Here is a 60,948-nt window from a genome sequence, read left to right as displayed (position 1 = left end):
AATGTACAGTACCGTGGCTGTGTATCAGGAAAGAAATTATTTCTTACTTTTATCTCCATGTCACCCTCCCCTATAATCAGCAAACATATCTAAAAAGCAACTGAGAAGCTGGCTCTTCTGCTACTATATAAACGTGCTACTATATACACACACACACACACACACGTGTATCCTTCAGTGAGGGAGGCGGAGCAGGGCGCCCCCCGCGCGCGCTTCTGACGTCAGCGGCTCACGCTGACGTCACGGGCACGCCGCCGCCCTTCCTGGCCTCTAGGGGCGCTGTGGCGAGGAGGGCTTTAAAAGCGCGCGCGCGGCCCGCCGGCCTCTCCGACAGGTCCAGGCAGACCGCGCGCTTCCCGGCTGCGGGACAGGAGCCTCGGCCGCGATGCTGGCGCTGAGCTGGGCCCGCCGCTGGGCGCCTCTGCTCTCGCGGGCCCCCGGGGAGCTGCCGCTCTCCTCGCCCTCCGCGCCCCGGTCCTCCCTGCGCGCCGCGGAGCTGGGCCGCCGCCTCTGCAGCAGCGCCACCGGGCTGCGCGGCGGGGGCGACGACGGCGACGACGACGACAACCCGGTGGTGTTCCTGGACGTGGGCGCCGACAACCAGCCGCTGGGCCGCGTGGTGCTGGAGGTGAGCGGCGCGCCAAGGTGCCCTTGCCAGGCCCGGCGGGGAGCGCGTGCCCGGGTCGCCCTTGCGGGCTGCCCAGCGCTCCCGGGGGCGCTTCACCGGTGGGGCGTCCGCCTGCCGAGCTCCGTCCCTAATAAGAGAGCCAACTGGGCCCGCTGGCAAGGGCGGGGGGGAGCACCTGGAGGGGCAGGGGGGGGGACACGTGGCTGCTGCTGCTGGCAGGGGGGCGGAGACATGCCGGACCCAGGTTCGAATCCCTCCCTTTGATTGACTGGCGGGGGGGGGCGGGTCCCTGGAGGGGCTCGTTTTGGTGGTCCAATGGGACCCCACCGGGGAGGAAAACAAGGAATTATTACTCAGCCAAGAGATGGATCTGGATCCCACCCACCCACCCGCCAGGGTTGACGTGGAAGACTGGAAGCCCCGGGTTCAAATCCTCCCTCGGCCACGGAAGCTCCTCGGGCCGGGTCACACTCTCGGCCTGACCCACCCCACAGGGTTGTTGTAAGAGGAAAGCGGGAGAAACGTGTCCATGAAGTGACCTTTTTTCCTTTTTATATATATTTAAAAGTCTGTAATGCTATTTAAAACTTTGCAATCCAGTTCTTTAGTGTCTTCAGTACACCTGGGGAGGGTGCCTGAAAAAGTAGGGCTTTTATTGGTGAGAATTTGCGTGTTTGATCCATGCCAGGGATGTTGCTCACCTGTGGCAGGCCCGGAAAGGTGTGTTGGGGTCTCACCTTTCAGGTGGGGATTCCGACCTTCAGGAATCCCGGAAAGCTCCTTAGCAGGCTCACTTAGAAGGGAATTTCTGCACCGCCTCTGGATTCAGCGGCTTGTTTCTTTCAAGGTCAGAGGAGCTTAGCAAAGTCAATAGGAAATCACTTTTTAAAAAATGGGTGGCATTGCTGTGTGGCCAAGCCAGCTGCCTCTTGGGCAGTATTGTGGGTTATCAGGTGCTTCAGTGTTTCTTTCTTTATTGTGTGTAATTGGATGCTTCAGTGGTTTATTATTTCATGTTTGTGTGAATGTTGTATGTTGCCCCGAGCCCATTTTAAAAAGTTGAATCTCCCACCTCCACACACACACCTGGCGTTCAGAAATACGTATGCGATAAACCTGATCAGCGTCCAAAATAAAGAGAGACGAAATCTACCCAAAGTTATTTGCAATGAGCTCTTTTAATTAGGAATGCTGTACCTTGTTGCTGGGAGGCGGAGACGGGCTTTGCTGCGCCAGAGTGCAAAGAATAAGTTGTGTAAATTCTGACAACAGAATTTTCTGTGTCATAACTTGGGGAAAAATAAATTGGTCTGTTTTGAGAATTGAATTGTAGGAGTGAGATGATTGCAAACAGATCTGGGCTGTGGTTTTTAAAATACACATTCAGCCCAAAGCTGTGAAATTCTCAGTGCTGATACCTTGATATGCTGTCTCACTAAAGCAGTGGTGGCAAACCTTTGGCACTCCAGATGTTATGGACTACAGTTCCCATCAGCCCCTGCCAATTGGCCATGCTGACAGGGGCTGATGGGAATTGTAGTCCATAACATCTGGAGTGCCAAAGGTTTGCCACCACGGCGCTAAAGAGAGCAGAACAGTAAAATGTCAGTAGACTTAATTTTAGCAGAAACAATATCCCAAACAGGTGAGATAGAAATCTGGCCGCCGGCACAAAACATAACAGTGATCACTAAAAATCTGGGAGGATAAAACCTTTGTAAATGCAGTGCCTAAAACTTGGCAAAAAAGGTGTGAGGTGAGGGTGGACGTGTAGCAGGAATGGGGACATCCGGGGCAGCTTGTCCGGGGCGCTGCCATTGCTGTTATATGTCGGGGGCAGGAGGGGGTGCGCAGGCAGCTCATGTCCCGGGCGCAGTTTCCCTTCCCTTCATCACTGGCAGAGGGTGCCAAAGCTGAGAAGTCCCTGTTTTGTCTGCTTTCTTTGTTACAGTGAATAATGACATATTCCATAGGACCTTAGCAAGTGGATAGGGGAGAAGGTAACCGCCAAGATCAGATTCAAAATGTTTGAACTGTCTGTTCCTCAAGAGGGAAAGGTCATCTTGTATTCAGATTTTTAGGCCATTTCTCTGTTGAGACAGGCAGTCTGTACTTTTCTACAAACTATGGTACAATAAAAGCAACAAAATGAGACATTTGAAGAGGCTACGGGGTGGGGTGGGGGGCTTTTGACCTTTTAAATAGGAAGGAACTGGTAGGCTGGGAGTGGATAACTTGATTCCCTCTGGAGCTTTTCCTTTATTGCGTAGCATCAGCCTCTGACTGTGATATGGAAATTTAGTATTTCACTGACTCACTGTGGTGTGCAATAAGTCTCAACTTCTCACCTGGATCTTTTCTGTGTTACTAGTCAGGAGGGAATTATTACTCAGCAAAAATATGGATTCAGATTTCACTTGCCCTCAAGAGCCAGCTTTGCTAAATTGCCCTCAAGAGCCAGCTTTGTTAAATTGCACTTCTAGGAATTGAAAGCCCCGCTCTGCCATGGAAGCTCACTGTCACCTTGGGCCAGACACCTACCCCACAGGACTGTTGTAAGGATAGAGGAGAGGAGAGCAATATAAGTTGCTTTTCGGTCCCCACTGGGAAGAAAGGTGGGATATATACATAAAGTAAATAAGTTCTCCATGTGTCAAAACTGTGACAGGCTTACTCTTGGCAGAACAAAAATCATAAAGCTTTTTGTTAGACCAGCTAATCTCCAAAATAATATGAAATATAAAGTAGTCTCTTAATTCTGTGAACCTCATAGGATTCCAGTTGGAGAAAGCTTCCACGGTTCTGTATCAGGCAGTAGTTAGATGAAGAAGAAGAAGAAAAGTTTGGATTTATATCCCCCCTTTCTCTCCTGCAGGAGACTCAAAGGGGCTGACAATCTCCTTGCCCTTCCCCCCTCACAACAAACACCCTGTGAGGTGGGTGGGGCTGAGAGAGCTCCGAGAAGCTGTGACTAGCCCAAGGTCACCTAGCTGGCGCGTGTGCCCATATAATGCCCATTTCTTGCCTTTCCTCACAGAATCTGACAACCAGGGTTGCGTTGGGAAGCTTGTGGACCTGAAAAGTTAGCTCATGGGCAGATTACAGTTAATAATTGTTTTTTTAATTGGCTTTGGTTTCTATCCCACCCCCTTCCCCTGCCACATCGGGGCTCAACGCAGCTAACAACGTATAGCATACATCATTAAAATCCGATGAATACATAAAACGAACATCAAATTAAACTGTAAAATATAACCCTAAATAATAGAATCATAGAGTTGGAAGAGGCCACAAGGGCCATCATGTCCAACCCCCTGCCATGCAGGAACGCACAAAGCACTCCTGACAGATGACCATGCAGCTGCTGTATAACCCTAAATTATGACAGATGTACAATGCAACAACCTTTATTAGGCATATTAAAATGGCTCCAGAGCATTACAGACATTTCTGAAGTTCAAATCAAAAGTACATTCAAAAAACAGACAGATCAACTGTATCTAGCATTGGACGTTACTTAGAAAATTCTGTCACTTGTAAAAGAAATTTTGCTACTTTTTCCAAGAGCACGGCCTCTGTGTTATTTAACAAAAGCTCCACAACAGAGTTGTCAGAGTCTTTTTCAGATTTGTCTAAGACCAGCCCAGGTCTTAGAGAGAAATTCCTAATACCCAAATATCTCGGACAGTCAAGTATAATGTGAGCGAGAGTCTCCACTTGGTTTTTACAGTGTGGACAGACCCGATCCTGGAGAGGGATAGATAGGTAGCGACCCTTTGTAATGGCGAATGGGAAAGTATTGCATCTGGCCCTTGTAATAATCCATCTCTGTTGGGGTTCAGTTAATAGTTCAAGATATTTGGCTATGTGCCCCTGTTCTGGTACTATTCCGACAGAAAGGGGTGAGCATGATTTATTTGCTTGGCCCAACAAGATATGGTATTCCTCTTCTAGAAGTCTGCTTTTTAGGGTTTGCAGAATCTCTCTGGGTGACAGCATACAGAGATTTTCAAGTATTAAACCTAGAGAGTGGATTTTTGATTTAAGAAGTTGATACCATTCGGAGGCAAATAGGTCTGGGCGCACAATATATGTTAAACTGTGCTCATCAGAGTTAAAACATAGTTTGATTCAAATTATGACAGATGTGTTTTCAGAAAATAGGAAAAACACAGTCAATACACTCATTTTTTTAATTTTTCTGTTGTGAGTTGGTGGTTCAGGTTTAAACAGAACAGTTCTGTGTCTTTCTGAGAATAAACTGGTGACAGTTCTTCCTTCCCCTCTCCGAGATAAATAGGCACAGTAATGTGTAACTATTTATTTAAATTCCTAATCCCCTGCCTTATCTTCTCTGCCTCAAACACTGGGGACATTTTTAGAATAGAGCACATGGAAATGGTGGCCTGGTCAGTCACCTCAGTGAAACAAACAGAAGATAATCAAATCCAAAATGCTGTTAAGGGCCATCTCTGCTTCATACAGTATGAAAAAGAAGAGTTTGTAGGTTACTGTGGTTGGTTGCTCACACTTGTGGACTTGGTCCCTCCAAAGGGCTGGAGGGATTATCCCATTTTTATCATCTTTATCAAAGGAGCAGCAATGGCGTAGGAGGTTAAGAGCTCGTGTATCTAATCTGGAGGAACCGGGTTTGATTCTCCGCTCTGCCACCTGAGCTGTGGAGGCTTATCTGGGGAATTCAGATTAGCCTGTACACTCCCACACACGCCAGCTGGGTGACCTTGGGCTAGTCACAGCTTCTCGGAGCTCTCTCAGCCCTACCTACCTCACAGGGTGCTTGTTGTGAGGGGGGAAGGGCAAGGAGCTTGTCAGCCCCTTTGAGTCTCCTATAGGAGAGAAAGGGGAGATATAAATCCAAACTCTTCTTCTTCTTCATCTTGACAATCTTGTGATGTAAATTAGGTGGAGAGTTCGTTCATCGTTTAGCAGGAATTGGGAGAGAGATTACCCCTGTCAAAGGCCATCTTGTTTTGCTAGGCCACATTGTCTACTTGGGTATTCCCCGAATGGGCATGGCGCTGTTTCTAATCAGCCGTTCAACTCTGTGGGCAGAAGCTGTATTTGCTAAATGTTCTCTGGGCCTGGCTTACCCATGTGTTGTCAGATACCTCAGCTTCAAAGGCCCCAATGTTCACCATGTATGCACAGAAGGTGTGCTTTGGAGACTTTATATGTGTGCGTTTGGCCTGATTCCGTTCTGAATGTGAAGATTGAGACTTGGACAAGTAGCATCTAGGAAAGGCAACTTGACCCAGCTGTGCTAGAAGATCAGTCGGAGTGAGAAGATGTGGAAAGACATTGCATGTGGTGTGATTGAACTGGGCAGAAGCAGCCATGAAGAAGATCCTTATGAACAGGGTGGAAAAGGGAAGAGTCCAATCTGTGAGCTTAAGTGAAGTTCAGCTATGTGTTTGCGGTGCTGTATGAAGTCATGGAATCACAGAGTTGGAAAAGACTACAAGGGCCATGCAGGAAGACACAGCACCCTTGATAGATAGCCATATAGCCTCTGTTTAAAAACCTCCAAAGGAGGAGACCCCACCACCCTCCGAAGCAGCGTATTCCACTATTGAACAGCCCTTTCTGCCAGGAAGTTCTTCCTAATGTTTAGGTGGAATCTCTTTTCCTGGTCCTTGAGTCCATGACTTCTTGTCCTAGGCCCGTGATGGCGAACCTTTGGCACTCCAGATGTAATGGACTACAATTCCCATCAGCCCCTGCCAGAATGACCAATTGGCCATGCTGGCAGGGGCTGATGGGAATTGTAGTCCATAACATCTGGAGTGCCAAAGGTTCGCCTAGGCTCTGGAGCAGCAGAAAACAAGCTTGCTCCCTCACCAACATGGCATGCCTTCAGATTTTTAGACATGGCTATCTTGTCACCCCTTTATCCTTCTCTTCTCCAAACTAAACATGCCCAGTTCCCTAACGTACTCCTCATAGGGCATGGATTCCAGACCTTCTACCACTTTTCCAGGAGCTTCTCTAGAAAGGTTGAACAGCTACCATTCTGACAAGATCTTTCTATGTGCAAGGATGACTTCTGAGAGTCATGTGTTGCGTTGTAATGCCCTAGTAATGTCTTCAGGTGATTTGTGTGGAGTTTCATAGGCAGGTGACACCCTGTGACTCCTGGTGAGCAGCAGGGTGATTAGGAAAGGTGGAGGTCACGCAAGACTGAATCTCAGCACAGGGCATTAAGCACGCACCTCATCTGCAGCATTCCTTTTCTGTTCCCACCCACCCAAGATGGCTGCTCCCGATCACAGAAGTCTTCAAAATCATCATCATCTTATATTCTAACAGTGAAGTCAGCCAGATCCTTGGATGCTTAATTCCAGTTGCTAAGCTGTGAATTGGCAAGACTGTCCTTTTCTGCAAATCTGAAAAGGCCCCCAAGTTTATAGAAAAATGTGAACTAAAGAGAATACATTGGGGATTCAAAAAACCTGACATTGATAAAAAGGGGCACCTGTGGCTTTAAGCGATGGATTCCCTCAGTGGCTGTTGCTAGGCAACCATAGCATTCTGGGCTTCAGTTTCTGTGAGTAAAAGACAAGGGGAGTCCAGAGCCCTTTTCAGGCCTGTTTTGGCCTTTAAAGGAGTATTCATTTGGGGCCAGACAAGGCCTGGTTAGGGTTTCCAGCTGCTGGTTGGGAAATTCCTAGAGGTTTTGAGGTAGATCTTTGGAGGGCTGAGTTTGGGGAAGAAAAGAGTTTTCAGACGAGTTTAATGCCATAGAATTCCCCTTCCAAATCAGCCAGGGGAACAGATTTGTCACCTGGAGTCCAGTTGTTATTCTGAGAGATCTCCAGGCCTCACTAGCAGGTTGGCAACCTGAGGCCTGGCAGCTGCCCCCAGGTGACTTTAAGATACAGGTAAAGCTAGCCCTATTGTTTAGTGCAGTGGTGGCGAACCTATGGCACGGGTGCCAGAGGTGGCACTCAGAGCCCTCTCTGTGGGCACATGCAAACAGAGTGCCCCCCCCCCACACATCTAAGCTGGCCTGGGCCGCTGGGCTCGATTATTATCATTAAACCTAAGACCTAGTTTTGGGGAAGCAGTGTAGGTAACCCTGTTAAGCGCTGTTAAACCCCACTGATTTTCATGCCAAGAACTAAAGCACGATCCTTTACCTAGGAGTAAGCTTGGTTGCTGGCAATGGGGCTTGCTTCTGAGTAAACCCTCCTAGGGTCGTGATTCACCCATTGGAAGAGTTGCGCGGTTGCTTCAAAGCCAAGCCACCGACTACCACCAAGCTTACTCCCGAGTAACGCACGCTTTGGAGCCAACTGTTTTTTCTAATCTAAAACCTCAGTATTCAGGTTAAATTGCCGAGTTGGCACTTTGTGATAAATAAGCAGCTTTTGGGTTGCAATTTGGGCACTTGGTCTCAAAAAGGTTTGCCATCACTGGTTTAGTGGGAAGGAGAGGAGGAAGCAGGAAAAGGGAGAGGGTGTGGGTGTGGGCGGTTTCTGGAAGGGAACGTGGAGATAGTGTGGGAGGATGAAGTGGGATGACCCCTAAATGTCCTTGCACCTGTCCCTAAATATTGCACCTAACTGTCCCTCTTGTACTTAAATAAATCTGCAATTGAGGCAGAAAAATTCCATTCTGTAAATTCGCTCCGCCTCTCAGGAGGCAAGGTTAGAGATCTGCATGAGACATAGAATCAGATAAACAAAAAGAAGCCTTCAACACTTCCTTCCACACTTCCTGGTTAATCTTGATATGACTCTGTTGGCCTGTTTTAATGAGGTTTTCCTGAATGCTTTAAAGAGATATGAATGTCAGTTGAGCTCTGGCTTCTGAAGCAACTTGGAGATGACTGCAGTTTTTGTTAGCAGGAAGGCTCTTATCTCCAGAGAAATGCTGGCATTTTGACCCTAAGTTTAGGGACTTTTGGACTCGGGTCATTATGACCCTGAGATCATTTTGGATCAGAGCACCCTGAAGCGATTTCCTCCTAGCTGGTTTTATTAACACGTGGGGCTTTTATTTTTGCTTGGTGAACCAGGTTTGAAATTTGGGAAGGATCGAGAATTAATTCCCCATTGCTTGCAGGAACGTGACGTTTAACTATCGCTCCTCCCTTTCCCGTGGTCCTTCAGTCTGTCCCCAAGAGATGCTAAGCCCTTCCTTGAAGATGTGTAGATAGTGTGTATGGTAAATATACATGAATTTCGAACAATCTGTAGGAGGGCACAGCCTTTGACACTTAGGGGCAAAGTGCACAGTCTTCACTGATTTCACACAGCATGTAGTTAACCAGTGGAACTTGCTGCAAGATCAGTGAACTTGCTTCCGATTTGGAAGGCTTTTAAAGGGGGATGGACGGATTCATGGAGTGTGGAGATATCAGTGGCTTCTAGTGAAGGTGGATATCTGCTCCCCCCAGTACTAGAGGCAGGGGAACATGGGTGGGATAAACTTAATGCTGGACTGGGTGGTCTTTTGGTCTGATCCCGCATAGCTTTTCTTAAGATGCCTGTACTTCACTCATCAACTATTTTTGCCTCCAAACCAACCAACTGTTCATTTATTAAATGTATTTACAATAAGGGAAAATGTGATGTGTGTGTTCTCCTTATGCTCTGGGTTTAGTCCCAGGGAAAGATTTATACTCCCTTTAATGCCAGGAGAAGGGGAAGGCAAATTATCCCGTTCCTTAAACGCAGAATCTTCTCTGGTCTTTATATGCTCATAACATTTCTGAACACAGTTCATTTAAATGTACACTTTGAAACTAGTAGAATTGGGTTGTAGGTGGTTTTAGTTAATGTTCTACATGTGGGCAAAATTAGTAACTAGAAAGGGAACCTCAGGGTAGCATTAGACATTACTGACCTAGGATCAGTGTAACGAACCAGTAAAGTCCAGTCAAAAGCAACCGGGTTAAGTTCTTTATTGAGCTGGCATTCTTAGTCAGGAACAGGCAATGTGAGAACTAACCCCCCAGATCTCAAGCAACTGCTTATACAGGGCATCAGACGGGCTCCCGCCAGAGGAATATAAACAAGGCAGATTTTCACACAGTATTTCTCACAGGCAAGCAAGCAAAAAATAACCAAAACAGTAAAATTCCCCTTCCCGGCCGTTCAGCCAAAACCTCCGGCGAGAACCTCTCCAAGGTCGAACTGCAACCTTACAATCAGGGACTTGTTTTTAAAAGTTTTGAGGCTGCAGATGGAACATTTGGGGGTAAAAGCAATGCGGAACTCCATGGTGGAGACATTCTATTTCCCGCCTCAAAATGTTTTAAATTAATTGCATGGAAAAGCCCACTCTCAACCTAACTTACTTCAGAAGATTATTATGAGGATAAAATGGATAAGTGAAGAGCCGCATATACTGCCCCGATTTTTAAAAAATGCGATGGGTTTAGCATTTGATATGGAGAGACAGTTTTTGTGAAATATGAATGGAAACAAAGATACGGGCATAGCCACCCTGGAGGTTTTTCCGGGGTTTGTGCAATTTATTTTTGCGGCTGGCAGCCTTCTTTCATTTCCCCTTCCTCGCCAGACTTAAATATCCCACTCAGAAAAAACCCCTGTCGGTGAGGGTCAATGTCTTGGTGGACTTTCCAGGGTGATATGGGAGAAGGTTTCGCTATGTGAACGTAAATCCCTCCTCCTTCAGGAAACCTGGGAATGTAAGCCATAAAGTAGTCCTTACAATCTTCCTTGTATTGCTAAATCTTTGGGAGAAAAGTGGGCTTCACCTAATTCAGATAATGAAAGAAAATTTTATCTTGCCTCCACAAAAGATCGATCTGTAAGGAAGGCGGTGATAATTTTGTGCGCCCTGTCTTGTTGTAATTGATGGCTGTCCTTAATAGGGGTTTTATTGTGTTGGTCTTATTAAGTTTTCTGCCACCTTCTTCGGGGTCTATCTTCATTGTTTTTTTTTTTTTTTAGACGTGGCTATATATTTTAAGCTAAGCTCTAACGTGTCTTTTCTCTCTCTTTTCTAATAGCTGAATGCTGATGTGGTACCCAAAACAGCAGGTAAGAAGGTGCTTTCATCCATATTTAATTCTTTAAAGAAAGGTTTTGTTTAGATCTTATTGGCAAGAACGCAAAAGCAAATCAAAAGGGTTATCTGAAACCAATGTCCTTGTTTCAACTGGCATTGTAGTTTCAAGAGTGGGAATGTAGGAAAATGGATTTTCTCACAATCTCAATTTTTCATACATTATGCTCCCGCTTTCCAGAATGCTAACAGTATGAAGATTTTTGAGATTATAGAGTCGCCCGTCACCTTATTTTGTAAACCCCCCTGTGATAATAAACAGCATATGAAGATTTTTGTGTTGTTTGCTGTAGTCCTGGGCTTTACCATTTCTGTTGACAGACTGGGGGCTCGTGTGATCAAATTATTTGCTTTCACTACATCTTGTAGCCCTGGCCTAGCTGGCACAGGTGAGCTTGATTTTGGAAGCTAAGCAGGCACCACCCTGGGTAGTACTTTCATGATTGATACAGAGAGGCGTCTCTTGCCTCGAAAATCCTACAGAGTCACCATCAATTCCACTGTGACTTGACACCACTTTGTACCACCACACATTATAAGCTGTTTATTGGGGGAGGGGGGAAGGGTAGTTCCCTCCTCCTAGCTATCTTAGTTGCCTTCCTGACATCTTGAAGCAAGCCTTTATTGGCATAGACAGCAGTACAACAATAATAAAAACAGATTAAAAAGCATATACAATACAGGATATACATGTTAGGACGAAGGAAATCTACTGGTGTTTAGTAATTTCCAGGAGAAAGTCTGCCACTATCATACAGAGAGAAGGATCAGGGTTGTCCAACAAGTAGTGTAATCTAATTAAATCGGGGAGATTGGGTAAATGTAAAGGAGTGAGATTCACATACTTGGATCTGATTTCCTTGAATCTGAGACAGTGAAGTAATTGGTGGGCCAGAGATTCAACTGAGCCATCGTTACAGGGGCACAATCTGCCTTCCTGACATCTAGCTTAAAAACTAGATGTTAGGAAGGGAGCTAAGCAGTCAAAGAGAAGTCTGTTTTTGCCCTTTAATGTATAAAGTGTGATGCAGAAGGAGTTTTGTCTTACATGGAAGCAGTCGTTTACCTGAGCGCCTGTCTGTACTCTCAAACGATACCATCCACAAGTGCTTGGCGCCTCAATGAAAACTAGGTCCTTGTTCTGTTCATGCTAGTGACAGCTGTGCCTGTGAGAGGTGGCAACTGTCCTTTTTCCCCTTTGTCCAAAGCCTTTTAAATCCGCTGCTCTCCTCTGTATCTCAGCAAGGGGTAGGAGGAAGTTTTGGGAGACTCAATAGCTATTGCTGGTACGTGTCCAGACTTGTTACGTCTGTTTCCTCGAGAGGCGTGTTGGTGTGGGTTTGTTTAACAATTGCTTGTCTTGCGCTTCTGATGGCACGGAACAGCATATCGTTTGCTAATTTTTTTTCCCCTGGCTGTTCTTCCACCAGAAAACTTCAGAGCTCTCTGCACTGGCGAAAAAGGTTTTGGATACAAAGGATCTACCTTCCACAGAGTGATTCCTTCGTTCATGTGCCAGGTAATGAATTAAAAAACCTTCTGCAAGTTGCTCGAAGCTTTGAAGAGCCAGCTGAAGGAACTTGTTTTGCAATTCAGTGAATTTGCAGTCGGCTGCGGAAGGAAGCATTTGACGGGATGCCAAAACGCTGATGCGTCAACGGCACGTTCTGATATCGCACTCTCCTGTTCCTAGTCAGATGCAGCGTGTGAATGTTTGGCATCCTTGTGTAGTGACGTTGTTGCACCAGGGAATCTTGGTTGGCCCCACAGCTTGTTGCAGAATATCATCTGTTGCCCGACCAGCATATAGACCCGTGGTGGAATTGGCCATGCTGGTAGGGGCTGATGGGAATTGTAGTCCATGAACATCTGGAGTGCCAAGGTTCGCCACCACGGATATACCCTGTTTCCCCGAATATAAGACATCCCCGGAAAATAAGACGTGGTAGAGGTTTTGCTGAAGTGCCAAATATAAGGCATCCCCCAAAAGTAAGACGTAGCAAAGTTTTTGTTTGGAAGCATGCCTGACGAACAGAACACAGAAATATAAGACATCCCCTGAAAATAAGACATAACGCATCTTAGGGAGCAAAAATTAATATAAGACACTGTCTTATTTTCGGGAAAACACGGTAGACTATGGAAACCACCACCGAACACGCATTGACGGTTCCTTGGAAACATGGTGCTAAAATCACACCTTCCCTCTCCATTCAACCTATTCACCGACTGACTGAATGTGCAGGGAGGGAAGAATGGAGCACACAGCTGCACTACCCCCACTTCTGCACCATTTCTAGGCCATCCGCATGGTGCAAATACACGGCAAAGTGTTCGTGTATCTGCTCCTTCCCTTTGGTATGGTAACGCTTGCACGGCAGTGTCCCCGATCGTGCGGAGGGAGTGTCTGCGTGGAGGAAGTTCTCTGTAGGTGGGAACCCCACAGAAGCCGGGGCGGCGTCAGCATGTACATTCCCCTCTGTCCTTCCCTGCGCATTCAGTCATCATTTAGAAAGGTCCTGTGTGCCAGGCTGTTGATGCCACTTATGTTAATATAAGGAGATTTTTTCACACCAATTTTGAGTGCTATGGGGGGAATTTTAGAGAGCCAGTGAATTACGGTGACTAGAGTGTCACGCTGTCATCTGGGTGACCTCTGGTCCAATCCGGAAGCTTACTGAATGACTTTGGGCTGGGGTCTTTCAGCCCATTGAATAAATGCAGGAAGCTGCGTAATAATGAATCTGGCCATGTTGGTTGTGGTGGGTTTTCCGGGCTGTGTGGGCGTGGTCTGGTGGATCTTGTTCCTAACGTTCCGCCTGCATCTGTGGCTGGCATCTTCAGAGGTGTATCACAGAGAGAAGGACACAGTGTGTCACAGACTTCACTCTGTGATACACCTCTGAAGATGCCAGGCCACACAGCCCGGAAAGCCCACAACAACCAGTCGAATCCAGCTGTGGTCTGAAGAACTGGACTTGATTCTCAGCTTCTCCACGTGATCTTAGGACTCTTATCTGGTGAAACCGATTTGTTTCTCTGCTCTTACGTTCCTGCTGGATGACCTTGGGCTAGTCCCAGTTCTCTGAGAACTCTCTCAGCCCCACCTACCTCACAAGGTGTCTGTTGTGGGGAGAGGAAGGGAAAGGATGTTATAAGCCCCTTTGAGTCTCCTCACAGGCGTGGGAAGTGGGGTATAAATCCAAACTTTTTATCTGGAAAAGCTGTGGGTTAAATCTGGGACCTTCTGCATGCGAAGCTGGTGTTCTGCTACTGTGCTATGACATTTTAGAATCATAGAGTTGGAAGAGACACCCAAGGGCCATCAAGTCCAGCCCCTTGCCATGCAGGAAACAGGGTAGTTCACAGGGTAGCTCTTGTGAAGATAACATGGAGATAGGAAGAATAATGTTGTAAACTCCTTTGGGGTCAACTTTGGAAAGAAAACAGATATTAAATACATCAATTTTTTTTTTAAAAAAAGGGAGACTGTAAACGTATGTTTCAAGAAGGTAGCCATGTTGGTATGCAGTAGAACAGCAGGATTTGTTTGTGGTAGACTAACAAGATATCCGGGGTGTAAGCTTTTGACAGTCAAAGTTCCCTTTGACAGAAACAGAGGAATTCTGGCTTGCCACTTAAAGGACAGTTTGTAATTGGCTGTAGCAATTGAGGTATCTACATAATTGTACACAACTTACACCACCATAAAAACAACAAAACAAAAAACAACACACATCTGGTTCACTTCCTCACATTTTCATTGTAATGCATTTTCTAACAATCCTTATTCTAGATTCTTACATTTTTCTAAATGAGTATACAAACTATTCTTGGCAACTATAATTTGAATTACCCCTACTGTCCCACACTAGTACATTGATTTAAAATGTTATATATTCCGGCATTCAGTTCTTAATCTTAATGTTGTACATATGTTAACAAATGCATGAGCTAATTTCTTTGCTTAGTATAATTTAAAAGAGGGTTGCGATCTTTAAGAAAATTTTCTAAATTTTTACATTTTAACCATGTTGATCATTTGTCTGTCACGTCATATTCCAGTAGTTTATTCAGCCAGACTCCAGCAGTTGGAATATCTTTCAGATTTCCAGTTTTTGTCTATTGAGTTTTTTGCTGCCAGGAGCAGCAGTGGCGTAGGAGGTTAAGAGCTTGTGTATCTAATCTGGAGGAACTGGGTTTGATTCCCAGCTCTGCCGCCTGAGCTGTGGAGGCTTATCTGGGGAATTCAGATTAGCCTGTGCACTCCCACACATGCCAGCTGGGTGACCTTGGGCTAGTCACAGCTTCTTGGAGCTCTCTCAGCCCCACCCACCTCACAGGGTGTTTGTTGTGAGGGGGGAAGGGCAAGGAGATTGTAAGCCCCTTTGAGTCTCCTGCAGGAGAGAAAGGGGGGATATAAATCCAAACTCTTCTTCTTCTTCTGTAAAATGGTTCCTATGAATGTTGCTTAGCAAAAGGAGGAGTAAATAACTGGTGCCTTCTCAACTTGCTTTGGGAGACCTACTTTAGAATACTCCAAGTTATCTTGCTGTGTTAGAAATGAGGGGCCCTTTGACTACAAAAATGGGCTTAGGGTACCCATGGGGAATTCTGATGAGTCTTGACTGGGCCATAAAGCTGCTGGCCATAAAGCTGCTGGCGAGCTTTTTTCGCCTCTTGTTTCCTGACCTTAAGCTGTGTTTTGCTGTTGGAAGCATAGATATTTCAGAGGAGATCATCTCAGGCATCTCCGTGGGCACCTCGCCTCAAATAAGTATAGGCTTGGTCTGTGTGACAATTAATCAGTTCTGAGTCAGTGAAACGTGACTTGGAGCATGCACAAAGTGGCATGCTCCAATTGGGATGCTCATTCACAATTGCTGTGAAGAAAGTACAGAAGATTGTATCTTGGAGAAGCGGGGCACGGTGCAGGCGGCACACAGCCAGCGTAAGGAACGTAAGCCGAATCTGCACTGATGGCTTGCTTGCTGTGTATGATGACATGCCTGTTTTTGTTAAGAACTGGGTAGCGGTTTTCAAGTAGGCCATTAGGAAATTTAGATTCAAATTCTGCTGTAGGATTGCAGCCCTTGTCCTGCAAATTTATAGCTGGGTCCCCAGCGTGGGACCCGTGGGGGGCATATGCCACCGGCCGATCCCTCTTTTCATACCGTCCAAATGTTTTTAGGAAGTAGGTTGGGCTTTTGACCAGACTTCTGATTGACTCTTGGAGATTTGGTTGCCTGTGCAGAGCTTTTAAAAGGTTGCTTTGACCTCAGCTGCCACCCCGGTGAAGGGAGTTGTGTTGTGTTTCTGAAGTGAAGCCGTGGCAGTCATTTTGTGGCTGGCTCCATCTCCTGCAGCCTCCACTGTGCCACGTCAGAATTCCAAGTGAGCCTGCAGGCTCGAGAAAGTTCCCCCCCCCCCCCCCCCGAGTTATAGAAATGATACTTGCCATTCCAGAGACAAGAGATGAGACCAGTATGATGCAACTAATTAATGTAAAATTAGAGGTACTCATTCTCAACTATTTAAACATTTTTTTAAATAATGGCTAGCGCGCAGTCATGCTTGCTCAGGTATAGACAGCTATTCTTCAGCTTCCTGTTGTCGATCACTTTCCCCTTCTCTCTCCCCCCCCACCCCCCGGCATAACCTACATATTTGCTCAGAATTGTTTCCCCTAATTTAACGTCCCCTGGAGAGTTGTGGGAAAGTAGCCAAAATGTGATGCCAGCATTAGATCACCCTACAGCAGTGGTGGCGAATCTATGGCACGGGTGCCAGAGGTGGCACTCAGAGCCCTCTCTGTGGGCACGCCCAAACAGAGTCCCCCCCCCACACACACACACACATCTAGGCTGGCCTGGGCTCAATTATTAGCATTAAACCTAAGACCTAGTTTTGAGGAAGCAGTGTAGGCAACCCTGTTAAACCCCATTGATTTTCATGCAAAGAACTAAAGCACAAACCTTTTCCTGGGAGTAAGCTCGGTTGCTGGCAATGGGGCTTGCGTCTGAGTAAATTCTGCTAGGGTCGTGATTCACCTGTTGGAAGAGTTGCACAGTTGCTTCAAAGCAAAGCCACTGACTACCACAAAGCTTACTCCCGAGTAACACATGTTAAATTGCTGTGTTGGCACTTTGCGATAAATAAGTGGGTTTTGGGTTGCAATTTGGGTACTCAGTCTCGAAAAGGTTCGCCATCAGTGCCCTACAGCCACGTAACAAATGGTTTGTGTGGTGGGTCGCACAGTGGTGCTCCAGTGAAGGAGAAGGAAAGTGTGGACTCTTTACCAGAGAGCATTGTGAGGTGGCTCCCCAGGTATTGTGACCACAGCTGGAACACGTGTGTCACCTGTTGCTGGAATCTTGTGTGAACACATGCGGTGAAATTACTTCCTGGTTCTGCTATCAACTTGACAGCTGTTCATCTGTCATGTCTTCAGCATCTGCGTCACTACCTCTTGATGCCCTCTAGTAAGGTGACCATCCCCCCCCCCCATTTCAACAATGCTGGGTGAAAAGAGTTAGGGTTCACTTCACCATGTGAATAGCTGCTGGACTGCAATGTTAGGAGCAGCAGTGGCGTAGAAGGTTAAGAGCTCGTGTATCTAATCTGAAGGAACCGGGTTTGATTCCCAGCTCTGCTGCCTGAGCTGTGGAGGCTTATCTGGGAAATTCAGATTAGCCTGTACACTCCCACACATGCCAGCTGGGTGACCTTGGGCTAGTCACAGCTTCTCGGAGCTCTCTCAGCCCCACCCACCTCACAGGGTGTTTGTTGTGAGGGGGGAAGGGCAAGGAGATTGTCAGCCCCGTTGAGTCTCCTGCAGGAGAGAAAGGGGGGATATAAATCCAAACTCTTATTCTTTTCTTCTTCTTAGTCATTTTTACTCAGATTGAGACGTAATCCCGCAGTTTACAAAGCAAGCCTGTTCAGACTAACTAGAGAAACTGGCCAAGTGTGTACACAAAGTGTGGTTGTGTAAATGTACCCTCTGAAGAAGCTTTTAGTCTTGTTTGTTCACAGTGGGATGGAATTTCATGATTTCACATAGTGGCTTGAAACTTTCCAAAGTTCTGTACCTTTCTCCACGGAAAGATGACAGTGCGGTTGTGCGTTCTTCGGAAGTCGGATGCGTGTGCCCCCGCAGGTAAAAGAGGCCCAGATTCTCTTTTGCGATTAGAGAATTGTATTTAAGCTCCAGCTTCGTCAAAACCATGATCCCCTACATCACAGGTGTCAAACTCGCGGCCCTCCCGATGTTATGGACTACAGTTCCCACCATGCTGGCAGGGGATGATGGGAACTGTAGTCCATAACATCTGGAGGGCCGCAAGTTTGGCACCTGTGCCCTACATTGTTAAACATAGCACTTGGATAAAAGAGCAGTTATCCCCCCCCCCCCCCGATGGCGTTTTTGAACAGTTGTACCTGCCCTTTTGTTTCCCAACTAAAAGTGTTGCTGATAGCCGTCCAGAGCACTATAAAAGGAGCAGCAGTGGCTTAGGAGGTTAAGAGCTCATGTATCTAATCTGGAGGAACCGGGTTTGATTCCCAGCTCTGCCGCCTGAGTTGTGGAGGCTTATCTGGGGAATTCAGATTAGCCTGTGCACTCCCGCACACGCCAGCTGGGTGACCTTGGGCTAGTCACAGCTTCTCGGAGCTCTCTCAGCCCCCCCCCCCCCACCTCACAGGGTGTTTGCTGTGAGGGGGGAAGGGCAAGGAGATTTTCAGCCCCTTTGAGTCTCCTGCAGGAGAGAAAGGGGGGATATAAATCCAAACTCTTCTTCTTTATCAAAGTACTATGTTTAACAATACAGGGGATAATGGTTTTGATGACGCTGGTGCTTAAATACGATTCTCTGATCTTAAAAGAGAAGGGGGGGGGGGAGGCAGCCGCTAGAACCCCTGCAGAGCATTTCTCCACAAAAAAAGTTCCAGGAAGATGTGGCATATTGATTCAACCACCTCCTATCATCTTTTTGTGGGAGAAGGTATAAAATATTTCAACCCTTCAAAGCCCCTTACAGGTACAGTCTTGTGTGCTGTAGGTAAGCAGTGTAGAAACACTTCAAAAATCTAGGCTGACCTCTCTTTTCCTTTAGCTGCTAATGCAGCTTAATCCCGATTCGTTCGTTCTCCTGATTGAAGTTTCAACCTGAAAATCCTCAGCCAAACGAAGCCCGAGGAGACGAAGTGATTCATGCCAAATTCTTTCTAGGTGTCGCACAGCTGTTGCCCAAACGGTATCCCTGTGTTTAGCACTCGCATGACTCTTAGTGAAATGTCTCGTGATTGTGATGTCATGGCACTGTGTGTCCACACCCCCCACCTGCAGCTGCTAAGGATGTGGCCAGTGTGACCTTGTGTCAGACTCTGACTTTCATACTTGTTGGGGGGGGGGGGGGGAGAGTAGTAGACGCCGGTATGTTTTGCCACGTGTCCGCTGTTGCATCGAGTTCCGCCCTAAAAGACTTCACCCCCCAAGTGACTATTTCACCTTGAAACCGCATAACTTGCATAATGACTTAGCTGGCTTCGTTCAGTAAGAAAACCAGCAAGACTTTTAAGGCTCTGGAGAACCTGTCGGTGGTGAGTTACACAAAGTGAGCTGACAGATACTGTGTAGCTGTGTGGTGACGTTAAACATTCTTTTATTTTTTATTGTGGGTAAAGTTTCTACATGAAGTGTATCACGCTGTGTCATCTTGTAGCCCCGGGGTTGTGTAGCACACCCACCCACAGTGCCTGAGCCCGCCTCAACAGACTGGGTACATTCCCTCATACAGCAATAACTCACACTAAGCCAGTTATGATGAAAAGTTTCTTTACTGCAACTTCTTGACAACGAGGGTTTTCAGGGTATTTGTGCCACTTCCTTCTCTGACCACATGTTGATTCCTTCCTGGCCCCCGCTGACCATTCCACCTTCAAACTTTATTTTCTATTATTTTTGTTAGGTTTTTTTTTAGATATATTGACACACAGCATAATAAGAATTTATAAAAAGAACATCAAACCATGTAACAGACAGATTAACAATAAATTGATCTTAATGTTCAGTAAAATATAGCCATGAAACAAATTAAAGAGAGAACCTTTCGTCATATTTACTTCATTCAGCACACTTGAAGGCATTCACAGCCGGAATCGCTGGGGTGTTGTGGGGTTTCCGGGCTGTATGGCCATGTTCCAGTAGCCTTTTCTCCTGACGTTTCGCCTGCATCTGTGGCTGGCATCTCCAGAAGATCCTCTGAAGATTAGAAAATGCTACTAGAACACAGCCATACAGCCCAGAAACCCCACAACACCCCAGATACGCAATTGCTTATAGCCTTGACTACTAACATTAATAATGTATCAGCCTATTCATTCGTTTCCTATCATTCTAATTTTAATCTCCTTTGATATTATTGTTGTTGTTTGATAACACAGCTGCCAGATCTTTAGCTGGTTGTTGGCCTTTCAGTACAATTGGAGCCTCACCCAGAGGCCTAGGATGTTGTAATGTATCGGCGTAGTATTCCTGTGGATCCCAGCAGGGCTGCCTTCTGAATCTGACAGATGTTAATTTTGTCGATTTGAAGATGTTTCAAATCATGCCAGCTGGGTGACCTTGGGCTAGTCACAGCTTCTCGGAGCTCTCTCAGCCCCACCCACCTCACAGGGTGTTTGTTGTAAGGGGGGAAGGGCAAGGAGATTGTCAGCCCCTTTGAGTCTCCTGCAGGAGAGAAAGGGGGGATATAAATCCAAACTCTTCTTCTTCAAGTGCTGCCCTAGTGTTTTCAGAATGGCGCCCGGGTTGCCAACCTCAGCTGGTTTGTGCCATAATCACTGGATCCCAATTTTCAAACCATGGTATTTTGCGACCTTCTTGTGAAATACTATGACTTGAAAATCAAGATTCAGCAACTTGTTACTGTTGTTGCTATTTTAATTATTATTTTAAGCAATTGATTCCGCCACATATACAAAAATGCAGTTCCCACTGCTCATCAAACTCATGCTTTGATTGTCTGTTCGCAAGATTTGTTAGCTTAGCCACTGATTAGCGTGCCTCACCCATACCGTGTCCTGCCCAATTCCTCTCCGTGCCCACCTAGCTTAGGACCCACAGATGTGGAACCAGACAGGAATACCCACCTCCCACATGGCAGCTAAGTCCTCCAGATTAGAGGCCCACCTTCTCTAGCCAGCACTGCCCCGGCACCCGCTCCCCTGTCAAGCCCTTCCAACCAAATTCGGGCAAGGGATGTTCCATTGCTCTCTACAGGCAGCTCTTAAAGAGTTTCTGGCCCTTTTCATTCCCTTCACGCCATACATATTTTGTGTGATGCCAGAATTATGAACAAAAGATAATTCTGAGGACTTCGTCTTTTTGAAGTCAAGATTTGTGTGTCTTTATGCCCGTTTACACATTTTGTTTTATTTGCTCTTGGAAAAGTATCCCAGCTGAAGTGGCAAAAAGGAGATTTCCATCACTTGTGAACCGCACAAGACAGGATCAGGCAACCGGGTTGCCCCGCCAAAAACCAGTTAAGCAGACACGCACCATTCGCCATGTTATGGCCATTGAAGCTTGAGAGTCCAAGACTGCTCAATTGCGATCAAATAGCGAGGCCGCGCTGTATGTGCTTTGTCACATGGCTTTGAGTGGGAACAATCTTCACAACTACCCAAAGGCCTTTGTGTATCCGACCACTGTAAAGTGGGCCATATGACAGATGAGAGGCTAAAAAAACAGAGGTTGCTGGAAGACCACCTGCAGACTCTTTGCCCAGTTGGGGTTTAAATACAGCTGTAGTTTCCAGATCTTGTATTTGTCCAAACAGTCATTGTGCTTGATTCCTCTAAAAAGCAGCTTTCCATATTACAGGTATTCATTAACGGGTTATGAGTTTATTTAGGCAGACCCAATATAAGTTACTACACAGACCTGTCAATAATTGTAATTCCTTTCAGGGTGGCGACTTTACCAATCACAACGGCACTGGAGGCAAGTCTATATATGGCAGTCGGTTTCCTGACGAAAACTTCGAACTGAAGCACGTTGGGGCAGGTAAGCGACGTCTCTCTGTCTTATGACATTTGCCAGAACAGTTACTTGTATTTCCAGAACCTGCTTACATATTTGTCAGTTGTACGATAGGCTTATGGACAACACACTTGGCTCCCTAGGATAGCTATTTTGATTGCATCCCATGATCAGTGTCCAGGGTTGTTATCTCCAGGAGGAGTTCCAGACAAGACCCTGGACACACACACTGCTCAGCTGAATCACTGATTCACTGACCATTTGTGGCTGATTTTGGGTGACCTCATTATTCTGTAGAAAATGTGTCCCACTATGACAGTGATGGCGAACCTTTTTGAGACCGAGTGCCCAAATTGCAACCCAAAAACCACTTATTTATCGCAAAGTGCCAACATGGCAATTTAACCTGAATACTGAAGTTATAGTTTAGAAAAAATGGTTGGCTCTGAGGCGTGCGTTACTCGGGAGTAAGTTTGGTGAAAGTCGGTGGCTTTGCTTTGGAGCAACCATGCAACTCTTCCAATGGGTGAATCACGACCCTTGGAGGGTTTACTCAGAATCAAGCCCCATTGCCAGCAACCGAGCTTACTTCCAGGTAGGATCGTGCTTTAGTTCTTCACATGAAAATCAGTGGGGTTTAACAGCGCTTAACAGGGTTACCTACACTGTTTCCCCAAAACTAGGTCTTAGGTTTAATGCTAATAATTGAGCCCAGCAGCCCAGGCCAGCCTAGATGTTGGGGAGGGGGGTGACTCTGTTTGCGCGTGCCCACAGAGAGGGCTCTGAGTGCCACCTCTGGCACCTGTGCCATAGGTTCGCCACCACTTCACTATGAGAGCCAGCATGGTCCAGTGGTTAATAGCAGCTGACTGTAATCTGGAGAATCAGGTTTGATTCCCCGCTCCTACATGAAGCCTGCTAGGTGACCTTGGCCCAGTCACAGTTTTCTCAGGACTCTCAGCCCACCTACCTCTCAAGGTCTCTGCTGTGGAGAGGGGAAGGGAAGATGATTATAAGCTGCTTTGAGACTCCTTAAAGGTAGAGATAAGCAGGGGTATAAAAACTAACTCTCAGAGGTGGGATCCAGCAGGTTCTCACAGGTTCCTGAGAGTAGGTTACGAATTATTTGTGTGTGCCGAGAGGGGGTGACTAATTGGTGATCTTGCCACGTGATTTTGGCCTTAGTTACGCCCCTCCTCTCAGCAGTAGCGCGCAGAACTTGAAGCAGTCTAGCAGGAGGTGCACCGGCGTGCGTGGCTGCCTGCGTGCATTTGTTTCTCACCCAAGGACTGGCACAGCGGCTGCATCCTTGCCACAACCCCGCCCAGGAATGCCCCCGTCATGCCTTGCCCAGCCCCATTGGCACTATGCCACAGTTTGAATCCCACCACCATGGGAACCTGTTACTAAACTTGTCTATATTCTTGTCTCATAAACACCATCAGCCTTGCCAAAGATGTTTCTTGAATAGTTGGTCTACATGCTACATGGGCCCCCACTTTTGAAATGAGAACGTGATAATACATGTAGAAAACCTTTTTTTAAAAATCAAAAATCCCCTTGAGAACTCCTAAGCTGTTGGGCGTGCCTGAAATATCTCTTGGGATCCCCGAAGTGGTGCTTACAAAGTACAACCTAGGATTATTTTGCAGAGTGCAAAAACAGCACAGGAGTAAGAGAAGAACATTGGAGGGGATTAAGAAGAATTTCCAACAAGAAGATCTGAACTAATTGGCCCCTCTTGTGGAAATGCTCTAGGAATCCTGAAATAGTGCCTTATTCCATTTGCAACGCTTAGAACTCATGCCAAATGGATTGCATTGTGAACCCTCGGGGAATAGCCGTCTCTATTCACGACCCAAGTAGAGAACAAGCAGCTGTATTCAAAAATGCGCGGAATTACTGTGATGGGGCGAGCGTGTTTTGTAGGGTGAAATTAAATGGATGTCTTGTTGCTTTTGCAGGTGTTCTCTCAATGGCCAATGCAGGACCCAACACCAATGGGTCTCAGTTCTTCATTTGCACAGCCAAAACTGATTGGTAAGCATTCCAGCGACATGCACACGCTGGTTCTTTGTAACAAGGCTTGAATAAAGCTTGGTTAACTGCCACCATGTTGTGCTCCTAGTTGGGGTGGAAATGAACCTTCAAAAGTTGTGAAAGTCTCTCTTGGAAACGGTTAACATTCCTTCGGGTCCTCTGCTGAAGTGCTTCTGATTATTTCCAACTTGGTCTTTTATCCCAAAGTAAAGTTTAGCCATTGACTTGTGTGCCTGACATGGATGTCCCAGAATAGCCCGCCACACTGTGTGGTTCATCAGATCTCAGAAGCTAAGTAGGGTCCGTGCATGGGAGGCTGCCAAGGAAATCCAGGATTGTTAGCTGGAGGCAGATGGTGGAAAACCACCTCAGTTCACCACTTGTCTTGAAAATCCCATGAGGGATTGCCTGTGATTCTACTGCTCTTTCCATCACCAAAGCTTCCACAAAACCTGAGGTGTGGGGGAAGTTAATTTCCGAAAATACTCCTCCCAAACACCTGCATATCGGCAGTCTTTTCAGATGAACATGAGCAAACAAATCCCCCTTTTTATAATTTTTTTAGTTCAGGGCAGACTATCTCTGGATAGAAGTAGGGTACTATTTAAAGCAGTGGTTCTCAACCTGTGGGTCGGGACCCCTTTGGGGGTCAAACGACCCTTTCACAGGGGTCGCCTCTGCATCTGTGTTGATAATAAAACTGCAAGGATTGTCATGCCCTTATATGAAGTCGTGGTGCGACCGCACTTGGAGTCCTGTGTTCAGTTCTGGTCGCCACATCTCAAAAAGGATATTGAAGAGATAGAAAAAGTGCAGAGAAGGGCAACGAGGATGATTGAGGGATTGGAGCACCTTCCTTATGAGGAGAGGCTGCAGCGTTTGGGACTCTTTAGTTTGGAGAGGAGACGTCTGAGGGGGGATATGATCGAAGTCTATCAAATTATGCATGGGGTAGAAAAGGTTGACAGAGAGAAATTTTTCTCTCTTTCTCACAATACTAGAACCAGGGGGCATCCATTGAAAATGCTGGGGGGAAGAATTAGGACTAATAAAAGGAAACACTTCTTCACGCAACGTGTGATTGGTGTTTGGAATATGCTGCCAGAGGAGGTGGTGATGGCCACTAACCTGGATAGCTTTAAAAAGGGCTTGGACAGATTTATGGAGGAGAAGTCGATCTATGGCTACCAATCTTGATCCTCCTTGATCTCAGATTGCAAATGCCTTAGCAGACCAGGTGCTTGGGAGCAGCAGCAGAAGGCCATTTCTTTCACCTCCTGCATGTGAGCTCCCAATAGCACCTGGTGGGCCACTGCGAGTAGCAGAGTGCTGGACTAGATGGACTCTGGTCTGATCCAGCAGGCTAGTTCTTATGTTCTTATGTTCTTACTTATGTACTGCCACAAGCTTGGAAGTAGTTTTGCATTGCTTCTTCCACTCACGAGCTGTTCTTATTTGTCTTGCAGGCTAGATGGGAAACATGTTGTCTTTGGCCACGTGAAGGAAGGGATGGACGTTGTGAAAAAAATCGAGACCTTTGGCTCCAAGAGCGGGAAGCCATCAAAGAAAATAGTCATAACCGATTGCGGCCAGCTGTCCTAACAGAAGAAGGACCGCTCCTCTCTGGAGAATTGTTCTGGAGCCTCCTGTGTGCATTTCTCTCCTGGATTTTGTACTAAGAAAATAAAAACTTTACTGAGCCATAGTTGAGAAGAGTTTAAATATTGGGGGAAATCCACTGGTCAAGTGTACGATTTTATGCTTTCAGCTTAACTTAGCTGTACTATTGTTCTGTGTGTTGATAATAGAAAGTTAGGCCGCTAATAGAAAGAAGGCCGCTAAGCGCAAGATTGTAAGCGAGCCTCCAAGTACCTCAGTCCTCAGCACTGCGAATGTATTACAGACGTGCAAACGCTGAATGTCAAGGATCCTAACCAGTGTGTTCCCATCTAACTAGCTTGAAAAGACTGTCTGATTGCTGTTCACTGACAAACCTACAGCAACTGTGGATTGATATTTCAAACATGGGTAGTCGAATGGTTAACCGTTTTGTTGACCTCTCTAAAAGTCCCAACTGCTCACTCAGATGACTTAACGGGTAATTCTTCTTCCCTAAAGTGCATTTTCATCTGTTTGGTAGCAGGCTCAGTGCCTTCATGGCAGACCTTGGACTTTGGTTCTGTAGGATATCTTTACCATCTGAAAAGATAAGCATGTCCTGGCTATTGGAGCAGCAGTTAATGGGTAAGCAGCGAAGTTGATGGATTCCCTACAGCTCTCTGGATTCGTCCTTACTTGGGCCACCAATAAATGCTTCAGTGAAGAAGGTTAAATGTTTGCATCAGTCGCTTAAAGCAAACACATGTGACATACCTACTGTTAGGACTGAAATCTGGGAACAGACCAAACCGTGGAGGAAGCTTATTTAATTTTCATGAAAGAAATGGAAGATTAGCTAAATCTGTTCCACTTGCAACTGTGAATTCCTTTGAAATGCTATATGGGGAAGGGCTCTGTTCGAAAGACGAATTGGAAACAAGAGTGCTGTGCTATCATGGACCATGTTAAACTCAAGAGTCAAACGATTAGGCATGTTGATAGAATCATGTTGGGGAAAGGAATTCAGGCTGTCGTCGTTAAGCCCTCTCTAACATATCTACTTGATCAGCAAATGAACCTGATGCAACTCGGAGCGGCCCTTGAACAACGAGGGCTTTTATCGTATCAACATCACAAACAAGATGTCTGTTTTGATATCATGGTAATTGTTCCAGTTTCTTCTGTGATGCCCACAAATAATTCTGGGAAGAATCTCTTCTTTCTCACACCCTGAATTAGTTAGCTGGGTTCCCAGTGAGAAAAAGGTCAACTGATTTGTAGCGTAAGTATGTGTAGGATTGCTCGAACACAGCAACCAGTAGCATTGTCTTCTCAGGTATATAACAGTGAGTTCAGATTTCATAGCAAGTTAAGATAGATCATAGGTCCTGAGTAAAAAATATTAAATAGAATTGCCTTATCTCTTTACATGTGAGCGAGGGTAGCTGGTGGTGATCCCCTTTATTTTTGATGACTGAAATAAGTGTTGCAGTCTGTTTGAAACAAGGAAATGGACCAGCCTGTGTTGAACTGGCATTTGCAGAATGCAGCCAGGCGCTTGCTAACTGCATGTAAATCTGTTAAAGGGAGCCATTTTTTAACTGGACACTTCTGAACAGGAGCAGAAAGCTAGTCCCTAAGTATGCTATAATGTGTTAAACTATTTAAAGACGCTTTTAGATACGATGGGATGCATGTAGCAACGTGCGAACAGAAATCAACAGATTTCAGTGTTCTTTAGAGATCATTTGCAAGTGGGATTTTTCCGTTTCACACAGTAAAATCCAGCGTTAAAAAAATGGATTGGAAAAACATTGTGTGTGTGTAAAATCACCACCATTGTCCTCCTGGTTGGATGGATTGTACGCCATCTTCTGTTTTGCAGATACACACAATGTCATACATGTGTGAGATTTTGCACAACAATTTCCTCGTTTTCCTGTCTTCCATCTTAGAGAAGCCATTTTGAGAATGATGAAGCAGCTGGATTCTCTTCCTGAAACCCTGGGACTGGCTGCACATTATTCTGCAAATAAATCCAAGCAGGGATGCCATTAAGTCTGACATAGCACAAGCTTCTACTGTGGTCTCTCTTTTTTTTGCATTTTCCTCTTGTGTGAGCAGAAAGCTTGCTGGTTCCAACTCTTCATGTTGAGGGAGGGACATGCTTGCTACAAGTCAGCAGTTACAATGTGAAGAACCTTTTTTTGGTCATGCAAGTTGACTTCTGTAACAATGGTAACATGTTTAGCATTAGACCCAGGCATGTGATTCAAGGTACTATTCATGCATTGTTGGAGTATGTTTGAAATACTTGATTCAACTTGTTCAGCTTATGTGCACTATCAATAAATGGTATTTTTGTTACATGTTCTCCCTTTTGTATATCTAATCATTGAATAACCTCTTTTTAGTACAAATTGAGTGTTACAAATATGTCTTAAAGATTTGTGAAGGGACACTGGAGCTGCCGTTCCCGTGCTTTTTGTTACAGTGGTGTTTTTGAAAAGTCCTCTTTTCCCAATGAGGTTCAGATTTAGTTCAGAAACGCAGCCAACTCTGCTTAGAGTTGGCAGTCTCAAGCCTTCAGTTACGAGACGCTGAGAGGTTTGCTTCACTTAAGTAGCCTTATTTTTCTCACCCCCAAAAAACAAATCAGGCCGTCACACTGAGGCTTCAGCTTAAAAAAAAAAACCCTGGGGGAAAGAAAAAAAACAATAAACTCTACTTAAACTGTGGTGTAACGGGACAGGGCTGGGCCCACAACCTGTTAGAAGGTTCAAATCCTGCATGGTCCTCTCGTTGGTGCAATAGCTTGCATGTGATCGTACAAGTCTTTACTATGAGGTTGAAGGAGGGCTTGTAGAAACCAACTACAGCAGGAGTCCCCAACATGGTGCCCGTGGGTGCCGTGGTTCCCAACATGTGTTGGAAAAAGAGCAGGGCTTTTGCCCAGCAAGGTTTGCAATTGGACACTGGAGATCTGATTGGCTGTGAACATTTTTCAGGATGTTGCTTGGGCAGCAGCTGCCATCCCAACACAAGTATCTTCATTCTGCGACAAGGCAAGGGGCAGCAGCCATTTTTTGAGGCTGACTCTGCCTCCGGCAGCAGCTGTGCCCACCACACTGTGTTATACTTCTGAAGACTAGCCCTTCACCATGGCTCCCTAAGGGGTCTTCAAGCAACTGATATACCCTTAAGAAACAGGCTACGTGGCAGTTGAGTATTTTAACATATTGGCTTCATTTTATGGCTGATAAGCTTAGAAAAGAAGGAAGAGTTTGTATTTATACCCTGCCTTTCTGTTCTGTGAGGAGACTCAAGGCAACTTCCCGACTCCTTCCCTTCCTCTCCCCACAACAGACACCTTGTGAGGCAGGTGGGGCTGAGAGAGTCCTGAGAGAACTGCGACTGGTCCAAGGTCACTCAGCAAGCTTCATGTGCAGAAGCGGAGAAACAAACCTGATGCGCCGGATTAGAGTCCACCGGTCATGCAGAGGAGCAGCGGTCCAAGCCACACATCCCGGGTGGCAATTTGTCAAGAATCTTTCCATTCAAGGGTTGGAAAACTAGTCCCTCAGGTCAAACTGGGCAAGACGGTTTTTCACGGGCTAGATCGGGTTTGCCAAACTGACTTTCAGATCATCAACTATTGGTTCCACTTCTGAAAACTCATTTCCAATGACTGTTGAACTGAAAACTGTTGAGTTTTACCTTATGCTGGTCTATGACTGCCTGATTGATTGATAAGTTTTACCTTATGCTTGATTGATAAGGTTTACCTTATGCTGGTCTATGATTGCCTGATTGATGGATGACACGATCTTGCAGGCCACGCAGAACTGTATCATTCACCCGCACAAGTTAGGAGGGGCGGAGAGAGTTCTGAGAGAACTTTGACTAGCCCAAGGTCACTCGGCAGGCTTCATGTGTAGGAGTGGGGAAGCAAATCCAGTTAAGAAGAAGAAGAGTTTGGATTTATATCCCCCCTTTCTCTCCTGTAGGAGACTCAAAGGGCTTTACAATCTCCTTGCCCTTCCCCCCTCACAACAAACACCCTGTGAGGTAGGTGAGGCTGAGAGAGCTCCGAAAAGCTGTGACTAGCCCAAGGTCACCCAGCTGGCGTGTGTGGGAGTGTATAGGCCCGTGGTGGCGAACCTTTGGCACTCCAGATGTTATGGACTACAATTTCCATCAGCCCCTGCCAGCATGGCCAATTGGCCATGCTGGTGGGGCCTGATGGGAATTGTAGTCCATAACATCTGGAGTGCCAAATGTTTGCCACCACTGGTATAGGCTAACCTGAATTCCCCAGATAAGCCTCTACAGCTCAGGCAGCAGAGCGGGGAATCAAACCCGGTTCCTCCAGATTAGATACACGAGCTCTTAACCTCCTACGCCACTGCTGCTCCTCAGATAAGACTCCACTGCCCCTGTGGAGGAGTGGGGAATCAAACCCTGTTCTCCAGATCAGAGTCTGCCTCTCTTAACCACTCTACCATGCTGGCTCTGTGGGTCATCTGGTATTGCCTTCCCCCATTGTTTATTTACACTTTTTACCAACCTCAGAAGGCTCTTAACCACTACACCACTGCTAACAATTTAATTAAATGTCCTGCTCCCCAGCTATAATTTGATATGCTTGAACTATTCTAGGCAGTGTTGTTTTTAGCTGGGCGGATCACCCCTTTTGGAATGTAGATGGCATCTCCCGTAGCTAATAAATTTTTTAAAAACTGCCTTCCCAAGCCAGGCTGTAGTAATGCACTGCTGACCCAGCAGCACCGTAGTAGAACGTTGGGACGCCAACGGACCTACGGCCTTCTGGTCGCACCGCACCCCCACTCCTCATCCCCCTATGAGTCACGGGTCATGAACTATCTGGCTCAATCACCGGGCGCAGGGACAATGGTCTTGCCCCCAGGTGAGGATTAGGCTCAGACGCTTACGCTCCTCTCCGCACGTAGCCAGGTGAGATCATGCATCACATGATGATCTCCCGACCTCCCGCCTCCCGCTCTCCCGGAACTCCCCCCGGTCCTCCCTCCTACACGCCCCCGATAGAATAACAATAAAAGGTGCCAGGAGCCAGCACGTGGTAGACTCGCTAGGAACACGCTAGGAACACGGACCTCCGGGCTCCCGCTGCTGGCGATCTCCACCAGATGTTATCTCCGCGTCTCGTCTCGTTCTTACGCTGGTCGACTACACCAGGCCACTGGCCCATTGATTCCTAATGACCCGCTTGTTTCCCATCTTTAGTTAAATCCCCAGAGAGATGTCGGTGTGTTTCCTAATCGCTCTTCTGGATTCTGCTTAGCCCAAACATGCATTTAGCTGGGATGCTCTTGTGCTAATCAGAAATACTTGGATTATTACAAAATTTTATAGAGATGGGAGGAAACGAGAACTGGTTGGTTTTGAGAGGCATTTGGGAAAGGATAAAGGTTTCACGGATAAAAGGAGAATGCATAATGTCGGAATGTCTGGAACTATATGGAAAACGCAAAGGGAAAATTTTAGGGCATATATACAAACATGGTAGATGATAAAGAATTCATGATAAGAACATTGAAACAAAAATGGGAGAAGGAAGGATTCCTAGACATTGGTAATATTGAAAAATTAATAGACAATTGGAAAAATATAATGATTGAGAAATATATGGAGTTAGAAAGAAAAGTGATATTAAAATGGTATAGAACACCAAAACAACTACCGTGTTACCCCGAAAATAAGACAGTGTCTTATATTAATTTTTGCTCCCAAAGATGCGCTATGTCTTATTTTCAGGGGATGTTTTATTTTTCCGCTCCACAGCTGCATGCTCTGGTGTTCTGTTCGACGGGCATGCTTCCAAACAAAAACTTTGCTACGTCTTACTTTTGGGGGATGTTTTATATTTAGCACTTCAGCAAAACCTCTACTATATCTTATTTTCAGGGGATGTCTTATTTTCGGGGAAACAGGGTAGCATACATGATAAAAGGACTTAGTTCTAAATGCTGGCACTGTGGAGACCAAGAGGCATATTATAGCCATATGCGGATAGAATGTGCAGAAGTGAAAATTTTTTGAACAACTGTATTAATATATATCGAGAAACTGGTGAAGATAAATATTGATTTAAATAATGACTTAATGTTCATGGGTGTAATGGAAGACAGAAGGGTGGATAAACAATATAGTTATATGTATAAAATAATGATTAAAGCAGCCCATGCAACAATAGCCTTGGGCTGGAAAGAAAAGAAAAAATGGACACTTCAGAAATGGTTAGAATATATCTGGGAACAAGCGACACTGGATATTTTCGATATACTAACCAAAAATAAGAAGTGGCAAGATAAACAGAATGAAATTTTGAAGATATGGATAATATACGTGGACTGGATGAAAGAAGCTCGAGTCAATGAAGAAATATGGGAGAAGAGGCTAGAGAATGAACGTACTGCTGTTTGTGTGACAAAACTATGAAGAAGAAGTAATGGGGGGAGGGAGAAAAGGGGGAAAGTATTGTTTAAAAATGTATGAAGAAGGAAATTACTATAAACTGTAAAATTCAAATGATACAATAATTTTTTTTAAAAAAGGAAATACTTGGATTGCTTTATCTAAACGCTGCTCCGTGAGAGACGCTATGATGTCTCCCCCCTCTCTTTTTGACATGAAAAGAATCAAGTCTGAAAGAGATGCACTCATGATGATGTGAGTTGTCCACCTTGGGTTGGGGTCTCTGAGGGGACAGACTTCTCGGGTATCATTCAAAGGATATGCAAAGGGAGGGGGAACTGGTCCAGATATAATTGAGGATATTTATTTATTTTCTCCAAATATATACCTTTCTTCCCAGTGGAGACCTAGGTCGATTCTGCACCGTCCAAATATCCTAGGTTGAGCAAGGGTTTGACCAAGAAGTTTGAACGGTTCCCGGTCCTAAAGCGGGCAGCAGCAGCAGAAGGCCCTTGCTTTCACATCCTGCACGTGAGCTCCCAAAGGCACCTGATGGGCCACTGCGAGTAGCAGAATGCTGGACTAGATGGACTCTGGTCTGATCCAGCAGGCTCTTTCTTATGTTCTTATGTAGAGTGGAATGTGTCCCAGTAACCAGGCAAAGGTCTGCAATGTCTGTCTTGCAGTATTTATGTTGTCAACTTTTACCAAAGTGTGTACATTTCGGTAGTGTGCCTTTCATACAAGGTTTTAAAGGAATAACATGTTTGTGGTATCTGGGACGCTTGCACTGAAAGCCCTTTTGGTCATGCTGTTCTGAATTCAGGAGAAGAAGAAGAAGACTTTATTTACAGTCAATGACCAAATATATTACAAATCTCCAAAATATCTACAACAAAACAAGAATGCAGATCTCTCTCCCGTATTCCAGCACTATCCATCTATATATCATTATACTTTGTAGACACACCAAACAGCATAAAATTACTAAACAAAACAAAAATATCTAAGGGGGATGCCACATTCAGATCATTTTTTCTTTTTCATAATGAATACACAGAATTTTGCTACCCATTTAGTAATATTCTCCTTATCTTGTAATAGTTTTTCACAACAAACTTTATCAGAACAATATGTCATCTTGTGTAGTAGATGTGACAGGCATTTTTTCCTTGCCTCCTCATAAAGGGGACACTTTAATAACATATGCTCTATAGTTTCTACAGAATTCAGAGAGCAAGAACATAACCTTGCAGCGTAAGGTATCTTTTGATATTTCCCTTCTAAGACAGCAGAAGGTAAATGGGCACTTCTTGCAAGAGTAAAAGCTCTCCTTAGATCTTTGTTATCCAGATAAGTTAAATAAGGAGCAGGGGCAGTGATATATTTCTGTGTATAGTATAGAGGAAAATCTGAATATCTTGCCAGATCAGTCGTGATACATCTTTGATTCTTTGGGTAAGTTCATTTTAAAAATGATCCCAATTTTTGATCATATGGATGTTATATGGAAGGCCACATTTATTAAAGTACTTCTCCATCTCTTGAGCCCACCGAGGTGTATAAGGATATTTTGCTAGAAAAGGCCAGAGACCATTTGTATCAGTGTGTAACTATCCATTTATATGCCGTTGTTATTATTATCTTATCATTCAGTCTCATTACGTCTGTTTCAAGCCTAATAAATGTATTTGGGACTCCTGGAGGAAGCTGAAGGATTGCTCTTAAACTGAATTCAGGAGGAAAATCCTTTCTTCAGCCAGCAGATGGCACCAAAGGATCATTCCGGGAACATTTAACAGTCCCTTCGAAGGCCTGGGCCCAGCATTCCCTTTCGCAAGTTGATAAACATTCAGACACAGAAAGAAACAACATATTTAAGAAAATGTATGTCATTGGAATGACATCAGCAAAAAACAAGAGAGACGGTGTAAACAACAGCTATTAATTTTTTAAAAAAATCACTATATCTACACTGCACACTTTGGTATTAGATTAGATACCTAATTTATATACTGCCCTCCCCCGGAGGGCGGTATATAAATTAAATTAAAGCACCTGAAAAATTCATAGTTTATCAGTGACATTATTAGCAAAGTAGATACAGTGGTTTTTTTTATTTTTAATTATCTGTCATTTCAATGTAAACTGCAACAGACTCAAGGTAGGAATAAATAATTCTTTTGTCAATTTCCCCTCTGAGTTTGTTACAGAATTGTTAATGAAAAATCAGCTCAGGGACAATTTTAGGTTTTGTGAATATATCCCCTGGGTCCAAAGGTCCTTTCTCTGACGCTGTTTGATGATTTTGTGAACCAGCTTGCTGGGTGGCCTTGAGTAAGTCAAACGCGCTCAGTCTGGCCTACCTCAGAGGGTTGTTGGGAGGACAAAACAGACAAGGATTATAAGCCACATTGGGTCCCCATCAGGGAGAAAAGCAGGGTATGAATTAAGTAAACAAAATAAACTGGAGCAAGAGTTAGACCTTGGAATATAAGGCTGTTTGTTGTTATCAAAAGTCCTGGTGCTTCAGGCTGACCGCAGACATTATTGTTGGTTTTGTTTTGGGTTACCTGCCCCGCCAACATGAAATCCTCTTGAAATGCGCAGTCTCCATTTGGTGTCAATTTCACTACATGCAATCAGAACTCCAGGTTTGCTGAGGATCAGAATTTGAACCTGCCGATTTTAAGCATGCATACCGTGCCCTATTCACATTAAATGGTGACTACGCCTCTTGCGAGAAACACAGACCAGTGCCCTTTCCCAGTACAGAAAGCGGGAGCTCCAAAAACATATGGTGACTGAAAATAGCTACCCTGTTTCTCCTAATATAAGACATCCCCTGAAAATAAGATGTAGTAGAGGTTTTGCTGAAGTGCGAAATATAAGGCATCCCCCAAAAGTAAGACGTAGCAAAGCTTTTGTTTGGAAGCATGCCCGACAAACAGAACACAGAAAAATAAGACATCCCCTGAAAATAAGACATAGCGCATCTTTGGAAGCAAAAATTAATATAAGACACTGTCTTATTTTCGGGGAAACACGGTAGTGGTTCAGAACGTGGGCAGAGTTTGTTTCTCCCCTAGCAAAGGCCTGTTGAATGTGTGCAGAATCTCTTCTGTGAGTGTCTTTGCCACACTAAGTCTGAGCAGGAATGGCTAACGGGTAGCTGAGAAAAAGCTATCTGGAAGCTGCTCTGAGGGTCTCTGCTTTACAATGCTGCCCTGATTGGTTTTTTATTCAAAGTAGGTGCATCAACTTTCCTGGGCCTTGTATTAATTTCTTAATAAATATTTTCTATATTAAAAAACAAAGCAACAAGATGGCAAAAAACAACAACAACCCTGCCAAGGCTCCTGCTCTGCATATCACCCTGAAAGTCCCAAAACAGAGACCCTGCATGTTATATTTAAAAACCCATCCATTTATTCACTGACTTGCTTTATACAGTGCTAAACAATGATCTCTGCCAAGGCAATTGACGCTCCATCAAAAAGCAAATTAAAAAGAATTACAAATAAGTACTGACAAAATGCTCCTATGGATCTTGCCATGAAGAAATAAAATTCCCGGAGAGAGAAAAAGATTCCTGTGACTTAATACAGGTTTAATGGGGATGTGATATACCAAGTGATGTTATTCCCTTCCATGGCATGAAAAGTTTCCGCTGCTCATTTTCAAATATTATATCTCTGTTAAAGGACATTTTTCTCTAGGCTGATGTCAGGGAGATTGTATCTAGGTGATTGAGATGCATGCTCACTTCAGTAAGAACATAAGAAAGCCAGCTGGATCAGACCAATCTAGTCCAGCACTCTGCTACTCACAGTGGCCCACCAGGTGCCTTTGGGAGCTCACATGTAGGATGTGAAAGCAATGGCCTTCTGCTGCTGCTGCTCCTGAGCACCTGGTCTGCTAAGGCATTTGCAATCTCAGATCAAGGAGGATCAAGATTAGTAGCCATAGATTGGCTTCTCCTCCATAAATCTGTCCAAGCCCTTTTTAAAGCTATCCAGGTTAGTGGCCATCACCACCTCCTGTGGCAGCATATTCCAAACACCAATCACACGTTGCGTGGAGAAGTGTTTCCTTTTATTAGTCCTAATTCTTCCCCCCAGCATTTTCAATGGATGCCCCCTGGTTCTAGTACTGTCAGAAAGAGAGAAAAATGTCTCTGTCAACATTTTCTACCCCATGCATAATTTTATAGACTTCAATCATATCCCCCCTCAGCCGTTTCCTCTCCAAACTAAAGAGTCCCAAACGCTGCAGCCTCTCCTCATAAGGAAGGTGCTCCAGTCCCTCAATCATCCTCGTTGCCCTTCTCTGCACTTTTTCTATCTCTTCGATATCCTTTTTGAGATGTGGCGACCAGAACTGAACACAGTCCTCCAAGTGCGGTCGCACCACGGCTTTATATAAGGGCATGACAATCCTTGCAGTTTTATTATCAATTCCTTTCCTAATGATCCCCAGCATAGAGTTTGCCTTTTTCACAGCTGCCATGCATTGACATTCCCATGGAACTATCAACTAAGACGCCCAAATCCTTTGTAACAATGATGCGGAGAGAGAAAGGAGGCGTGGTTCCATCCGGTCTTGGAAGCTAAGCAGAGTCATTACGTGAATAGGAGACCATCAAGGAAAGCTTTTCTGAGGAAGTCGATGGCGAACCACCTCTGCTTCCCACTTGCCTGGAAAGCGCGGCCACGCCTAAGACGTGGCCGCCATTGTGGGGGGGGGGAAGAGGGGGCCCGGCGAGGGCTTCTTGGCCTGTGTGGCACATGTGCAGCCGATCAGCGCATGCACAGAGGGCCTGGCAGATCCGGCCTGTCCTGCACGTGCGCAGGGGGCCGGATTCAAGTGGCGGCGTGCTCTCGCGATGGCAAGAGCACGTCATCAGAATGGGCCGGGGAGCAGGGCCTATAAAAGGCCCTGCCTCGTGTTCCCAGGCCCATTCTGCGACCGGACGGCGAGGGATTTTCCCACCCACCCGATCCCTGTATTTGTAATTTTGTCTGTTGTTACTCGTTATTACTTTCGTCATGGCCATCTGCGGGTTGCGCATGGGGGGTGATCCGCTGGCAAGGGGAGCTGGGGGAGCTCCCCTGTTATTGCACCTCCTTAAGAGGCAGGGGTGGAGCAAGTCCACGGTTGGAATGCCCCGTGGGGGGCTAAGAAACTTGCGCCCCTAGTGGGGGGATGGAGAACGGGCTCCAGTCATGGGCACTTCGCCGGTCTGGTATGTCTCACTCCAATCCTCCGCTTGGTTACATTCCTCCAGCAGGCGGGCTGGAGGAATTAATTTCTTCTGGGGACAACACCCGGGCTGCCCAGATGCTTGGATCACCTCCCATGCTGCGCCAGTTTGCTTTTCCTGTGCCTTTCTGTCAATAAATTCTTTGGCCATGGCCAGTTTTTTATTACCCACACTACATAAATTGTCTGGTGTATTATTTGGGAATTGGGCTACCGAGCAGGAAGGGCCACACCTCCACCCGCAAAGCCCCTTGCTGGAGTCACCAGCCTTGTGGTGACTTCACAGTGACTTCATAGTGTTTATATATGTAACAATGTTGTGAGGTAGGTTAGGCTGACAGAGTTGTATCCAATAGGCTTCGTGGCCAAGCGAGGGGGATTTGAACTTGGGTTTCCTGGATCTCAGCCCAACTAAAATAATCCCAAACTCTCCACTGCAGCAATAACAAACAGATTTTTGTCATATACTCTATGCTCCACCGACTCAGCGCTTAATGTCGCTGTACGCTGCCTCAGAAAAGGATGTTAGTACTGTCAGTTCAGATGTAGCTATTGAAAAAAAGTCATGCTTTCACATTAGAAAAAGAAGAAGAGGAGTTTGGATTTATATCCCCCCCTTTCTCTCCTGCAGGAGACTCAAAGGGGCTGACAATCTCCTTGCCCTTCCCCCCTCACAACAAACACCCTGTGAGGTAGGTGAGGCTGAGAGAGCTCCGAGAAGCTGTGACTAGCCCAAGGTCACCCAGCTGGCGTGTGTGGGAGTGCACAGGCTAATCTGAATTCCCCAGATAAGCCTCCACAGCTCAAGTGGCAGAGCTGGGAATCAAACCCGGTTCCTCCAGATTAGAATGCACCTGCTCTTAGCCACTACACCACACTGAAAGTGATGCTGTTTCAGGGTGGGGGATAATGTTGTTTAACTAGGGACCCCAGATTCTCCCTTTAAGGTGGATTTAAAAGGACAATTTGGGCTCTCTGGTTTAAACACAATTGAAAGTGATGCTGTTTGGGGGTGGATTCCAGCATCACAGCAGCTGCCGGGGGGGGGGGGCGCAAAACTCAGATTTTGCACCAGGCTCCATTTTCCCTCTATGCCTCTGCCCAGAGGGGAGGGGCAGGGGAGGGCAGGGGAGTCTGCCATCCCCGACCTCGGAGAGCTGCTTTTATAAGCACTAGGCCTGGGGCGGGGCTTGGGGAGGTGTGGCCGTGCCCTAGGGGCGGGTGGGGGTGTGGCCCTACTTCCAACCCCCCCCCCCCCTAAAAATCTATACCTACGTCCCTATCCCTGGCCCAAAAACTATCCGCTGGCCTCGACAAGGGCCAGGGCCTTTTCAGTCGTGGCTCCTACCTGGTGGAATATGCTCCTGACTGAGATCAGGGCCCTGCAGGACTTGAATGGTTTCTGCAGGGCTTCTTCTAGAGGCCAGCCAGGCTGACATCTGTTTTTTGGTCTCCCAGGGGGAAAAACTGTGGTCTGTAAGTCGCCATCTTGGGATTGTTTAAGTCATATGTACTGTATAAATTGTTTTAATGTATCTATTGTTTTAATTGTAATGTTTTATGATGTTGTTTGCCACCCTGAGCCCTTCGGGGATGGGCGAGGGAAAAATTTAAAAATAAATTCATTTCTGTATGCCTTTGAAGCTACGCATGCATTGTAGACATTTTTAAGTGTTTTCATGTGAAGGATTGTTTTCATGAGCTCAAATTGCTTCCTGAACAGAGAAAAGGCACACATGTGAACATAAAAAGAGAAAATTGGTTCATTTCTGATGATTGCAACTTGTTATAAACATGCTATGCGGACTCCACCAAAGATAGTTGGTGTACAGGGGCATATGGACAGAGGCAGTCCTCCAAATATAGGAAGCGGGACCTAGGCATGGGACTCAGCAATATTCCTCGGAGCCTCTGCAGCTGTTTTGAAGTCCGAATAAAAATGTCGGACGGTTGTGTCATAGAGTCATTCCGTGTGGCTTGCCTCTCAACACCCTTTTGGTTGGCGGGGCCTTAAGCATAACAGTTGGCCTCTGTTCCCACAGTTTTCTTCGGCATGCGTGTCACTTTTAAACATCTTTGAGGGAGTTGCTGATCTCTTGCTCAGAACGATGGCTTGGGAGGCCCTGAACTAAACCGGGAATGGGCCAGGAAAGAGCTGAGCCAAGCAAATTTTTTGGCAAAAAGGAAATATTTACCTAATGCGTATGACCGCAAACACAGCTGTGCTTATTGGGGGGTCGTGGGGGGGGGGAGGCCTTGCTTCTGGCTTTAAAAGTAAAATCCTATTGCCAACGGACCAAAAAGAGCCCAATTTATCTAATTCTTCTTTCTTCAACATGGTTTTATGCGGTAGAAATTGGCAACTGAAATCTCCCAAACGTGGTGAGCAGCATTAACACCTGCTTCTAGGGGTTGCCAACGTTCATGTGTGGCACGTAGATATCTCCACGAATTTCCTTGGGGCAGGTTGGGTGTGTGGAATGCCAGCTTTGGAAGGTGGACTCTACACTGGCCCCTTCCGCATTGTAGGAGTCGACCTTAGATCGACTTGAGTCCGACCCGAGTCCTCCGCACAGACGTCGCGTCGGACTCGTGTCTGACTCGACTCACCCCCCTCTCGCCGTTGAATTTCTGAGCTTGACTGGGGGATCGAGTCGACTGGCGGACTCGGGTTGCTCTCGAGCCGAAGCCGACGGAGTGCGGAATCTCCGTCGACTCGACTCTGCCAGCCAGCCAATCACAGCTCAGTATTTTGCCCATGCGCAGAACAGGAGACTCGTGGCAGCATGAGAAGCTTTGGGCATGCGCAGAAAGGGAGACTCGTCCCAATCAGAACGCAGCGTGGGGAGGTGGTCCCGCCCTCTGAGCTCAGCTCCGGAGACACGAGTCAGCTTCTGTGTGGAGGAACGGGAGGACTCGAGTTGAGGTACGATTCCGCCAACACAAGTTGAACCTGAGTCGTCTCGTGCGTCTGGAAGGGGCCACTGTTACATTCCTGCTGTGTTTCTTCCCTTGACCAACTGCAGCCAGTTATCCCAGGATCTACCCCTGGGTTTCCAGAAATTTCACAACTGGGACTTGGCAATGAGGTTGCCAATCTCCACAAGGAGGACATGAGATCTCCTAGGAAATCATTCACTTCCCTGAGATACCAGACATTCAAATCAGAACAATTACTGGGGAGATATGCTAAAACACCAAAAGACCTACGTGTATGCAGATGTAGTTTAAATCAGAGTGACGACATAATACACTACACACTTCATTGCCCTTTTTACTCTGCTATCCGCAACAAATATATCAATGATATCCTGTCAGGCCTGACAGGCAGTGAGGAAGAGAAAGTTTGCTTTCTGATGGCGGACGTGGATGCTGAGGTTACATCCAAAGTAGCGATATTCATGTTTTTAGCAGCGAAAATCAGAGAACGTTTAACTGAGGTTCAAAACACACAAGCTAAGTTGTAATAAAACTTTATCATTACAATCAGATCCTGCTATGAGTAAATATATGATATTTGCTTCGATAACTTAACACTCATAGAACTGTAATGCTTCTACACTCTAAAGCTTGAAAACATCCTCACATTGTGTTTTATATTTTTGTAAACTGTGGGGAGTAGGGCTTTGGTTGAAGTATCTGTTTATATGTGCATGGCCTATGGCTAATAAACATTGAATTGACGTGAGATCTCCCAGAATTACAACTGATCTCCAGGCTGCAGGAATAAGTTCCCCTCGAGGAAATGGCACCTTTCTGGGGGAGGATTCGCTCCCTGTCTTTCCCAGACTCCACCCCAAAATCTCCAGGGATTTCCCAACCTGAAATTGGCAACCCCCTTTGGAACCCCACTGTTCTCCATCGACCAAGCCACAGTTAAAGACACAGGAGCAAAGGCTGGTAAAATATGTGGCTGCCCTAGGGATGCCGGTCTCCACGGGGGACTTGGGGATCCCACAGAATTACAGCTCATCTCCAGGCTACAGGGATCAGTTGGTTCCCCTGGAAAAATGGATATTTGGGACAAGGGACTCTGCTGCATTGTACCCCACTGAGGTCTCTGTCCTCCCAAGGCTTTACCCCAAATATCCAGAAATTTCCCAACTTGGATCAGGCAACCCAACCCCTCCACCCCCACCCTGGCAACCCTACTTGGTGAGAACATGGAAGTTTGGCAGATGCTACAGGGCGTGGTGCTTAAAATGACCTTTAAAGACTGGGAGTTCAAGAATGTAAAAATAGGGGAGAATTGAAGAATGGGGTAAGGAAACGTAACCCATGCCATTTTAATATATATATTTTTAAAAGTTTGGACTTCAGGGCCTAAGCAGTGGTGGGATCTAAAAATTTTAGTAACAGGTTCCCATGGTGGTGGGATTCAAACTGTGGCATAGCGCCAATGGGGCTGGGTGGGGCATGATGGGGGCATGGCCGGGCATTCTGGGGGCAGGGCATTCATGGGAGGGGCTGTGGCAAGGATGCAGCCGCTGCACTGGTCCTTGAGCGGGAAACAAATGCATGCAGGCGCAGGCTGCCACGCACGCCGGTGCACCTCCTGCTAGACTGCTTCAAGTTCTGCGTGCTACTGCTGAGAGGAGGGGCGTAACTAAGGCAAAAATCACGTGGCAAAATCCCCAATTAGTAACCCCCTCTCGGCACACACAAATAATTAGTAACCTACTCTCGGGAACCTGTGAGAGCCTGCTGGATCCCACCTCTGCCCTTATCCCTACAGTCTGGAGATCACTAGCGATTCCAGAAGATCTCCAGATCCCACCTGGAGGTTAGCAAGCCTAGAGAGAGCCATAGAAACTTGCCAGATCCCTTCTCCCCCCATAAAGAAAATTGAGGGGTAATACATTTGAGGAAGGTAGACTTCTTCCCTTGGTTTGTGTGTTTTTTAATGGGAAGCGCCATTTCAGTTCTGCTCTCCTGTTTTCTCCCAGATGTTTACTTTACACCCTGCATTTTATGTTGAGAAAGAATGGCCAGCTACCAACTCTGTAGCCAATCTGGAATTCTTAGAACATGAAGCGTGGAGCAAGAAAATGAGTCAGAAAGGGGTCATTTGGGTGGCATTGTGGGTGTGATCCCAAACACAGAGCTCGCTCGAGAACATCAGGAAAAAATTAAACTATTTTCAATTAATTTTATCTTTATATAAACGCACACCAAAATTCGAAAAAAAGTACAAAAGGAACGTCAAACTATACAACAGATAGAATAGCAGTCAATGGATCTTAATATTCAATAAAATGATCCACATTTGAGAGAGAATCTTTCATCATACTTATTTCATCTAACATTCTGCTATTTAATGATTTAATTGATACTCACTGGTATTTATCAAACAAACAATTACTTGTAACCTTCACTACTATTAATAGCCGTGCTGATTCGGACGGGCTCAGACAAGCAGCGTCACAGCCCGAGCCACCCAATCGTGTTCGATCCAAATCCACGAGATTCGGATCGATGCCCACCATGAGCTGCAGCTCGTCTGAGCTGGAAAAAACACCAACCCACCCACCCACCCCAAAAAACGCTGCAGTCTCCCCACCCCCAAAAACCCCAGCCGCTCTGCTCCCTCCCTGGGGAAAAAAACCCAACCAACCCACCCACTAGCAGCACCGCACTCCCACCCCCCACCCCCAAAAAACCCATCTGCTCTCTCCCTTGGGGGAACCAACCCACCCACATGCCGGCAGCATTGCACTCCCACCCCCCAAAACCCCCAGACACTCCGCTTCCTCCTTGGGGGGGAAACAACCCGCCCACCCGCCGGCAGCACCCCACTCCCACCCCCCCACCCCAAAAGAACCCTCCACCCCAAAACTCTCCCCTGCAAACTCCCCCCTCCAAACCCCATCGCAAAAAAAAACCAAGGGAAAAAAGTAAAACCCCAGCCGCCCCACTCCCTCCCAGCCGGCAAGGAGCCGATCGCGGCTCGGCTGGGGGGAAAATAACCAACCCAAACCCACCGGCGGCCTGAAGCTTTTAAACCATACCTGAGTTGGGCTAGATCAGGGGTAGGGAACCTGCGGCTCGAGAGCCACATGCGGCTCTTCTGCCCTTGCACTGCGGCTCCACGAGCCGCTGCCCCCATCCTTTCTCGCCCTGCAGGCAGCAGGGCAGGTGCACCAATTGCCCACAGCCGGCTGGGCCACGCCGCAGGCTTCCCCTCTCGCCCGCTGTACTGACTCCCCATACTGTACTGAGTATGGGGGAGTCAGGCTTTCCCCATACTGTACTGATGGGGAGTCAGGCTTTCTTCGGATTCCTCCTCATCGGAGAGCAGCACCTCGAGTCCACCGACGGCTCCACGGGGCGCCTCTTGTGCATCAGCTACCTTTAGTCCGGGATGTGGAGGGCCCGATTGGGAGCCGGCACGGAAACCTCTCCCAATTCCCGATCCCGATAAAGTCCCGGTATCAACTGCGGTCTTGGGACGGGCCCCGGTGCTATGCCACTGTGGATTCTTGGGAGCATCATCAAATCACGAAATCAAGGAACCGTTCAATTGACTCCTGGGTTGCCGCATGAAAAGTGGTCAGACCCATCTCCTCCGTGACAGGTTGCATCTGAGGTTTGTAATCCACACGAAAACGGGTAGGGATCCGATCCACAGGCGCACGATCCATAGACAGTGCCCCAAACGACTCATGCAACTCCGCATGATCATTTCCGTGTCCCTCATCCCAACGAAGTAAGGGAAGACTCGTGTTGAAACGAGGACGGGAGAGAGTCACCAGCGAGACCCGTTCTCCCGCTGGTTCCTCCAAATCCAGGAGGGAAGGCTCGGAACCCTCTATGGGGGCTACCGTGCCTTCCACAGTTTCAGGAATATTCAACCTCTGCATGCCGGAACACCAGAGGTCCACTGATATTTAGAAGGAAGATGAAGATTCCTGTCACAATGTAAGGAATTCCATAGAGCAGAAATAAAAGGCTTTTTTGGTTGAAAGACCGTTTATTCAGACATCTTAGAAAGCTCACGTACACGACGTGACAGGAATGAAGTCTCCCGCCAGAACCACAGGTTATAACCTTCTCCGTCCCATCCCCCTCCCGGTTTCCCCAGTCCCATTCTCATGGGAACGGCATTCTCATCTCTCTCTGTGAGATAAGGCCTCTACCAGAGTAATTGCTGCTGATTCTGGCCCATCGCCCGAGTCCTGGAATCCAGTCAAGGCCAAGCGGCTGTGCTGAGAATCAACACCATTGAAACCTTTACACCCGCCCCGTTGGAGCGGGGCGGGCGCTTTCCCGGCGGCCGGCGGCGCCGAGCTGCTGGCCCCATCCTTGCCCGCCCTGCACACAACAGGGCGGACACATCCATGCGCTTCTCAGAATGAGCGGAGTAAAAGGTAAAAAAACCCCTATATATACAGTGTTATCTTTATTTTAAATGTCAAAAATTATTTGCGGCTCCAAGTGTTTTCTTTTCCCGTGGAAAACGGGTCCCAATGGCTCTTTGTGTGTTAAAGGTTCCCTACCCCTGGGCTAGATAGAATTCTTGCCCCACAGATTAACACGCAAGCTGCCTATTTCTTTGATGATTAAGCCCAAGCTCTCTCTCTGTGTGTATGTTAGTTCAAAGATCAGCTAGGAGTAAAGTTGCCAGCTCTCGGCAGGGAAATACTTAGAGCCTTGGGAGTTTGGGAAGGGCAGGACCACAGCCATAGAGCCCGCCTTCCAAAGAAGCCTCCAGGGGAATTGATTTATGTTGCCTGGAGAGCAGTTGTAATTCTGGGATATCTCCAGGCCCGCTAGAAGGTGATAACCCTAGCTTAAGGTGACCAGATGGTCACCTTTGTGAACCAGGACTGTAGACATCCTTGTAGACCCATGCCACCACCATCTGGGTCCAAGGGGTGATCTGTAAACCTTGTTTTGGGTTGAGGAGAAACCTTAAACTAGAGTTGCCAGTCTCCGGGGGGGGGGGGGGGAAGGGGACTGGAGATTTCCTGGAATCCCAACTGATCTCAAAACGACAGAGGTCAGTTCCTCTGGACAAAATGGCAGCTTCAGAGAGAGGACTCTATGCAGTGGTGGGATTCGGCAGGTTCGCACCACATCGGCAGAGCTGGTCGTTAAAGTGGTGCTTGGAAACAACCAGTTGTTAAATTATTTGAATCCCACCACGGACTCTATGGCATCATCCTCCTCTGAGGCCCCTCCCCTTCCTTTGCCAGGCAGGCCTCATCCCCCAAATTTCCAGAAATTTCCCAGACTTGGCAACCCTAACTGGCCCTGAAGGTCCTAAAATACTTCATCTTCACGATAGCCCTCAGTCTGAACGCTGTGTTCTTGGAAGCTTGGAAAGATACCAAGAAGGTGCCACTTTATGTTGAAAACCAATGCTTCTTTAGTGTGCGCTGATGTCCAGAAGATGGCTGTTTGAATGGGCGCCAGAGGTCTATTCGCAGTGTACCTGAGGCACTGTCAGGCCAATGATGACGGATGAAGCATCTTCAGTGTGGGATACCCCCAGTAGCAAAGGGTGTCTGAGCTCATGCTAAAGGGACAGGACACTGTAAATACGACTTCTCAGCACAAAAATAAATATGTGACATTCCTTCAACAATGCTCTCAGCATATTTTGAACATCTGGGGAGGCTGTGAAGTAGATGCAGCCAGCGGTCAGAGCGTTAAAGCCATTATCTTCACAGGCTCAGCGCAACCTGGGTGTGGAGCTGAGGGAAATTATGAATGTCAGTTGCATCCAAGTTACATGTTTTCAGAGCTCTGTCACTGGAACGCAAACATCTCCCATTTGATCAAATGTGGAGAAAATGTAGGACCAGAAGGCTGGAACTCTATATCCAAAACAGCATCTCAGGACCTGTGGAGTCGAGACAATCTGTAGAAACAGTAAAGCTTTACCTGGGCTGTGTCACTTCAGGCTACAGGTGAGACAGGGCTATCCCTTAAAAACCAATACCACCTGCATTTAGAATGATAGAAGAATATGGAGAAGGCTATGCCAAACGCGTCTTCAAGATCAGCAGGTTTTCTGTTGCAGGCCCATGCGGCCGTTCCTATGCCTCCTGAACATGGACTTTGGCGATTGCGCCGTCAAATGGTTGAAGAAACAATATCGACGTACCCCTGCGTAGTGCCCATGTGGAAAGGGCCAATGCCGTCAGACCCTGTTGAGATTCTTTCCCTCCTCAAACCCACCTCCCCAGTCCACACCCCAAATCTCTAGGGCTACCCAGATGAGCGGATTCCTTACACACAGCATTTATTTATGAGGCTTTATACTCATACAAAACAGAAAACATGCTCACATAAAAACAACCGAACACAGGGGTGGGCAATTATTTTTTCCATGGGGACGCATAAGAAACATAAAATATTGTAGAGGGCCGGGCCAAAAGGCAGGGGGGGCGAGGCGCTTTTGAAAGCCCCGCAGAAGCCGGCAGCCAAGGCAACCGGCTTCCGTGGGCCTTTCAAAGGCGCCTCGCTCCCCAGCACGGCAGGGGGGCCAGTCAGGGTCATCTGGCGGGCCGGATGTGGCCCGCGGGCCGTATAATGCCCAGGTCTGACCTAACAGCATCTCAAGCACAGCACTGACTTCTATATTTCTCTAGCATCCATCTCATTAACACCTTCCCAGACCTTTTCTGTCTCAGATCACTCTTGTCTCTTCGCACAGCCGTGTGTTTTAATAATATAAAAAGTGCTTAACTTGCCCCAGCTTCTTTTTCTTTCCTGGAATAATTATAAGTTTCCAAAAATTGGCAAAAAAACAATCTGAACAGCTGTTGTCATGTGTAAGACAATCACTTTCTTATCTCTCTGGTAAGGAAGCTACATGAATAAGAAGAATAAACTCCGGAGTAGGAGGAAACATTGTACCTGTCCCTACTGAAGTAGAGGAATATCTGTTCTCCCACCCCCAGTTTTGAGCCAGAGGTTATATCCGCCACATACGAAAGAAGCCAGCCTTCTCAACAGCACAGAACCAACAAATCCGTTCCTTCTTGATTATGGCCTAACCCTGTAAAATGCTCTCATGATAAATACCATTGACACAACATCTGAAACAGATTATCCCGAAATATTATACTGATAAAGAATGACAGACCTAATGTTGTCACATTAGTATTTACATTACACCCCAAAAGCCTTCGACTGCTTTTTAACACCTCATTCTAAACATGTTGAAATCTCATTAATTTTCCTAGGATTTGTTTTTGTCATATTTAGGTGCACATGAAACCGCTGGCTTCATTCCTTAAGCACTTTGCCAGAACTAGTAAAAGCATTGCAGAAAGGTAGCTCCTATGGCTCTAATGGATAATTCAGCATTGCCCATTTCATTCATTCCTGAATGGTATTGACAATTCCAAGTTGGGAAATGCCATGTTGGGAGGGCTTTAGCAAGGTTTAATGTCCAAGAGTCCTGTCTCCAGACTCTAGGGCCGTGGTGGCGAACCTTTGGCACTCCAGATGTTATGGACTACAATTCCCATCAGCCCCTGCCAGCATGGCCAATTGGCCATGCTGGCGAGGCAATGAAGCAATAATCCATAACTTATCTAGATATGAACCTACCTAGGGGAAGTGGAAATCATTTGCCATTCCGGGAGGTCTCCAGGCCCCAACGGTAGGTTCTCAACCATAAATGGTGCTGCTCCGCCACTGAAAATTAGCCATTGGTTCTGATCCAGTGACATAGCTAGGGCAGGCTGACCAGACGTCCCGCTTTTGGCGGGACAGTCCCGCCTTCATACAATTTGTCCCGCGTCCCGCAGGTCATTTCAATTTGTCCTGATTTTTGGGAGGCTGCCGCTTTTTTGCCTTCTGGGCGCAGGCAGTCGCGACGGCCTCAGCGATAATGTCGACGCCAGGGCATAACCTTCTGGGGCTTGCCGTTTCCGCCCTGTCACAGAGCGAGAACAGCGGCTAAATTGATCAGCATCCCTAGCGACTGCGTCGCGAATCGCGGCGTCTACAGTGTCTACAGTGGCATTGAGAACAACAGAAACCACGACTCTTAGACACATGCCATTCGCAGGGGCGCACTTCAGAGATGGATGAAAAGGGCACAGCCATGGGCAATATTTATACCGTTCTTTAGACAACAAAACCAGCCCTGGTTGGGGGGAGACTTGATCATCCCCCCCTCCACAGGCTGCAGTTGTTCAGCCAAATGTTTGTTTGTGGCAAAACCCGTTCCCATCCCCAGTCTTTGCCTAGAACTGTATGTCTTTCCACGTATACAATTCCTTGTGTAAAACAGCACACTAGGAAGACATGCACCTGTTTGGCACACTTTTCCCTTTTCGGCATTACAGTACAGAACGTCCACAATCTCAGCTCAGCTGCCAGAGAGCAGATGCCGTTTCTCAGCTAGCTGCGACCCTGGAGATGAGAATTCAAAACACTGTGGCTGTTGTCGAAAGCCATCTTGCAAAATGAAAAGAACTGCGTTTTAAAACGGGTCTTAACCAAAATGCTTTCAAGGAACAGTGAGCCACTGTGAGTTCAGGGGAAAGCAGACGATTTTTAAGATAAATGCGATGATCAGATTAAGAAGGTTTAAATACATTTGGTATCACCGGGATCATATTTGGGTGGTTTCTACAACCCTCTGCAGATGTAACTTTTCCGGGATCTTGGGAAAAAGCTGCTAGTCTGATAGCACTAGGGTAGATGGATTGTGTGTGTGTGTGTGGGGGGGGAGTTCACAATTCTGAATAAGGTATTAAATAGTTACATGAGAAGGTAATTTTTAAAAAAGAAATGAATATGTAAAGTCTCAGATGTCTTAGAGGAAAGAACACCCCTTTGTCTTCTCTACTTTTATCGTTGTGTGTGTGTTTTGTTTTTCATTGCCATACCTTGATGGTATGATTTTTTATGTGGAATATAAGGTAACTATATGGTTCTTGAATTCGTGTTGTGTAGCTGATTTTTTTGTATATATTTAATATATATATATATATATATATATATAAATATATATAAATATTGTATATTGTATATATTTAATAAAATAAAAACCAACAAACATGTAGATGTATCCCATACGTGGACTTTCTACAGCCATGTTCTGTGGGCTCACAACGTAATGAGCAGTGGTGGGATCCAAAAATTTTAGTAGCAGGTTCCCATGGTGGTGGGATTCAAACTGTGGCATAGCGCCAATGGGGCTGGGCGGGGCACAATGGGGGCGTGGCCGGGCATTCCGGGGGCGGGGCATTCCTGGGCGGGGCTGTGGCAGGGCGCCATGCGCCCGGTCCTTAGGCTGACTTGAGCGCCGCCTTGAGAGCAGGCTGCCCGCTACCCGGTGCACCTCCTGCTAGACTGCTTCAAGTTCTGCACGCTACTGCTGAGAGGAGGGGCGTAACTGTAGTAGTGCACTGCCGACCCAGCAGTGCCGTAGTAGAACGTTGGGGGCTTCTGCCGGACCTGCGGCCTTGCGGTGCGCGCCAACACCCCACTCCTCATCCCCCATGAGTCCGCGGGTCATGAACTGTCTGGCTCAATCACGGGCGCAGGGACAATCGTCTTGCCCCCAGGTGTGGATTAGGCTCGGACGCGTCGCTCCTCTCCGCACGTAGCCAGGTGAGATCATGCATCACATGATGATCTCCCGACCTCCAGCTCTCCCGGAACTCCCCAGTCCTCCCTCCTACTGCGCCCCAAAGAGAGTAACAATAAAGGTGCCAGGAACCGGCAGGCGGAGACTTCGCTAGGAACACGGACCTCGGTCTCCCATGCTGGCGATCTCCACCAGATGTTATCTCAGGCGTCTGCGTCGTTCTTACGCTGACGGCGTGGAGTCGACTGGCTGGTGCGAAACCGGGAATCCTCGAACCTCCACCCTGCTCGCGTCGCCTGGGGAAGGGCGGCGATACCGAAGTCGCTGGATAAGGCGCATCCAGGGACCACCGTTCGGTATCGCCTGTCCTCTGGATCGAGCGCATCCAGAGACAGCGTCCCTAGGACACTCTCGTCCGGCGGAACACCCGGTGAGTATGGGAGCTTGCAAAAGCAGGGCTTATGACAAGCGTTGGCCGAACTGGCGTTAGCGAAATCGCGGCAGGGTCCCGTAAAGAAGGGAGCTGCCCAAATTGGTTGAGGAGATTGAAGCTCAGTGTCCATGGTCCCCACAGGGGGGGACATTGAATCTTAAGGACTGGGGAAAACATCGAGCACTCTTAAGCCGCCATGGCGCCCGATGTACCGCTGCTACTGGCGGTGGAGACAATGTTTGTAAGCCATCAGCCTGCTGAACCCTCTGGCTCCCTTGCTGTAGGCCGCCCTCCTTCGATCTTTCACCTTCAATTTCGACCCCGAATTTTCTCTATCCACTAAATTGGGCGCCTGTCCTCCTTCTGCCCCTCGCTCCTTCACCCATTTCAAACTCTCCAGCGGCTCAGCCGCCCTCTACTCCGCCTTCCTTTTCCGAAGCCACTGCACCTCGATGGTATGCGTAATGGCGCGGGTTTCAAACTCTGTAGAGCATTATTATACGATCTGCAGAAGAAAGGAAACCTGGACGGAAGAGCGATGCGATATTCTTGCATTGTACCCCATCCACTTCACAGATACTGAGGAGGATGGCATAGTTAAAGCTGACGGGTTGTCGGTACCCCCCTGAGCTATAATATCCTTACCGAGCTCCACGCCAAAGCAATGCGGGGACGTAGGGAGTCACTAGCCCCTCATTGAGAGGCATGCTGGGAAGCCATCGCAAGGAACCACCTAATGGTTCCAGATGACTGGAAAACCACCTTTCGCATGCTCCTGAGCCCTGCGCAATTTGTGGTCTGGGAAAGTGAGTTCCGCCAGCAATGCTTCAACAGAGCAGCCACCTCTGGCTGGCGCCTACACCGCCGCTCAGCTTTCACGGTTTCGATGCTTTTGCCAATCCCAGCGATCAGATTGTCCTGCCTGGGAATACCCTTCTACGGTCGCCTCTGGAGTGCGCCTATAAGGCATTTATCAAAGTCCCCAATGCCTGACCAGCCAACCCAGAGTTTCTCCTCCATCCGGCAAAAACCCTAGAGCCCTATGCTGAATTTGTGAACAGGCTCCAGGAAAGCTCAGAGGCAGGTAGATGGCGAGGAGGCCCAAAGCGAGCTCCTCATGGCCTGCTTCGTGAAGGGAGAATCGCTTCCATGGAGTGCTTGCAGGGCAATCCTGCGGGCCTAGGCAAAATCCTGAACTGGCCGACATGCTTAAGGCTTGCCAGGACATTGGGTCCTCAGCCCACCAAGCTAGCCTCCCTCGCCCGCCAGCACTCTCCACCGTGAGGAGACAGTCTCCAGGATGACTGCTTTAACTGCGGCAGACCGGGCACTTCGAAGGAGTGTAGGCAGCCCGGTGGGGGGGCCTACAACCCGATGGAGGAGGGTCCTCTCCCCAGGAGGAGAAGGCCACCTAAAACCCGGTGCCCACGTTGCCAGAAGGAGCTTCCATTGGAGAAGCGACTGCCCGTCCGGAAACTCCCGCCGGAAGCGTCTCCCAAGCCCAGGACCAAGGAGGAAGTACTAGAGCAGACCCAAGCGCCAAGGCCCTGCCAAAACCACCCCCCCTCTCGTGGCATCTCGCTTCATGCACCCAGCCCATCTCCTTTAAGTTCCCCGAGGTTCTTGTCGCCCCAACCCGGTATAATGAGGCCCATCCCTACCCGGGACAATTGGGCTAGTGCTGCCAAGGCCTCTGCCGCTGAACAGGGACTGTTCATGCGTCCCCGAGTGATCGACTCCGCTGCAGGACCCATCCACCTTCAGGTCTGGACAAACATCCCACAGGAGCTGCCGGCCGGAGCCAGCTGCGCTCAGCTGATTCTCTTGCCCCATGCGCTGCCTGCTGCCGACCCAATAAAGGCTCACAGGTAGCAGCCAACATGAAGTAGCCTACACCACCCGTGTAGCGGTGGAAGCGCCTATCGGAGCCTCCGGCCCATATCTGGAGCTTCGCCATAGAAGGATGTAAGTTCAAGGGCCTGGTGGACACCGGCTGATGTTACCGTCATCAGAGCAGCGGGTGGCGACCAGTGGCCGACCGAGGCCTGCCAGCATCTGGGGGGGTGGGGAGACAAACCGCAAGGCGGAGCATCCGCCGGCTCACGGTCAACAGCCCAGGACTTCGGCTGACAGCTCACAGTCCGCCCATCGTTCTAAGACATCCATGTCAATCTCTGGGGAAGGGACCTCATGAGTCAGGTCAAAAGCGACTCTGGTCTGGAGACGGGTAAAGCCGTCACCGGTGCGTTGATCCCAATCTTGCCCTCCGAAATTATTTTCTGATTTCCGCAGAGAAAACTGTTTCCCTCTCCCCTCCTCTTTTCCTTCTGTCTTTTCGACCAGTAAAGGCGGGAGGGCCAATTAATGACTGGCCCTCCCTGGATTAAAATCTGGGCCCGTCCTGATACCGTAGCACTGTCAGGACAGGCCCCAGTTTAAAAAGGGCTGCCGCCACTATGCCGCTAATACCCAAACCACGTTTGGGTTATGGCTGCCAAGCCTGGCAACTCTATCAATATCATGTTAAAGGCCAGGCAGCAGCGGCTTTCGCCCCTTAAGTGGTTTCGGCGGCTATTCCCCAAGATAATTCGATCACAAAATTTTAGCACCATCCAGCTTCCGCCATTAGCCACCAAGGTCGCGGTAAGTGCAACTCCCTTGCAAAGAAACCCTTCCTTTCTCCTTTTGTGTCGCGAGGAATTTGCCTCTAATCGCCTGATTGCTTCATTCCCCGGATGCACCCATCCCCAAAAGGTGCTCCCAAAGCCCCTTTGTGTTTGCTGATTAAGCATGCATACCCACAATCCCCAGGACTCGCCTGTTCCCTTCCCCTCGAGGCTCGGACCCTGCCTTGACGCACCCTGATGGCTCTGAAGCCAATTCCACACCAGGGTAAGCCTACCTCCCTGCCCTCCCTGTCAAACAACTAAAAGAAGAGGTGTAAATTTAGGAGGAGTTGCATTAAAAGCAACCTTCACAGGCTGCAAAACAAGCCTTCTTCCTTCCCATTAAAAGCAACCTTCACAGGCTGCAAAACAAGCCTTCTTCCTTCCCATATAAAATCTAAACACTAACTCGATCCCAATCTCCCGCCATCCCATTTAGAACTGAGCCTGGCGGGACCCTCGCCCTGTAACCTGGGGAAAGGGTGTGTGTTTCAGTCCCTCTTCCTACAGGTTCCGTGGACTCCGATTACGCCATGACAGGCCAACCCATGGAATGGCGCCAGGAGGAAACCAACCCCATCCCGGAGATGGGCATCTCTCTAGAGGATCCCTACCAGCGATCCCAGCAGGGAACGCTTGCCGTCATGGCGCCCAAAGACCCGAATGACCTGGGGAGGCGTCAAGAAGCGACCACCAGCCCAGGCCTAAGCGCTGCTGTGCAGCAAAGACCACCCGAGACACCCGAGAACCTCTGTGCAGCTCTCTTTGCGATCATCACCACCAACTCAGTTTACCATCCTTTGCCTGCTCTGCTTGCCTCCTGCGATGGCGTCGGCCCACCCCTGGCGAGCTTTCACCAGACCAACATCTGGGGGGCAGTTTGCTGCCGCTGCCAACGTCTCATCTTTCTGCCTGGGCCAGTACCTGGGAGTCGGGAGCCTGCTGAGCTCCTGCCTGCTCCTCGTCTGCAAAGCACCGGAGACTTCTCTCTAGCGGAGTCTGGGCTGAGCCCTTCATGAATGCCTCATCCATCAGATACTCTATGAGCGCCGACTGGGGACCCGTCGTCCAAACCCTCCCGGCTGGCGCTCTCTCCCTTGTCACCAAGACTGTCGCTAACCACGAAGTCTAACACCTGCGCCCGCATCACGAGCGCCAGCCCGAGCGAACCGACCGGGCCCGATTCGTCGGCTCGGCCAGTTGGAACTGCACACGTGGAGGACATTCCCCGTGTTGGAAACATCCTGCTCCCCAGGGGCTGGTTCTGGACCTGCGAGGAGAGGGCGTTTAACTACATCCCAGCCCGACTCCCTGCGGAACTCTTTGCTGCCTCGGTAAGCCTCACCATTGTCCTACCCCAGGCTCCACCGGAAGCCGGACGCCGCGCCCGCTCCGCCCTTTGACCCCTCCTGTCGGGCCAGCGACAGCCCTCTCAGCGGAGTTAGTCTCCTACGCCTTCCTGAGTGGGAGTCCCGGACTCGCTTCCTACAATGCCTAAGACTATTGGCCGGCTGGCCTGTGCCCTTCTTGAAGTCCATCGACTCTACCTCCACCGCTCTGGATGCCCTGGCCTCCGAGGAGCAGCAGGAACTTTCGTCAAGCGACCCTAGACAATCGTGCAGCTATTGATTATTTGTTGTTGTTACATCACCAAGGTTGTGAGAATGTACATAATATGTGTTGTTTTAATCTTTCTGATAATTCCCAGTTAGATCCACATGAAAGTCGTGAGCTGCAAGAAGTTGTATCTAATCTGAAGTATGATGTTTTGCCCATTGGTGGTCAGCCCTCTGGAGCTGGCTGCGGAGGAGATGGTTGAGTGCTATTGTACAGCTCTGCATTGGTTTAATTGTGTGCCTTGTTATCGGATCTTGTTTTAAGTTCAATGCGTGTCTAATATTGCCTGTAACGTGTGTAAAAGAAACCCCTGCATTTCCCTTACCCCAAACCAAGTTCTAATGTTGCACAAGCAGCTTGGTCAACTTGACCAAGCGGCGGAGGGAGACAAGCGCCCTTTAAATGCAAAGCCCTTAGCGTTTTGACCCCGCTTTCTAAAATGTAAGGAGGAGATGTAGTAGTGCACTGCCGACCCAGCAGTGCCGTGGTAAACGTTGGGGCGCCAACGGACCTGCGGCTTATGCGATTAGCATCGCGCCTCCTCATCCCCATGAGTCACGGGTCATGAACTGTCTGGCTCAATCACCGGGCGCAGGGACAATGGTCTTGCCCCAGGTGTGGATTAGGCTCGGGCGTGCGGCTCCTCTATCGACGTAGCCAGGTGAGATCATGCATCACATGATGATCTCCCGACCTCCCGCTCTCCCGGAACTCCCCCCCCCAGTCCTCCCTCCTACAGCTTCAAGAGTAACAATAAAAGGTGCCAGGAACCGGCAGACGGGAGACCCGCTAGGAACACGGACCTCCGGTCTCCCGCTGCTGGCGATCTCCACCAGATGTTATCTCCGCGTCTCGTCTCGTTCTTACGCTGACCGCGTGGGTCGACTACACGTAACTAAGGCAAAAATCAGGTGGCAAAATCACCCATTAGTAACCCCCTCTCGGCACACACAAATAATTAGTAACCTACTCTCGGGAACCTGTGAGAACCTGCTGGATCCCACCTCTGGTAATGAGAGAATGAAGGGTCGTGGATCAGTGGCAGAGCGTCTGTTTTTTTGGCATGCAGATGGTCCCAAGTTCCATTCCCAGTTTTTCCAGTTTAAAAGGTTCATATAGCAGATGATGTGAAAGATCTCAACCTGAAATCCCGGACAGCCACTGACCGTCTAAGTCAGGGGTAGGGAACCTGCGGCTCTCCAGATGTTCAGGAACTACAATTCCCATCAGCCTCTGTCAGCATGGCCAATTGGCCATGCTGGTAGGGGCTGATGGGAATTGTAGTTCCTGAACACCTGGAGAGCCGCAGGTTCCCTATCCCTGGTCTAAGTCGACACTGATGAACCTGTGGTTTGATTCAGTAGAAGACATGTTCATATGTCCAATGCCTAATTTAGATCTGGATCACAATACAAGAGGAAAGAGCATTCCAGCCTGCCCACTTTACTGTTTACCCCAACTTGAAACAGCTCCCAGGAGTCACTATTTGCTGGTGGTGGAAACTTACGTGTACTGATGGGTACATCTAGCTTCCCAGTGCAATGGGGAAAGGAGGTTGGGAGACTGAAGCCATGGTCCTGATCCAAATCAGGTCTGCACAAGTCCAGAGACTGAGTTCCCAGCATGGAATTCCAGCCGTATATCTGACCTGAAATTCTCGTGGTGGTTATGTGGGCTTTGCAGCTTGTGAGTTGTCCCTTTCCCATTTCTTCACGCAACGTGTGATTGGTGTTTGGAATATGCTGCCACAGGAGGTGGTGATGGCCACTAACCTGGATAGCTTTAAAAAGGACTTGGACAGATTTATGGAGGAGAAGTCGATTTATGGCTACCAATCTTGATCCTCCTTGATCTCAGATTGCAAATGCCTTAGCAGACCAGGTGCTCGGGAGCAGCCGCAGCAGCAGAAGGCCATTGCTTTCACATCCTGCCTGTGAGCTCCCAAAGGCACCTGGTAGGCCACTGCAAGTAGCAGAGAGCTGGACTAGATGCATTCTGGTCTGATCCAGCTGGCTTGTTCTTATGTTCTTATGTTCTTAGAATTACAACTGATCTCCGGACTGCAGAGGTTGGCTCCTTTGGAGGTTGACTATATGACATCATACCCCACTATATTGCATTATACCCCACTGAGGTCCTTCTCCGTCCCAAACCTTCCCCCCCCCCCACGCCCACAAGCCTCATTCAAAGAAAACAGCACAATATTCAATTTCCATGTCCTGGGTGGTCAAGGCTGGAGAACTGCCATTAATCGGCCTAGCTTAGGGGTCTGCAACCTGCGGCTCTCCCGATGTTCATGGACTACAATTCCCATCAGCCCTGCCAGCATGGCCAAGCTAGATGCATTTGGAAGGACTGGGAAAAGGGTGTGTCCAAAGGATGATTATGCAAAGAAGATGGTAAAGTTCTCATAATGGCAGGGCATAGTTACTGGGGGGCGGGGTGGGGCTGTTGATGTCCGTTGAAGGAGCAGGACTGTGGCACTCACAGCCAGATCTAGAAGTTGCCAGTGACAATTAAGCAATAGCATTCCACGGCCCTGTTACATAAGCAAATCCTGGCTGTGCAATCTGAAAGAAGAATAAAATGTTCCCAGATTAACAACAACAACAAAACTGTGCAACCAGTCTTAGATAAATGTGACCGTCACCGAACTAAAACCGTAGTGGAACCTTCGAAAGGGGAAAGTATCTGGATTGCAAGCAATAAAGATTTTTGTTTTCTTCTTTTGCGGGGGGGCGGGGGATGAAGGGGGTGGGGGGTGGAGGGTGATCTAAGAACTAGATCATCTAGAATGGTGCTCTGATGAAATGTCGGGTCAAACTAAATGTTCCCCTTTGTCCAGCAGAGGGCAGTAGATAATTCCTCAGCGCCCTGTGACTTCTCAATTTGCTTCTCAGTTGAGTTTAGGGTCATACCTGGCTTTTGGAGTGACGGTAGAATCAGACTGTGGTTTTTTCCTCCCTTTTTTGGTTTTCTCAACATACACAAGAACAAAAAACAAAAAAATAGACACGTTCACCCCACCACCACATCAATACAACCCCCCCCAAATGAAATACAAAAAGGAAAATAACCAAATAATGACTTCCAGCTATCTCATTATTGAATTCTAATCTATTCTAGGTGCATGCATCTGTTTAAAATGGAACAATTTATCAGTTACACTTTATCATTTGTAATATTCTCTTTCGGTCTGCTGTTTTCTTTTAAATCTCAAAGTGTGTAGACCATATTTGTTCAACAGGTGGTTCAAAGTGTGTAGACCATATTTGTTCAACAGGTGGACCACCATATTTGTTCAACAGGTGGTCCATAAAACGTTTCCAGTTTTCTACACATTTCTCTGTATTGCTGTTCTTTAATAAGGTGGTTCATTCTGCTATTTCTGAATATTTTGTGACCTTCTGCATCCAATCTTCCTTTGTTGGTATTTTTTCCTCTCTCCATTTCTGTGCATACAATGTCCTTGGAGCAGTACACACACACACGAAAAGCAGTCTATATTGATTTGGGATATCATCTCCCATTTGTCCCAGTAGAAAAACATCAGGCTTTTTCTTCGCTGTTATTTTCAGAATTTTTTGTATTTCTTTGAGTATCATGTCCCAAAAGGATTTAGACTATGTTTAATTGAGAAATGGGATAGGTAGCAGAGCACATTCATTTAGCTTAGCTATTAAATAATTTCTTCTTCTACATTTCTGTATGCAGCTTGCAGTGGCTTACACACGATGCAAATAAAACCATAAACAACCCATTCTTTTAAATACCCCATTTAAGTCCCTCGCCTCCCCTCCCCTCCCCTCGCCTCCCCTCCCCTCCCCAAACCCCACCCCCCTTCAGGCTCTGCCCCAACATGTCCAGGTATCTTCTACCTGGCAACACTATGAGCAGATGGTGGAAGGATCATGGGTGGAAAGTACAGAAGGCATGCATGTAAACGGTTAACGGTAGCTGACCCTTAAAAGACAGCCAAGCCCCCAGTTGGGGTGGGTGATGCCCCGTGCCAAGCTCCCACTGCTGATAGTTCAAGTGGCATCGGGGTGGGCGTGGGGGATTCAAAGTCACCAGCATCATAAACATGATAACATCACTTCTGGCGGAAACCAGGAAGAACTTGCAGTAGCTCTGGGAATTGCTAGACACTATGGTTTTTATCATCAAGTTTCCAGTGCTTCCTAAAGCTACTACTGTCTTTTTGGGTTTTCCCCAGAAGTGATGTCATCAAGCTTGCGACCAGAGGCGTAGCTGCAGAAAATAGCACCCTGGGCGAGAACTAAAATCATGCCTCCCCAAACATCAGACACCCATTTTTTAGATAATCATATCAAAGCAACCCCTCCTGCCCGTCCCTGAAATATCTCCATATTATTACTTTTGACTCTAGGTTTGAACAAGCAAGGAAATCTATTCATTTTTAGAATTTATTGAACACACACAAAAAGTACAGTACAGTACAGTAAGCCTTTATTAGGCATTAAATATAATCTCTACAAGCAATAAAATCCTGTACATAAATACAAAAATACACAAAAAGGAATTACTCCACATCTGAAATTAGGTTTGTTGTGTAGCCTGGACCTGTTCATGTTTACTCAGGAGGAAGTCTAGCATCATTTAATGGGAACAAGTCCCATAGTGGTAACCTTCATGTTTCAAAAGTATTGGACATTTACTACCCACACCCCTGTCTGCTCAACAAGTTTTTCTATTTGATCTTCAGATATAATGCAACATATACTCATGTTTGTGAATCTAATGCTGCATAGTTGCTAAACATAGTGAGGAGGGAACTAGCAATTTAATTAAAATAACTATATGCATGTTATGTATGTTATTATTAATATTATTATTATTGCTAGTGTGTGTGTGTGTATGTATGTATATATATATTGTTTGTATATATATATATAGTGTGCGTGTGTGTGTATATATATATATAGTGTGTGTGCATATATATATAGTGTGTGTGTGTATATATATATATAGTGTGTGTGTGTATATATAGTGTGTGTATAGTGTGTGTGTGTGTATAGTGTGTGTGTGTATATATAGTGTGTGTGTGTATAGTGTGTGTATATATACACTATATATACACACAATATATATATATATACACTATATATACATACACACACATACACACACACACACTATATATATACACACACACTATATGTGTGTGTATATGTGTGTGTATATGTGTGTGTATATATGTGTATATATAGTGTATATATGGGTGTGTGTGTATAGTGTGTGTGTGTGTATATATATTGTGTGTATATATTTATATATATAGTCTGTGTGTGTATACATACATACATACATACATACATACATACATACATACATACATACATACATACATACAGTGTGTGTGTGTATATATATAGTGTGTGTGTATATAGTGTGTGTGTATATATAGCGTATATATATATATAGTGTATATGTGTGTGTGTATATATAGTGTATATGTATATATAGTGTATATGTATATGTATATGTACACACACACACACACTATATATATATAGTATGTATATGTACACACACACACACACACTATAGTGTATATATATTGTGTGTTTATATATATATATTGTTCCTGGGAAGCATATTCCATTAAATGATGCCTGCTTGCTTTTCAAAATTAGCCCGTCTTTTGCTTGGTACTTGGATTACGGCTATCAAAATAACTTTTGGTTGGTTGCTTGTTTTGAATTTCAGAAGCAGGAGCTGGGATGACGTGTTCTGTAGTAATCATCCCACTTTTCAATGAATGGATTTCATTTATTTCAAGTTCGCCTTCATTTCTCACTCTTGGTTATAGATAGTTCATTTTTCAATAGGAGTATTCATCCTTCAGTATACTTCCTGTGGCAACCGGCTCTCCTCCGTTACTGACTTCGTGAACAACCTGACAAACAGAGGAATGCTGATTTCATAGAATTCCGATATTGCCCTTCTAAAAGAAATGCATTTACTTTTAAGAAATACTTGCTCTGAAGTGCTGCCTCAGTATATTTAAAAGTGCATGTTTTAACCAGAGGCATATCGGGGGGAAAGGGTGCCTGGAGACAACCCCTTCTCTGAACACCCCTGCACCCCCACCCATGCTCAGGGGCATGGCTCGGGGGCACATGCTTTTTGGTTATGGGGGGGGGTGCCTGGCACTGCAGATGTGGACTACAGATGAGGGGAGAGCCAACGAGTGTTTGCAGAGGACAAGTGGTCGGCAGAGAAATGGTTAAGCAATGCTCTGTCAAGGTTGTGCTTTATGTGCTTTGATATATGTCACCAATGCAGTCAGAAATGTATTCTTTGCATTCTGCCTCGACCTGAGGTTATAGCTTCTGCTCTGCTTTGTGGACAACTAGGCCTCCCCTGCTACGAGAAAGAACTAGGGCTGTTATTGATAGCGGAGCCAGAAGTGATTTTATTCCATTTCTGGTCTTGTTTTGAATAAAGACGGAACAATGTTTTATTCCTGTATAAGATAGGTAGGAACAAACTGTATTAGATAGAAAGTAGGACTTCTAGCTATCTTTTGTATTTGCGTCTGCATGGAACCTCCTTGGCTCAAGGCAG

General features: G+C 47.0%; 1 protein-coding gene across 1 annotated transcript; it reads left to right on the top strand.

The window, feature by feature from the left end:
* The first annotated feature begins 287 nt into the window (after positions 1-287).
* PPIF (peptidylprolyl isomerase F) lies at positions 288-27,740 on the top strand. The gene is made up of 6 exons (XM_048506233.1): positions 288-628; positions 10,629-10,659; positions 12,115-12,203; positions 21,656-21,752; positions 23,693-23,768; positions 25,235-27,740. The coding sequence occupies exons 1-6, from the start codon at positions 386-388 to the stop codon at positions 25,368-25,370; spliced, it is 672 nt and encodes a 223-aa protein (XP_048362190.1). The 5' UTR covers positions 288-385; the 3' UTR covers positions 25,371-27,740.
* The last annotated feature ends 33,208 nt before the right edge of the window (positions 27,741-60,948 follow it).

This window comes from Sphaerodactylus townsendi, linkage group LG08 (assembly GCF_021028975.2).
Source record: "Sphaerodactylus townsendi isolate TG3544 linkage group LG08, MPM_Stown_v2.3, whole genome shotgun sequence".
Lineage (NCBI taxonomy): Eukaryota > Metazoa > Chordata > Lepidosauria > Squamata > Sphaerodactylidae > Sphaerodactylus > Sphaerodactylus townsendi.
This window is presented reverse-complemented; position numbering and strand designations above follow the sequence as displayed.

What these genes read in the sequence shown, in the direction of transcription:
- PPIF (XM_048506233.1), top strand. Translation starts at nt 386, where the DNA reads ATGCTGGCGCTGAGCTGGGCCCGCCGCTGGGCGCCTCTGCTCTCGCGG. An exon ending in TGTGGTACCCAAAACAGCAG is followed by an intron (nt 10,660 to 12,114) that starts GTAAGAAGGTGC and finishes TTCTTCCACCAG; the next exon opens with AAAACTTCAGAGCTCTCTGC. An exon ending in TTCCTTCGTTCATGTGCCAG is followed by an intron (nt 12,204 to 21,655) that starts GTAATGAATTAA and finishes AATTCCTTTCAG; the next exon opens with GGTGGCGACTTTACCAATCA.